Here is a 72,089-nt window from a genome sequence, read left to right as displayed (position 1 = left end):
TTCATAGCCCCGTAACATTTTGTTATCGGCTCTAAATACATGCCCGAACAAGAGCCTCTAAGTTCATTTACCTAGAGCCACTTCCTAGCGAGTTGATAAAGCGAGGAAAAACTGTAGTAGTTCCTCTTAGAGCTGCGCGCAGGTCCTGTAACTTTTTTTGCGATATTGTCGGTATACGTCTGTAATTTTTTCGTCGTTAGGTAGCTGTCGACGATGGTTCAGCGAGTTTTCATTTTCGTCAGTAGCTTTTATTATCAGATTGCTGAGCCAGTACAAGTGTGATCGTCACTTTGAGACAAAGACTGTTTCTTTGCATGCATTTTAAAGCGGAAATCACCACTATAAAACATACTATATATACTATTCAGAGAACTACTTGTGAACATTCTGTTCTAATTGTAGTGGGAAAGTATCCGGTGAAATTTAATGCCATCGCATAGCCCTATAGGTAGTGGAATTCTTTTAGGTTGGCGGGAACAACGGAATGAAAGCTGCCATCCTATAAAGTAGTGGTCTGCCAGCTTTTCAGAGCGAACCTATGATAGTGAATTCCAATGGCAGATGAAAAGTGGCCGACCAACTCTGAGCTGGAGCACTACGCTACGGCGTAGGGCAACCGACTAAAGTGTGCGATTGAAGCACAGGGCGCTCCCGCAGGACCAAATGGCAGGGGGCGATTGTACATGCCCTTCCTCGCGTTTTTCGTCGTTTTCAGCTTAAGCATGGGCGCGCCTTGTGTCTACAAGTTTCGCGCTTTTGTTTTAGCCTCCTGTGCTCTAACGAAAGTCACATCACATGTGAGTCTCGTTCTCTTGCCTGCCGTTCTTGTGTGTCGGATACATCGGAGACACACCGAAGCCCGCAATCAGTTCGGTGGCAACACATCTAGATAGCCTGAAGCGCCTTCAGAACTTCATTTCATCAACAAAACTAAAGGCTGTTAAAATTCGTGTATATGAAAATGATCTGAAAAGCAGCCGTTGTTAACTCTTCATGCGAATACTTCCAAACAACGTCGTCAACGAAATACGCAACGTTTGTTCTCTTGGCCGTCGGCCGAAACCTAATGTTGGTCGGTCGGTTGGTCAGTCGGTCGGTCGGTCGGTTTTTATTTGCAGGAAAATCACTTCATCCTGTGGGTGGCAGAGACTAAAGGCATGATTGCCTGACGAGGTCTCTACCCAGTCGAGAGCTTGCGTGCGTACACTAGCTTTCGAAGCTTCTTCGTCGCTTGAGTCCCCGCTGTTCAATTCGGTATTCGAACGAGATGAAGCATCACTCTCCACAAGCAGTAAAATCGCAAGCCGATGGCGCGAAGCTCCACTCATTGCTTCACGGGCGCGCGCGCCATACGGGTACGTTGGCTGCGGGTTGCCTGACTAAGAACGACTTCCGCTCGACTCAGTCAAATTTGCGGAGTTGAGAGCGCGGCTCTGTGGAGTAGATCTATCGGCAGAGCCACTCCCAATACGCCTGCGAAAAATATGGTGGACAGTCTCAATTTCCCAATGGAATAGACTTGCTCCGCAAGGGGCAAATAAACTTGTACGCCACACTCTCTTAATCCGCCATTGTAAGTCACCACTAGGCGCCCGTTCCTTCGGCGAATGTCGGCGTAACCGAGCTACCAAGCACAGCGAAGAATGAAAGACCGAAGGCGGAGCGTAGCAGGGGATGAAACATGCGAGGAGGACAGCGGAGGAGGATGGTATGGTGACAGCGTGAGAGGAAAAGCGTAGGGGGGCGACGATAGCACACGGTGGCGCCAGAGTGCTGCGCACCGGCTGGGAGCTTTGTCTGCAGCGGCAGCTCTGAATAGCGCCCACACGTCACTCACGCGCTGCCTCTCGCAATCTCACGATTGGCGAGGTGGTCGCGCCAGAATTCGCCCCGTTTGCAACGTGTCGCTCGAGACAGGACGTCCGAGCCAGCTGACATATAGCCAAATGAAAACACTTCTGCGCCGCGCTCAAATTTCGCTATAGGGGGTATCGTGATCGTCCGAATCTTTTTTTTTTCTTCAGTCGCACAGCACTGATTTTCAAAAAATCTCTTCAAGGGCCCATCCCGTAGCCAATAGTGGAAGTCACAATACGGCACAAAAGAAGCTCCTCTCGCCTAGCCTCGGTAAGAACCAACTCCATGCCATATTCAGCTAAGATTTTTAAGTAATCTGTAGCCGTGACTTTCACCGAGCTGAAATTCTGTATATTGATGTGTACAATGAGACACGTTAGAATTAGGACGTAGACAACCTAGACTTTATTTTATTTCATTCGAAAATGTTTACGCACGTGCGGAGGGGGCACGATATATCGTAGGCAACAACAAAATCATGTTTGATTTTTCCTTGTGAAAGGCGAGGCTTTGCGCTTCCGTAAAGAAAAACGTCTTAATTGTAGTTGGCCATTGAGAATTGATTATTACATCCATTCCACCGCCTCTCCTTGTCGTTCTCGCAAAAAGGTGCTCTTGACGATTCAGTAGACAAAATTGCGGCAACATATAGTCTTGAACACTTATCTCCCACAGTATAAATGCATCGCCTAAGGCCCAAACGTCAGTAGCATCGACATGACACTGAATAAAGTCATTTTAACAATAGCAATAATAATGGTACACTACTACTGCTACTACTACTATTACTACTACTAATAATAATATTTAGTGTGTATTTTTGAGCACATTCAGTAAATTCTGCGCTACTTAAAAGCCGCTGCATGTGCCGTAACCTAAATGCCCAAACTTCAAATACCATAAATACAGCATCTCTGCGTTTGACTACGGTTTTCTTTGCAATGCATCAATTTAAAGAACACAACATAATATAAACAGTTTGAGCATGTCTCGCATGCATTTAGCATCACAACTTGCATAGCAACTAAACGTGCTTTCTATGGTACGACAGAATTGCGAAATTTTTGTACATGTATTTTTACTGGACAACTTGGTCAATTCACTAAACACCACTTTTTGACGAAAATATTCCAACGCTTGTACTAGAACACCGCATTCCTTCCTCAGCTCTAAATTTGTATAACATTAACATAATTTTTGCAGAATGACCACATAGGCAAGCACAATATTTTATCGGCGTTGCGCATGGGCACATTTTTTAATGCACCTCTTAGCTGTGGCAAAGCGCACATTGGGCAAACAGCACGCGGCCCTTTTTAGCGCCTAATGAACGCAGCAGGGTCGCATCTGCCATTCCACTGTGCCTCGTGGTTCTGCGAGCCGCAGCATCGTAACACGCGTGTGCCATAATTGTAGCCGTGTTGCTTCTGGTCGAGGACTGCTAGAAGCTTTTCATATAAATAAAAGAAAATGTTGTTTCCTGCATGAACAGTCCGTTGGTTTCACTTCAGAAAGTGAACATCAAATTTTAGATTGGGTTTGCTCATAGTTTCTCTGGCTCGCGATATATGACTTGTGATTTCTACTATTTTGTCAAGATTCCTGCAGATCCGGCGAGTGTTATGGTTGTGCGCATGCATGTTCTGTACATTGGGTGCTTCCTGGAATAAAATTAGTTCCCAGTTAGGCACTCGTTTTGTCTCCTATTTCTTCCGATAATTTTATCCTTCCAGTGCGCATGCTTTTTAAGCTGTGAAGTAATTACCACAAAATAGTACTTTGATATACAAGTACCGAAGCCTACCATTTTCCACAACTTTTGCACAATTGCTGCCTTATTTCTGCTTTAATGTCATTCGTGATTATGTACTAATGCTTTCACTTGATAGAGAACCAAGCAGTGGCAGAACATCATATCATCGCCACATTTTCCCCCATCTCGTGCATATTGGTGTTATAGTGTACCGCTCGGTATGTATTAAGTGAAGTGTGTTTTCTGTTGTCTTGTACGTAGTAGTATAATTTTGTCGTGCAGATGACAAAATTCCAAACCCGTTTCATTCGTAAGATGCCTATTGTTCTAAACTATTCTTTCTTACTCATATTTTTTATTATTATTCCATGGCCAATATTTTTTTCATTTTTAAAAACTACGCTGTTTGTCTCTTTTATTTGTGTTCTCGAAGAGAAACCAAATAACATTTAGCACATCTGACTATGGATTTTTCTAGTTACTGGTACACATCTGTTCATTTAACACCGGTGCTATTTCTGATGCAATACTGATGCGCGGCTACACTTCTTGTCTTCTTGCAAACATAACCAACACAGACTATCATTAAATTTGAGTCCTCAATACTTGGCTCTATTATAATATCCAGCAGGGTCAGAAGAACAATGAACCCACTTATCGTGATGTACCAACAGCGACTCATGAAGCTCACTTTCTTATGTTGACTGCGAAAACACATGTTTTGTTGTGGGCCTGGCTATCACGAAACCACCACAATATTTTGTATGCGTCCCTTCGAAGGTCATTCAGTTCTTTTTGATAACTAGAATTCGTCAGTACCAATGCAGGGTCACCTAAAAATTTATAGACTAGATTTTAAACATGCGCTACCGAAGTCAGTCATGCGTACAATAAACAGTAGTGGTCCCATGGATGACAGCATAATTAGTCAAACTTCACTATGCATAGTTTTCCTATAAATTTTCCCTGTGCGTTTACAGTTCGAAAATTAGCTTCGTGGCAAATCTGCGAATGGCCCTCTAAATCACAAGGTTTCAAGTTCACTTAGCAGTATGACTGTGTATAGGGTATCAAATGCTTCCGTCAGATAAAGAAACTGCGTGAGTGGTATTTACTTTTGGTCAATTGCGTGTATTGGGTTTCAAAAGACCTCTATTAAAGTGGCCAGGCTGTGGCCTTTTTGCAATCAACGCTGGGTTTTTGATAGCAATGCGTTCCTTTCGAAGAATCCTGCCATCACATTAGCGAAACATTTTTCCAAAATATGGGAAAGTACCAGCAGTATTGAGAAAGGACTATCATTGACAACTTCTCATTTCTTTCCTGTCTTATACGGGGGCCTTATTGCCGATAACTTCAATTTGTCAGCAATAACTTCAGTATTTATGTAGATTTTATTTGATTTATTTCTCACAAACAAGTACATTCGAGTAGATGGCGTGAAGAAGAAAGAAGGGTAAAAGCTGCGTCTCAAGGCAGCTTGATCAGCCCTGCCTTCCCTGCCTTCACTGCAGAGCCGACGGTGTGCAACTGAACAGACTTTCAACACATGGGAGATATATCAACGTCAATAGTACACAGAAAATACACAGGAACGTGTCATAGCACACGATCTAATCACCATATATCAAAAAGCAAATAATAGGACATAAACGACACCGCGCCGATATTAAAGGAAATATTTGCTGTGACATACCAAATGGTTACATAATTTTATTCAAAGATTACTCCACAGCGCCCTAAGGCGTTACAGCAGAGGGGTGACAGTGTAGAATAAAATGCATCTTCATTTGCGCAATGCACTTGCTTTTCTGTTAGTTGGTTTCGCTGGTGTACTGCTCAGACAAAAAAAAAAGGATTGGCATACATGTTCCCCTCGGTTTGGTACTCCCGGACTTTGCGATCATGATTATTGCGCCTTGATATATAGTGATGATGCTTTATGTAAGTTCCTTTGTTTATTCCGGTTATACCATAATATAATAAATATAGCAGTGTCAATGTCAGATTTCTACGACAGGTGCAAAACATTCTCAGCCAAGCTTATCACCTTTCATTGCCATGCCATACCACTCCAAGATGAACCTGGCCGCTCAATTTCGTATTCGCTTGAGCCCGGTAATGAGGGAAACTTCGTCGGCGTCCAAGAGGGCACAGCCACACTCCAAAGTAACGAATACAAGTAACATATCTCGTGCTTTCGACGTGTACAGTTGCAATAAAGCTACCACCTATGCAACCCATTGAACTTAGTGCGAATGACACTGAAAAGCTGCTAAAGGACATTGGGGAAACAAAAGTTATTGGTCGGGATGGCACTTCATCACGTGTGATGACACTTTGAGATGGACGAATTTCGCCACACCTTTATCTAAATTTCGAAAATGCTTAATCTCCAAGTATTTTACCAGATGAATAGAAAATTGCTCATGTCGTTCATTTACATAAAAGTGGCTCAAGAAAGGATGTTGGCAACTATAGTCCAACATAATTTACACCAGTATCATGCAAAATACTTGAACATTATTTATATAAAGGAAGAATGAGTCATTTAAGTGAACATAATGTACTGATGAAGGAATAGCATGGATTTCGAAAGGCACTGTCCTGTACAATACAACTCATTCAGTTCTGTCATGATGTGGTATCAAACGTGGATGCAGATGGACAAGTAGACAGTGTGTTCTTAAATTTTCGGGAAGCAATTCACATGGTATCACATACAGTTCTATTATTTACGCTTAATTTTGCTGCACGCGTGTGATATTCGATTGTTTGAACAAGACGTGTGGGCGCCATCACTCGAGTAAAGAGGAGGAAGGAGGAACTGGACTCGCGCTGTGAATCTAACGGGTCAGCGCTGCAAGCACTGCTGTAAGTATAACCTGTAAGTAGTTGCTCATCTTACGGACTCATCCTTCGCGTAACATTGTGGTGGAGAGTGCCGTTCCCCATCCTCGCCATGGAGCTCCGCAGTGGCGGCACCGTCTTGCTTTCCGCCATGGCTCCCGGTGACATGTCTCCTTCAACTGCTGCGACCCGGACAATAACATACGTTACGGTTACCAATTCCCGCGATTCCTGGCATATTCCTCGGCCAAAGTATTGTCGACGTTGAGGACTCGCTAAAACCGGTATGAGCGTGCTAGCCAAAACAACCGCTGGGACCCTACCATTATGCTAGCCAATGTCGTATTCTACATGGGCGGAACACCTCGTGTCTGGTTCCGGACACACGTGGACGAGATATCTAGCTGGGATGCTTTCAAGGAGAAGCTCGTGGACCTCTTCGGAAATCCCACCGGTCAGCAGCTAGCTGCTAGAAAAGAGGTTGCTACCCGAGTTCAGTCTTCCACTGAATCGAATGCCTCATACATACAAGACGTGCTCGCTCTTTGCCGGAAAGTCGACGAGAAAATGGCCGAGGTTGACAAAGTCGGCGACGTACTTAAAGTGATCGCGGACGACGCCACCAACTTGTTGGTCTTCATTATTGTGTCCAACATCGACGTCATTGTCAAGGAATGCCGCCGTTTTGAGCTCACCAAAAGCCGCCGCTTCATTCCACAGTTCTCCCGGCTCCCTAACACGGCTGCCACGTCGTCTTGCGTTGACCTTACCGCTTCACTGCGTTTTAATGAGCACGTCACACTTATTTTTCGCCTCGAACACGAGGCTGTAAGCCCTGTGCCGGTCCATTCATGCCCACTTGAACCCCCCATTGACCAACCAACTACAGCGATCTCCCTTACAGTTGTACGGCAAGAATTTGCAAACCAAGGTGTTCCCGATGCCTGCTCCGTCTCCCGTCCTGACGCACGACCGGTGCCGACTGCTACGCCTCACGGCAATCTTTATTCCCTACCCAGATAGCGTAACCCTACCGAGTGGAGAACTCCGGACGACAAGCCCATTTGCTTTCATTGCCTCCGCATTGTCCACGTCGCTCGCCACTACCGCACTTCCCCGTTTTCTCGCCCATATGCTGACCCACGCCGTTACTCGCCTCGCTGTGTGCCTCCTACCTCTGACGTATTCGTCGATGTCACTCGTCCTCCTCACTCGCGGTCGCCTCAGCACCGTAGGTCTCCGTCGCCCCAGCTACGCCGCTATTCGTCGCCGAAATGGACCATCCCAGACGAAAAACTAGGCCATGCAGCTCTTGGAGGTAGTGCTGCATCACGTTTCTCCTGTCCAAATCCTCCATTGACGCTCCTCAGCAACACGAACTTAACTGAAGTGGACGTAGATGATGTTCCGTTGACAGCAATAATTGATACTGGAGCTTAAGAATCCATAATGAGTGCTAACCTATGTCGTCGCTTCAAAAACGTTCTTACGCCTGCCATGACTCCAGCCGTACGCGTCGCCAATGGCGCCACTGTTGCCGACAGGGGTATGCTCACTGCTCGCATAGGAATTGCTGGTCGCCAAGTACCAGTCCTGTTCACTGTGTTGACCAGTTGCCCACATGACCTAATCTTCGGGCTCGACTTTCATACGACGCATTCTGCCCTCATCGACTGTTCCAGCGGTACGCTGTGCCTCGAGCTTCCTCTTCTTTCAGACGTTTGCCCCGAACAACCGAACACCTGCTGCACTATAGCGTTTATTCGCTTACCTCCAAAAGCCCTAACCTTCGTCGAACTGGTTTAAACGGCAACCGTGCCTGATGGCGACTATGTCGTCACACTCATCCGTGATGTCCTCTTGGCGCGTGACGTCTCTATGCCACACTCCGTCGTAACCCTTGCGCTAATCGCATGTGTCTCCCCGTTACCAATTTTGGCTTGACGAAGCAAGCGTTACGTCAAGGCATAGTAGTGGCGACGCTTCGGCCAGTGACAGACGACCACGTCACTCCTTTTGCAGCCGACGCGTCTCCAGAACCTCCTGATTACCCGCAGGATGCCTTGAACCTCGACGGCCTTGAACCTCGAACGTGGCGAAAGCATTGCATAAACTGAACGGCATACCTTGACCCGACGTGGTTGCTCAGTGGCTATGGTGTTGGGCTGCTCAGCACGAGGTTGCGGGATTGAATCCCGGCCTCGGCGGGCGCATTTCGTTGGGGGCGAAAACACCCGTGTACTTAGATTTAGGTACCCGTTAAAGAACCCCAGGTGGTCCAAATTTCCGGAGTTTCCCACTACAGCGTGCCTCATAATCAGACAGTGGTTTTGGCACGTAAAGCCCCATAATTTAATTTCATTGTTTTAATGACCTAACTTAGAATTGGTAGAGGCCATCTGGAGTGACGAAATCGGTCTTTTGTTGGTCTTGCTCATCGACGAAAATCTGCCAATAACCAGATGGAAGGTCGATGGATGAAAAGTATTTGGCACCGTGAAGACAATAAAGAGCATCATCGATTAGTGGAAAAAGGTAAACGTCCTTTTTAGTCATTCGATTGAGGTAGCAGTAATCAACGCAGAAACGCCACGAGCCATCTTTCTTTATGACGAGCACGACCGGCAACGCCCGAGCACTCGACGAGGGCTCAACACTACCTCTGGCGAGATACCTTCTTTACTTCCTGCTTAATAACTTGCCGCTCTGCCGTGGACACGCGATATGGTCGCCGGTGAATGGGACTGCATCACCAGTGTTTATCCGTTGCTTAAGAAGGAACGTCTGACCAAGTCGTTGATTGTCAGTGTGAAATATGTCACGGAAAGAAATCAAAACGTCGATATAGGGCTGCTGCTTGGTCAGTTGCGAGGTGCGGAGTACCCATGGGACATAATGGGCCTTCGAGGTTCAAGGCATCCTGCGGGTAATCAGGAGGTTCTGGAGACGCGTCGGCTGCAAAAGGAGTGACGTGGTCGTCTGTCGCTGGACGAAGCGTCGCCACTACTATGCCTTTACGTAACGCTTGCTTCGTCAAGCCAAAATTGGTAACGGGGAGACACATGCGATTAGCGGCAAGGGTTACGACGGAGTGTGGCATAGAGACGTCACGCGCTAAGAGGACATCACGGATGAGTGCGACGACATAGTCGCCATCAGGCACGGTTGCCGTTTAAACCAGTTCGACGAAGGTTAGGGCTTTTGGAGGTAAGCGAATAAACACTGTAGTGCAGCAGGTGTTCGGTTGTTCGGGGCAAACGTCTGAAAGAAGAGGAAGCTCGAGGCACAGCGTACCACTGGAACAGTCGATGAGGGCGGAATGCGTCGTAAGAAAGTCGAGCCCGAAGATTAGGTCATGAGGGCAACTGGTCAACACAGTGAACAGGACTGGAACTTGGCGACCAGCAATTCCTATGCGAGCAGTGAGCATACCCCTGTCGGCAACAGTGGCGCCATTGGCGACGCGTACGGCTGGAGTCATGGCAGGCGTAAGAACGTTTTTGAAGCGACGACATAGGTTAGCACTCATTATGGATACTTAAGCTCCAGTATCAATTATTGCTGTCAACGGAGCATCATCTACGTCCACTTCAGTTAAGTTCGCGTTGCTGAGGAGCGTCAATGGAGGATTTGGACAGGACAAACGTGATGCAGCACTACCTCCAAGAGCTGCATGGCCTAGTTTTTCGTCTGGGATGGTCCATTATTGTTCGGCGACGAATAGCGGCGTAGCTGGGGCAACGGAGACCTACGGTGCTGAGGCGACCGCGAGTGAGGAGGACGAGTGACATCGACGAATACGTCAGAGGTAGGAGGCACACAGCGAGGCGAGTAACGGCGTGGGTCAGCATATGGGCGAGAAAACGGGGAGGTGCGGTAGTGACGAGCGACGTGGACAATGCGGAGGCAATGAAAGCAAATGGTCTTGTCGTCCGGAGTTCTGCACTCGGTAGGGTTACGCTATCTGGGTAGGGAATAAAGATTGCCGTGAGGCGTAGCAGTCGGCACCGGTCGTGCGTCAGGACGGGAGACGGAGCAGGCATCGGGAACACCTTGGTTTGCAAATTCTTGCCGTACAACTGTAAGGGAGATCGCTGTAGTTGGTTGGTCAATGGTGGGTTCAAGTGGGCATGAATGGAACGGCACAGGGCTTACAGCCTCGTGTTCGAGGCGAAAAATAAGTGTGACGTGCTCACTAAAAGGCAGTGAAGCGGTAAGGTCAACGCAAGACGACGTGGCAGCCGTGTTAGGGAGCCGGGAGAACTGTGGAATGAAGCGGCGGCTTTTGGTGAGCCCAAAACGGCGGCATTCCTTGACAATGACGTCGATGTTGGACACAATAATGAAGAACAACAAGTTGGTGGCGTCGTCCGCGATCACTTTAAGTACGTCGCCGACTTTGTCAACCTCGGCCATTTTCTCGTCGACTTTCCGGCAAAGAGCGAGCACGTCTTGTATGTATGAGGCATTCGATTCAGTGGAAGACTGAACTCGGGTAGCAAGCTCTTTTCTAACAGCTAGCTGCTGACCGGTGGCATTTCCGAAGAGGTCCACGAGCTTCTCCTTGAAAGCATCCCAGCTAGAGATCTCGTCCACGTGTGTCCGGAGCCAGACACGAGGTGTTCCGCCCATGTAGAATACGACATTGGCTAGCATAATGGTAGGGTCCCAGCGGTTGTTTTGGCTAGCACGCTCATACCGGTTTTAGCGAGTCCTCAACGTCGACAATACTTTGGCCGAGGAATATGCCAGGAATCGCGGGGATTGGTAACCGTAACGTATGTTATTGTCCGGGTCGCAGAAGTTGCAGGAGACATGTCACCAGGAGCCATGGCGGAAAGCAAGACGGTGCCGCCACTGCGGAGCTCCATGGCGAGGATGGGGAACGGCACCCTCCACCACAATGTTACGCGAAGGACGAGTCCGTAAGACGAGCAACTATTTACAGGTTATACTTACAGCAGTGGTTGCAGCGCTGACCCGTTAGATTCACAGCGCGAGTCCAGTTCCTCCTTCCTCCTCTTTACTCGAGTGATGGCGCCCACACGTCTCGTTCAAACAATCGAATATCACACGCGTGCAGCAAAATTAAGCGTAAATAATAGAACTGTATGTGATACCATGTGAATTGCTTCCCGAAAATCTAAGAACACACTGTCTACTTGTCCATCTGCATCTACGTTTGATACCACATCATGACAGAACTGAATGAGTTGTATTGTACAGGACAGTGCCTTTCGAAATCCATGCTATTCCTTCATCAGTACATTATGTTCACTTAAATGACTCATTCTTCCTTTATATAAATAATGTTCAAGTATTTTGCATGATACTGGTGTAAATTATGTTGGACTATAGTTGCCAACATCCTTTCTTGAGCCACTTTTATGTAATGAACGACATGAGCAATTTTCTAGTCATCTGGTAAAATACTTGGAGATTAAGCATTTTCGAAATTTAGATAAAGGTGTGGCGAAATTCGTCCATCTCAAAGTGTCATCACACGTGATGAAGTGCCATCCCGACCAATACCTTTTGTTTCACCAATGTCCTTTAGCAGCTTTTCAGTGTCATTCACACTAAGTTCAATGGGTTGCATAGGTGGTAGCTTTCTTGCAACTGTACACGTCGAAAGCACGAGATATGTTACTTGTATTCGTTACTTTGGAGTGTGGCTGTGCCCTCTTGGACGCCGACGAAGTTGCCCTCATTACCGGGCTCAAGTGAATACAAAATTGAGCGGCCAGGTTCATCTTGGAGTAGTATGGCATGGCAATGAAAGGTGATAAGCTTGGCTGAGAATGTTTTGCACCTGTCGTAGAAACCTGACATTGACACTGCTATATTTATTATATTATGGTATAATCGGAATAAACAAAGAAACTTACATAAAGCATCATCACTATATATCAAGGCGCAATAATCATGATCGCAAAGTCCGGGAGCACCAAACCGAGGGGAACATGTATGCCAATCCTTTTTTTTTTGTCTGAGCAGTACACCAGCGAAACCAACTAACAGAAAAGCAAGTGCATTGCGCAAATGAAGATGCATTTTATTCTACACTGTCACCCCTCTGCTGTAACGCCTTAGGGCGCTGTGGAGTAATCATTGAATAAAATTATGTAACCATTTGGTATGTCACAGCAAATATTTCCTTTAATATCGGCGCGGTGTCGTTTATGTCCTATTATTTGCTTTTTGATATATGGTGATTAGATCGTGTGCTATGACACGTTCCTGTGTATTTTCTGTGTACTATTGACGTTGATATATCTCCCATGTGTTGAAAGTCTGTTCAGTTGCACACCGTCGGCTCTGCAGTGAAGGCAGGGAAGGCAGGGCTGATCAAGCTGCCTTGAGACGCAGCTTTTACCCTTCTTTCTTCTTCACGCCATGTACTCGAATGTGCTTGTTTGTGAGAAATAAATCAACTGAAATCTACATAAATACTGAAGTTATTGCTGACAAATTGAAGTTATCGGCAATAAGGCCCCCGTGTAAGACAGGAAAGAAATGAGAAGTTGTCAATGATAGTCCTTTCTCAATACTGCTGGTACTTTCCGACATTTTGGAAAAATGTTTGGCTAATGTGATGGCAGGATTCTTCGAAAGGAACGCATTGCTATCAAAAACCCAGTGCTGATTGCAAAAAGGCCACAGCCTGGCCACTTTAATAGAGGTCTTTTGAAACCAACTACACGCAGTTGACCAAAAGTAAATACCACTCACGCAGTTTCTTTATCTGACGGAAGCATTTGATACCCTATACACAGTCATACTGCTAAGTGATCTTGAAACCTTGGGATTTAGAGGGCCATTCGCAGATTTGCCACGAAGATAATTTTCGAACTGTAAACGCACAGTGAAAATTTAAGAAAACTATGCATACTCAATTTTGACTAATTATGCTGTCATCCATGGGACCACTACTGTTTATTGTACACATGACAGACTTCGGTAGCGCATGTTTAAAATCTAGTCTCAAAAACAGGCTACACTCAAAGAATGGCGACAGAGGCGAACCCAGTCAGCGATCGTCGGTAATCTGATCAGCGGGTCAAGCGCGTCGGCTTTCATAGATCAGTCGCCGAATGTTGCAGATTAACGGCTGGGACCCGCGTGTCTTCCATAAAGTTCTACACTATTCGCGTCGCGCATACATGCAATCAGATTACACAAGTTGCGGTGAAAGACAGTGGACGGAACCATCGATAGCATTCCAAAAACTTCTTTTACATGCAGGCGCGTCCTGCGCTCTGCGATAACATTAGTTAGGCGGCGAAACATGGTGGCCCGATAAAGATAAGTACACGTGTCAATATGGCGTACCCTACCGCCACAACGTTAACCCCGACGGCCCTGCATTACTCCTTGTGATCCCAAAACATCTTCGCTCAGCTGTTCTCCAGAAACTTCACGACCTCGCCGCAGCCGGTCACCTGGGTGTGTCACGTACCTACGACCGGATCCGCCGATGCTTCTTTTGACCAGGGCTTGCTCGCTCCGTTAGAAGATACATAGGTGCGTGTGAGAAATGCCAGTGACGCAAGACACCATCGACGTTCCCTGCTGGGCGCCTTCAACCATTCGACATTCTTCCGGAACCATTTCTGCGGGTTGGTTTGCCTTTACTTGACCCTTTTCCTCTTTCTACATCTGGGAACAGGGGGATCACTGTGGCCACGGATGCCGCCACGCGCTATGCCATCATCCGAGCGCTTCCTACAAGCTGCGCCACAGATGTCGCCGCTTCTTTTCTACGCGATGTTATTTTATTACATGGAGCTCCGCGACAACCTCTCACAGGCCATGGCCGTACATTCCTATCTAAAGTTATCGCGCACATCATGCACTCCTGTGCCACAAGGCACAAGCTATCCCCGTCATACCATCCGCAAACAAATGCCCTCACGGGGCGTCTCAGCCGCACTCTTACAGACATGCTTGCGAAATATGTCTCTTCAGACCACACCGACTGGGACCTAGCTCTACCGTTTGTCACATTTGCTTATAATTCGTCACGCCACGACACAGCCGGTTATTCCCCAGTTTTCCTTCTATTCGTCCGAGAACCAGCAGTGCAGCTCTGCACAACCCTCACCGTTCACGCGGCACCGACCAGTGAATATGCAGTTGAAGTCAGCACCCACCGTGCCCACGCAAGGGACATTACCCGTGACCGCCTTCTGAAATCCCAAGAGAGTCAAAGGCATTTGTACGACTTGCGACACCGAGACATGCACTTCCCACCTGGTTCTTATGTGCTTCTATGGTCTCCCTTACGTCAGGTCGGCCTGTCAGGAAAACTGCGGTCTCGTTACACAGACCCATACCGAGTGCTTCGTGCCGTGACTCCCGTCACATGCGAGATCACCCCTGACGCCCCATCTGCTTCTTTGTCCAATGATATCGTACACGTTACTCGACTCAAGCAGTATCACCCTCCCAGTGATGACATTTAGACGCTCCGAGACGTCCCTTCTGCCGCCGGGGGATTGTGCTACACGTGTGTGGTATTTGATTGTTTTAACGAGGCGCGTGGGCGCCATCACTCGGGAAAAGAGGGGCAAGAACGAACTGGGCTCGCACTGGGAATCTAACCGGTCAGCGTTGCAACCGCTGTTGTATATATTACCTGTGAATAGTTGCTCGTCTTACTGGCTCAGCCTTCTAATAACAATATACTCAACCTTGATGCTACTGTGTTTAGGTGGATAGAATGTTACGTTTCCCAAAGAAGTCAATGTGTTGTTCTCAATGGAAAATGTTCTGATTATGAAGACGTCGTATCAGGAGTACCACAGGGCGCCATTTTGGGTCCATTTTTTTTTAATTATACTTTAACGATATTTCTGCGGGAGTTTCATCTTCCCTGACCTTATTTTCCCATGACTTTGTCGTGTATAGAAGTAGGACTCATGATAATGTCAATAACCTTCACAATGATTAACTTGTTTACCTGTTGATTAACTGAGGCGATACATGGAATATGAATGAAATATGCATAATTGTGTGCACCTTTCCTTTGCAAAAAAATAAGACAATCCCATCACATTCCTACTTAAATGCTGCTGTATTGAAGGAGGACATTACCTGCTAGTATCTAGACACAATATTGTCATCCGAATTCTTTCTGAAACGTCACGTAAGGCGTGCCATAGCTAACGCAGGTAAATCATTGAATTTCATTCAATAAAATTTGCTTTCTTCGCATCAGAATTTCCCTTTAAACACTATTATATACTTTATGTCACATATTACGCAAATTTCTTTTATATAATGTTTTGAAGTCGTTCTTAGTGAAGCCGAAGTTGATTAGTGTGGCCGGTATCCAATGCCTGTAAGCCGAAGTTCCTCTTAGGAAGAGGCGCAAAACAATACAAGCGACCGCTAGTTATTCAGCACGAAGTGTTTTCATGTGTGTCTTTGATTTCCAGCTAATTTCATGTTTTCTTCACGACTTCTGACTTCATATCGTCAAGTAGCCTGTACCTAAATAATTAGAATTTTTTACGAAGTTAGAAACCGTAATTTATGAGCCATGTGGGCGTCAACTCATAGATTAGCAATATCTCGTAAAGCATTTTTTTAAAGCAACCAATCTATGAGAAGTTCACTTTGAGCCATTTTACCTCATGCTAAGTAAGAGTAGCGCAACTGATAGTGAAACTGCATTGTGCAGCATTACCTTTTGTTTCGCTGGCGCAGGTGTTTGCATCCCCTCAGCACACCCACAGACTTGCATAGTTTATATTTTATACTTTCTGTGTGGAAGTTCCAGAGCATATTTTTCCCCGCAGGCGCGTCTGCGTCAGCAGGCGTTTGGTGTGTTGTGACACCACGTACCCGAGCACACGAGGGTTGTACCCTCCCGCGTGCAGCCGTGCGCGGCTTAGCCTTGTCTGGGGAAAGGGGGGTCCTGGAGGTTGAGCTGATGCTGGGTGTTTGGACCTTTAAGGCCCCCCGGCGGGGGCTACACACCCCTTTGGCCTCTGCTTCACATAGACGGCACCCTCGGACTGACCCACCCGGGGCAAATCGGTAGTTGCCTTTTCCTGTCTCTCTCTCCCTCCAGCCGTCGTCTTTCTCTCACTTTCCACCTTTCCTGTCTTCTCCTAGCTTCCGCTCACTTCTAATTTTCCAGGCAGCAAGGGTTAACCTTGTGTGAATAACCAACCTAGATTATCACATATTTGGTTGTAGTGATAACATACAGCTGGCGTTTACAGGACCTATTTTTTACAGTAACTGTAGCGTCCACGGTGGGTGGCTGGCGTTATTGCCGAAAATTCAATCCCTTTATGGCAATCTCCCTCCCTCCGCTTCCTGATCGCCCTCATAAAAGAGGGCGCATCGATGAAGTTTTCCACTTCCTTGGACGTCACAGACCGAACTTCCCACGGTACCAAGTGATCCACTCAGAAAAATCCGATAAACAAGTAAGAAACATTTCCCCTTTTCTAGTCTCCAAGTCTCTAACTGATGTCCTTGGTCCAGGCTACAAGGTATCAAGGCTGGCAAGTGGTGATCTCCTGTTAGAGCTGCATGATCAGAAACAATACGAAAAGTTGCCAGGTCTTGTATCATTTGGAGATGTTCCCGTTACAGTAACTCCACACCGTACTCTGAACACCACCCGCGGCGTTGTCTCGGATGATGATTTGCTCCAGCTGACAGAGGCTGAGCTCCTGGAGGGCTTCAGTGAGCAGAATGTTGTCAACGTCAAGAGAATTTAGCTGAGGCGGGATGGTAAAGAAATTGCGAACAAGCACCTAATACATTCGGTTCAAGTGCTCTGCCGAGTCTGTAGAGGCCGGGTACATGAAGCTCCGTGTCAGACCATATGTGCCAAATCCCCTAAGATGCTTCAAATGCCAGCGTTTCAGCCACAGTTCGCACAGCTCCCGGGGCCGCCAAACATGCGCGAAATGCAGTGCCTTTGAACACGCCACTGAAGCTTGTAAGAACTCTCTCCACTGTGTAAACTGTGACGGGGATCACGCCGTGTAGTCGCGGTCGTGCCCCTGCCGGAAGAAGGAAAAAGAAATAGTAGAGATAAAGGTAAAAGAGAATATATCGTTCAAAGAGGTACGAAGGCGGGTGGCATACCTGCCAAAGAAAAGCTTTGCCGAAGTGGCGCGTCAGGGGGCAGCGTCACAACGGCCTCCGGCGGCTGTCCGACCCACAAGCAGTGAATCGGCAGTTGCGCCATTTACCCCCACGGTGGTCGCAGCTAGCGCTGCTCCACCAACCGAGCAGAAGGGACTACCAACCCCGAAGGTGGGCGCAGCCGAGACTGCCCCAACCTCCCCGGCCTCTTCCAGCGCTGGCAACAGCCGGCGCAGCCAAATCCCTCAGGGAGCCCCATCGACCTGCGGGCTGGTGGGCGCAGGGGTCTTGCCCTGCAAGGCGAGACTTTCTCAGGAAACTTCTCGCTCGCGAGAGCACGTGTCCGGCGCCTCACAAGAGACTATGAACACTACACCTATCCTCAAGGCGCACCAGACACCTAAGGAGCGGCAAGGTTCCCTCGAACGCTTCAAGAGCAAAACCCCGGTTACAGGGCCTCGAAAGAGCTCTGGAACCTAAGCTCTGAAATCTCTGTAATTAATACTTTTGCTTCCGTATACACAGCACCTGTTTACTTCCCATATGGATACACCAATAATTCTACGGAACGTCAGAGGTCTTCTTAGGAACCTTGATGACGTGCAAGAGCTTATCCAAAAACTCAATCTAAAAGTGCTGTGTCTACAGGAAACACACTTAAAACAACTATACACAAACTTTCTCCGACCGTATGTCACGTTTCGCAAAGATCGCGCTGATGCTGTCGTATCATCAGGTGGTGTTGCCATTTTTATTCATAAAAGCATAGCGTGTCAAACTTTACAGCTACGAATGTCCCTTGAAGCAGTGGCGGTTCGAGCGGTTCTCCTAAACCGACTCATCACCATTAGCTCTATTTACATACCGCCACATTACACATTAACGAAACATGAATTCCAATCCTTTATAGATCAATTGCCAAAACTTAAGTTGTTGTTGGCGATTTCAATGCACACAGCAGCCTGTGGGGCGACTCTCGTATCGATGCGCGAGGTCGTCTTGTTGAACAGTTTTTTTTCTTCTTGTGCATGCCTTCTGAATAAGAAGAAACCCACATATTACTGTCTTGCAAACAATACCTTTTCTTCAATTGATCTGCGCATAGTTTCCCCGTCCATGCTGCCTGAACTCGAATGGGAAGTTACCAACAATCCTTAAGGAAGCGAACACTTCCCCATACTATTAAGAACACTTATTAAACAAAACGAATATCCACCACAGGCTCCTAGGTGGAAGATTGACACAGCAGACTGGGAGAAATTCCGAAACTTAACTAGTATATCATGGGATGACATGTCCTCGTTAGAAATTGATGCTGCTGTGCAGTACTTTACAGCCTTCATAATAGATGCCGCATCTAAATGCATACGTGAAGTAAGTGGCTCGGCATGCAAACGGCATGTCCCGTGGTGGAACGATGAATGCAGAATCGCACGTAGGAATCAGAACAAAGCGTGGGGGTTGCTACGCGCTTCGCCCACTGCAGAAATCTTGTCAACTTTAAAAAAGTAAAGTCCCAAGGTAGGAGAACCCGGCGACAGGCCAGAAGAGAAAGCTGGCACAAGTTTTATCGAGGATTAACTCATTTACAGATGAGGCCAAAGCCTGGAACAGGCTTAATAGGATTAGAGGGCGGCAAACATATTCACTCCCTCTAGTAAATACACAGGGCGATACCTGCACGATCAGGCCGACTCACTTGAGGAGCACTTTGAGAGTGTATCAAGTCAAATGATTATTCGCAAATGATTATCCCCGCTGTCCCAGCGATGACAGGAGAGAAAGGAACCACGGGTTGTTTGAAAGAATGTTACTTGGTAAGTGGCCCAGACTCAACTGAACCGGTTCTGACGAGGGCATTGTCTTGTTTACCATGCCCTTGGTTGTGGCGTTCTGCGTGAGTGACTGTCTCCGCGGGGCCAACACACGATCAGAGCACACCCGCCGTCTCCACAAGATGCAGCTTAAGAAGCTCGACTCGGAAAGCTGTACTAACTATGGCAAGCCACCTATCGAGTATAGCGTTGTGCAGTTAAGTTTTGCGAATTGAGCATCCATTTTCCGCTGCAAAATGAAAAATTCAAACGCCATTAATAATTGTTCCTTCTTTTTAGTGAGCTCATACTATATTCGTCAGCAGCTACTTTTATTGAAATTGACCTGAGTAAATTTGCAATTGCTTTTATTATTGTCTAGCTGTTTATTGCTTAGTCGATAGAATTCATCCTAAAGAGCTTTTAGCTCATGCATAAAATAATGAATGCACTGTTATTCACAGTCTCAAAGCATATCTTCTGTCCTATTGAATGTGTGTTAACTTGCGCATGTTGTGACACCAGATAAGCATGTGCTACGTACTTTTAATAAATGTGAATGTATTTTCGTTTATTTTTTAGCTTTTCTCTCTAGCTGCATCTTCTTTAGGGGCCCGCAACGTCATAATGTGTTCTGTCCTTACTCTATTTTATTCAATTTTTCCAAGAAGAATATTGTATTCTTCCTGAAAATAAATATGGTTGACTTTAAGTTTGATATGTTGGTAGCATTGGGTAAACAGGACTCGTCTCCTATTAGTGAATACCTTCTTCCGGAAGCGCAATATCAGTAAGTGGACCTTGAAATGCCCTTGCGGGGAAACAATGAAGGAAATAGATTTAACACTCAGCCGAGCGTGCCGACTCCAGCATTGTGCAGCATGTGCAAATTTTAGTTAGGGTAAAGGACAGCAATCACAGGCTAGAGAGGTCGGGGATTGCTCTGAATTTCAACAGAGAAAGAGCACAATTATAGTGAAAAAGAAGCAGGCCAGCCTCAAGACGTTGGGGAAAATGCAGGTGAATACAGGCGAAAATCAAGAAAGGGGCTGACAGATGAAATAGCACACTGTGGTATAAAGTTTGTAAACAGGGATAAGGTGCCTCAGAAAGGCTGGCCGGCCAGCCTTTCAGGAAGGTTGGCCAGCCTTTCTGAGGCACCTTATCCCTGTTTACAAGCTTTTTACCACATGTGAATTCAGTGTAATTCTCAGTAACAATTATGGCGGCTCTAGACCATGAAGATGAATATAATATAAAAATAATAAATGAGACCATAACTACACTAATTTCAGAGTGCCGCGTTGAAGTTGAATGTAAGGGCCCAAGACAACAAATAGGTAAGCGCTCCAAGCAAAGGACCTTATTACAAAATCTAAACATGAAAGTGTCTAACTTAAGAGCATAAATAGCATTGGCTGAACTGGAAAGCGTAATTTAAGAAATCAAATAATCTTCATTCAAAATTTTAACATGAAAAAGAGAGAGGAAACAGAAAGAATGAGGGCAGCATGAAAGCAGTCAGAAGGAAACGTGGCCTACAAAAAGCAAGATGTGCGCAATTAAAAACAAGCACTGCGATGCCTTCAACAATTATGACGGTATAGTAAATAGCGGCAGAGGAATTTTATGTTAACCTTGTTACAGCACCCAGCGCTGCCACACAAACTTGGTTTGAAGTAGAAACGAACAGGCTGCAGATGTTCGAAGCGAGGGCTGTGATGAGGCTGTGCGAGATATGTCCCTAGGAAAAGGTGAAGTAGAAGATCGAATAACAGTTGATCAAAAATGCAGCAGTTATTATATACTGTGAAAGCTTGCGAACCTTAACTCACAACGCTTTACGACTTGAAGGGCAGCTGAGAGTTGGAAGAATACCTATATCGTACTAATCTACAAGAACAAAAAGCTCATTAACGAAGTCATGAAAGGTGCACCGATTATAGAGCTTTTGTTACTTTATAATTTATTTACCAAAGACATGTCCAATACAACGAGAAACTTGTGTCCACCCGCTTAACAGGCAGGCTTCAGGAACGGGTGCTCAACAAGGGATCGCCTCCATGTCATCGATCACGCAATCCATAAACCTGCAAAATACGGCCAACTTCCCTATATATTTATCGCATATTACGAAAAGGCAATTGATTTAGTAGAGATGTTAGTAGTTAGGGAGGGATTGCGTACTCAAGCACTACAGGAACCATATGAGAGTATCTTACAAAATATATATAAAAGGTATAATGTTTCTTTAAGTGTCCACAAACAAATGAGGAAAACTTACGAACTGCAACAAAGGAGTTATGACCTTAGCCGACAAAGTGTAAAATATATTATGCAAAAGACAGCGGTATTGTTCAGTAGCCTGGAAAGACAATGTCAATTAAGGATTGGCAGTCAGTTTCTAGAATATTTTAAGAGTGTGTTTATCTAAGCCATTTACTCACTGGGGACCCTGACCATGAAGAGGACATTCATAGGAAAATAAGAATGGGTTGTAGCGCATAAGGCTCAGCCTAACATGTCATAACTGAAGCTTACCGCCATCCGGGAAAGCAAAAGTGCATATTTATTGCCATTTTAGCGGCATTAACATGTGGTGCCAACATTTACATAGATAGATAGATAGATAGATAGATAGATAGATAGATAGATAGATAGATAGATAGATAGATAGATAGATAGATAGATAGATAGATAGATAGATAGATAGATAGATAGATAGATAGATAGATAGATAGATAGATAGATAGATAGATAGATAGATAGATAGTACTTTTATTCATGTCAATTCTCGTACACCAAAATCAGGCCTACCAAAGTCTCACCAAGGGCTTGAGTGGCAGCGCCTGGCAGACAGCGAACATTAGCAATACAAAGGAAAATAGAGATGTTGCAACGAACTCGACAAACAAACAAAGCAAAAAAAAGAAACATTTAACTACTCAGAGAGACAGATATAGAAACTATAGATAGATAGAAACTATAGATATATTTGAGTGTTGACAAAAAAGAGTTAGAATATGTTGTGGACTGCCAAACGTGCGATGAAATGCAAAATATTAGGCGTAAACTTAAGACATAGGAAGACCAAGGTGTAGCTAAGTGGACTAATTGGGTGGCATTAAGCATAAGGGAGCAAATATTCTTGGTGGTATTAGTAGCAAACAGATGGTGCTGGCAAAGTCATGTTATGCATGGCGTGGGTAACTGTAGCACTTACTTCATCTGGGACGAGGCCCTTGAGGATACAGAAGGCGTAGCGTCTTGGCCGGCATGTAGCGTTCACGATGTGGGTCAGTAAAAGGTCAGTGATGCGAGAAGAGGGAAGAACACAGAAGGAAGGCCCCACTGAACAAGAAAATAACTTCTTCCTGGGCGAGTTGGTGCATACTTGACATAAAAATTGTTACAGCGCAAACACATGCAACCACAAGTATCAAGGACGGGACACAAGCGCTGACTCTCAACTAAATTTTATCTACGGAAGACGGATACCTTATATAAGGGGAAAGGCAGAAGTGAAGGGGAAACTTCACCTACCTCTCTACAGTACGTGAAGATTTAAACGCATTTGACAGGCATGCACTTGGGCTAAATTTTACCCACGAACTACCTGATGCAGATGTCTTACAGTTTTTAGACCTGAGACTAACCTTTCATGAAAAGCACGTTTGCTGGGGCTACTTCCCTCGCGCAAAAAAGGATTTGGTACCATATGATTCAGCGCATACCAAGACTGAAAAAGAGCTATAGCGTCGCACTGTTTGTAATCGTCTCTTCAGAAGTCATGCCCACACCTAATGCAGAAAAGTTTTCAGAATCAGGCCAGCCGACTTTTGGCGGCGGAGTTCCCCCATTCGGTCTTGATTGCGGTGTCTGAGACCCTCCTTCAGAAGCTAAAACTGGGAACACGAGGAAAAGATGACCATCGGAGGACCGACAAGCCTTTGGTTGTGCCGTACCTGCACAAGACTTCGCACAGTCTCAAGAAGGTAGCCAACAGGCATGGGGTGTGCGTTATTTTTTCGGCACCCAACAAGCTGGCACAGTCATGCCCATGCATCTGCAACTCCAAAAAAAGAGGTTGTCAGCCAAAACATGAGAAGCCGTTCATCAAGTGCTCCACAGGAGTGGTCTACACCATTTCCTTGAAGTGTGGAAAGGCTTATGTCGGCCGAACTGGCCGCTGCATTAATGAACGCTTGGGGAAACATGCCCGAAATTTAAGTAACTTAAAGGACAAGTACGCACATTTGGTCGCGCACGTAATTGAATGCACAGGATGCGAGGCTCAATGGGGAGAGACGAAGGTTCTCGGCAAGAGTGCCGACGCGACGGCGCGCGTCAGTTTGGAAGCGTTCCACATACTCAAATATGGCAGCAACTGGGTAAGTGCCCCTTCTATATCGCTTTTTGCTGCAGAGCTTCAATTTTTGGAAACGACTGCTTACTGATTTGACTGTATGTTAGTATCCCTCGCCTTTTTGTAGTGTTTTTCTCGTTTTTTTTCTCGTTTTCTTGTTTTTTCTGCGCCTAATTTCCGTTGACTGCTGGCACGTTCTTTCATCGATGCGCAACGTCATTTTCCCCGATTGTATCACTCCCTTCCCCCTTCACGTCTGCCTTTCCCCTTATATAAGGTATCCGTCTTCCGTAAATAAAATTTACTTGACAGTCAGCGCGTGTGTCCCGTCCTTGATACTTGCGGTTGCATGTGTTTGCGCTGTAACAATTCCTTATCATTCACCATTCGCCATCGGCAGGTCCTAATGGCGAAGTATGACGTCTGGGCCCATAAAATAGCGCAAAAAGACTGGGACGTCGAGCAGATTGCGCACAGATTGTCGCATCATCTCCATGACCGCTTTGGAGTCAATGCTCCATCAGTTTGCCATTGCACCAATTTTTCCATTTCCCTTTCTTTTCAGTTTTTTTGTTGATAATTTTCTCATATTTCAATCCTTCGGTCGCTTTAACTCGTGCTAAGATAGTCGTGTTCTTTAAAAGTACAGTGTTTGTACGTGAGCGATGTTAAACAGAGACACAATGTGCGTCGTGTCCATGTATAATGCGGGCTGTGTGTAATCCCATAAATCAGTAATTTTTATGTAGGTTTCGTTAGGACGCCATTTATAGCTACATATTCTATTTATATGAATATGCCCTCTACATGAAGTTGTTATAGACAATAAGCATTTTTATATTTTGGCTTCTACCGCACTTTTTTGAGCACTTCCATTTTATTGGCTATGTGGCTACGAGTCATCACACATTAATGAAATTGAATTCTGGCGTTTTACGTGCCAGAACCGCAATATGATTAGGAAGCAGGCCGCAGAGGTTGACTCCGGAAATTTCGACCACCTAGGCATTTTTAACGTGCCCCCAATGCACAGGACATTGGCGTTTCTCCGTTTTCGACGTCATCGAAATGCGGCCACCACGGCCGGGATTTCATCCCGCCACCTCATGCTTAGCAGCGCACCAACTTTACCGCTAGGTTGCCACGGCGAGTGAGTCCCCACACAGTGAATGCTATTGGCCAGAATCCATTATGCCGAGTGTGGTGTCCTAAAACAACTTTATAGAGTGTTATTGCTACCGCATGCTGGATATTGTTACCCAGCAACTCTACCAATGTGTTACGGGGAAAATAGAGGTTTAAGCATATTTACAGGGTATTTACAAAGCATTCACTGGATACATTCATGGAAGCCAGTCCGAGCAATATCAGCGACTGTCATCGTCTTCGCGACTGTCCTCACCTTCACGGTTTGAAGTGGTCCATCTGCCTGCGCTGACTCGATGACGTTATTGTAGTTTCACCAGCTTTTCCCACGCACCTCGATTGCCTTTCGGCCTTTTTTCTGTTTTATGCAAGGCTGGGCTTCAGCTCAATTAATAAAAATATCACAACGGCTGCCGGCAACTTACTGTGCTCGGACAGCTCGTCAATACTGCCGGCTTCCCCTCGATCCCGAGAAAATTCGCGCCGTCAAGAATTTCCCCGTGCCGGCCTGTGCCAACGACGTTCGAAGCTTTGTGGATTCCGCCGGCTTGTACGCAATTTTGCCAACGTTGCACATCCCCTCACAGAACGTCTAAAAAAGTATGCGGTTTTTGTCTCGGGCATGGAACAAGCCACTGCGTTGGCTGAGCTTGCCGTGCGGCTCCCTTCACCAACAGTCCTGACCTATTTTGATATAAGTGCACCAACGTATTGTCGCACCGAAGCCAATGGTCGTGAAATCGGCGCTGTTTTGGCTCAGCGCCCCCAGGGTTACGACCGTCTTACTGCGCACACTATCCGTTTCTTACCCGAGGCGACGCGCAATTACACTATTACTGAACGCTAGTGCCTTGCCCTCATTTGGGCAATGGGTAAATTTTGCCCCCACTTGTACGGCCAGCCATTCACAGTTATCATCGATCATACGTTCTGCTGGATTTTATCCCTGAAGGATCCTATTGGACGTTTTACTCGGTGGTCTCTGGGACTCAACGAAAGTCATGCATAGCTGTGCATAAGAGTGGCCGATTGCATGAAGACTGAATGCTTGGCGCGCCATCCAGTAAACCCACCGTCCCGACAGTTGTGAGTCTACGTGCATGCTTTCGCTTACTGCGCTTCAGAGCATCGGAAATGAGCAACACCATGTCCCCTACTTGCGAGACGTCTTTCTCCGGCTGACTTCTGGGACATCTTCCCCTTCCATGTGCATGTTGTGCTGCAGAATGGCATCCCTTACAACACGCACCCTGACGGTCCTGAACTGCTGTTGATTTCTCCCACACATGTGCGTCTAAGTGTCCTCGCACAGCCACACGTTGTTTCTACCGCTGGTCACCTCTAGCACGTGTTCGGCATCGCTTCCTTTGACCCGGTATTTACCGCTACGTCGCTTCCTGTGAACAACTTCAGCGCCACAATAAACCAGCAGTGCTCCCTACTGGCCACCTTGAACCCCTTGACGTACCATTGGAGCCATGATTTAGCGTTGGTCTTTACCTTCTTCGCCCTTTCCCGCTATCTGCCTGCGAAAATGAGTAGATAGCTGTCGGTATACTAACTACATAACCCGGTACGCAATCACTCGGGCTCTCCCAACCAGCTGTTCCACCGACATTGCAACTTCCTCCACTAATCACCACGCCGCTACTTTTGACACCTCCTCAAAGACCGGGGCCGCGATTTCTTATGAAAGCTCGTCCAGGGCTTTTTGTCACTCCTGCGCTACAAAGCAAAAGTTGCAACGACGTTCAACTATCAGACCAACGGCTTCCCAGAGCGTCCTAATAGTACTATAAAATAAATGCTTGCTGTATATGTTTCTGCGGACCATCGTTACTGGGGCGTCGCCTGTGCCCTTCGTAACATTTACCAATAGTTTCTCCCCACATTACTCTGCCCCGTTTTCTCCATTTTATCTCTCGCCCAGAAGAAACCCCACAACGCCATTTGACAGGCTCCTTTCCACTGTTCTTGACACGTTGACAGAATAAGCACGTGACGTCACCTCCAGAGCTTGTTCACCTTGATTGTCCGCCTGTGCCTTACCGCTCTCTAATTCTCACAACCGCAATGCCCAGTTGAATCCTAATGATATGTTTCTTCGTTGGGCACCGTCACGGTGACGTGGCCTTCGCGAAAAGTCGATTTCGCCTTATTCTGGCCCGTGCCGTGTCTTGCGCTAAGTGACCGAGGTCAAATATGAAATCACGCCTCTCGAATCCACCATGTCTCGACGTTCCACCAATACTGTGCAAGTCGCCCGACTCAAGCGACACCACTCGGACATTCTAGTGAGCACCGGGACGGCGTCTACGCCGCCGGGTGTCGTATTACAAAGCACCACCAGAGACGAAGCCGAGGACAGCAGAGAAGATGACGCTCCCTGATGTCACACCCACTGGCGGTCATTTTATATGCCACTGAATGCTCCGTAAATACAATGAAAATATATTCCAGCCTTTCTTCTTCTAGTAATATTTCATTTCTATCATAATTGCCTTTTTAGTGTAAACGTTACTAACGAAAGCTCACGCCTCTGGGTAAATGGCACGTCAACGAGGACCGAGCCTATCCCAGTTCACGATTTAGGCGGCATAAAAAAGCACTTGCGTCGTCGTACAAAGCTTTACTCAAGTAGGTAAATCCCTTGCATCGGGAATGATTTAGGCGCCGATAAAAAAAAAAGGCATGCTGTTGTACTCCAACCGAGGCACACTTATCTCGGGAACGAAGAGGCACTCTAGGCAACGAGGCGGGGCTATGTTTGCCGTGCGAGAAAGAAGAAGACAATAGGCTTCGCACCTTTAACAAAAACTACAACTAAATATAAGGCACGGCTTAGAATAAATACTTTGCCTTGTCTGAGTAGTGAAAGGTTTTTGTGGGCCAGATAACGCCCACACAGTTTTTTATGCCACCTTTCAGCTACCGTTATAAAAAACCGTGTAGGTGACTACAAAAAATGACGCTTATTGCATTGACGTAGGAAGCTTCGTACAAGTGGGCGAAAGATTTGTCGCCAAGGTTTGAGAGGAATGAGCAGAAAGGTCGCGCCACTATCAGCAAAGGACTGAGGGGCAAACATATGGGTGGGATTTCTGGCGGAAAACTTAAAAAAGAAAAATGCACATTTTACCTCCCATATGGCCAGTATTCTTATACGTGAAGCTGAAGAAACCAGGATATAATTCGAAACATCTCTTTGCTTTGTTCTTACAAACAATCCTTGTTTAACAGTTTTTTTTTAAACCGGCACAGTTCTTCCTTGTTCCTGTAAAACAGAGCGTATCTGACCAGAATCCACTCTATTTATTTTATAAGTGCTATGTGCTGATAAATTATTCATAATGATAAAAGTGCTGCACTTTATGTCTTTTTCATAGTTTCTGCAATATCATCTAATGCTCAAACTATGAGAAGACACATGCGGCAATTTTTCAACGAATAATTGTAGGCGAACTTAACCATAAAAAGCTAAGGAGTGATATATTTATTTCACTTTTTCGATAGCAACTATATGGACTCTCCAGGTGGCGGCGAGATACCGTTTCAAGTACAAGTACGATAGAATCGCGCCCTATTCAATGTTTAAGGTGGTTGTGAGGAAAAGTGTGCGAGGGTGAGCCGGGAAAGATAGAGTCTCGGTACGCATCGTCCACCCGTTTGCACAATATTAGAATTCACGTCATCAAACGAGTGCTCGGGCAGGGGCAACTTAGGCACGCAGTGACGTGGACAAGAGCCAGCTAGCTGGGGTCAGGTTAGCGCGCATCTACGCCGGCCATGGACGCGAGTGACTCTGCCCGCGGCTGAGTGCTGGCCTCGTGCAACACCCACTAGACCAGAAGGCCAAGGCGCCCGGCGAGTGACGTCATGGAGAAGAGGACGGCGGCGCGCTGGGGGATACGGGTTGAATGAAGGAATCGCGGCTTGGTTCACCTAGCAGCAGTATGCTTCCATTGACTACTCCACACTTTGTCTTCCATCGAAACTGCGCGGAATGAGCAGCAGAATCCTTACAAAGCACTTATTTAGAGGCACATATACAAAACGGCTTTGTAAAGCTTGTGCAGGTATTGATGCCAGCACTTGTTTATAGCGTCGCGCTTTGTCGTCTTTGTAATGTACGTATTCTGTGAATTATTATTATTATACCCGATACTTCATACAAATAACTTCAAATAAATTGAATCCATAAAAACTTTTCCTCCTGTATTTTTGTACTTATGGTTTTTATGGCGCGGATATGATGAATGTAACGCACTCGATTAGTTTCACAATTGCGTACGAACAATTTTATTGGGGACACATGTACTTATTCCAATCTAGATTATGCTTAAATGAATAATTTCGCTTTCGACGCGCATTCATTACAGCAGTCCACTAACTTACAACAACTCAAATAAGTTTAGAAATCTGATATAATACATTCGTGCAGCTATCTACATGGAAACAGCTGCCTTATTGCGCAGAGTTCCAGCTTTTCTCTTCCTTGCCTTAGCATTGGCATCCAATATCGTGTCATTCATGTTGAAGCAGTACTTATTCAATAAAATATTCGTGCTACACCACAAAAGGTGCTTTAACACAAATTCACCTTTGTGTCCATCCTCGCAGGCGTCGAACTATGAGGAATTATCCATTTCTGTAAAGGCGCACTTTCTGTAATTTAGCAAATAACCTTTCCGTATTTTTCAAAAGTAACTATTTGAAGAAGTTCTGAAGATCTTCCCTGGAGTGAGGTAATACAATGAAGTCTGCACGTGTAAGCGCCCTAATACAGGCACTCTGGGCTTCTTCATTTTGCGGAAACTTGAAGACATGATTTTTCTGCCTCGATTTGTACATGTAATTGCTCCGGCAATTGGGCACGCAACACTTATTAGGCATAGCTTGGCATGACACTCCACATTCCGGGGCAATGAAGACTCGCGGTACACACAATCGCAAGCACAGCACAAGTGTTGAGACTACATGCACTGGTCACGTCTAGGTAAAATGTGCATTCGGAAGCATGCAACAGCATGGCCGAGCATGCCGGGACTTGTTTAACCTCGAAGCAATTCAAGGAGCCCTGCGGCTTCTTGAACTAATCGAATTGTTGTCGCCGCCGTCATCCCCTCGGTCTTCTCCGAATAGCCGGTGTTAACCATTGCATATCTTCCACGCTTCATTTTCAACACAGGTGCGCAGCTCGTAGCTTCGCAGCACGCTGCACGGAACTTCTACGTAGGCCTATTTTGTGTGACGTAGCTCAAGGGGAGAGGGTCAGGCAGAAGGCCTTAAGTTCTCTAGAGGGTGTTGCCTCCTGTCGTATCTCGCATCAGTAAAACGATTGAGGGCAAGCCGACATGGCTGGTCGGCTGACATGTGCTGTCGTTCAACGCGCCTAGTGCTGAAAGTCGCGTAATTTCGAGTTTCGCACACGTGTTGCAGGGAACATTCGCTCCCCGTAGCCGCGAATCTTCATAACACCAGTGATGGCTGTCACATCACTGTGTCAGCCATGGTCGTGGCCATTGAATGGAATATGTTCATAATTGCCTGTGTGTGCGTAACACCGTGATTGTTTAATTAATCAGTAAGCCAATGTTTACTGCAAGTTATAGGGCTTATAAAAACTGCGAATCTTGCTTCGTGTAGTTGTCTGATATTTTGCTCGCCAATGGTAGAAATTGGGTAATTTTATTGTAGTAGTAGTAGTAGCAGAAAACGTTATTTGTTATTTTCTATTGAAGTCCCAGAGTGTGGAGCCCTCCATGCCGAGCCCCATTTGCTGCTGCTATGTGGCTGGCCCAATCAATCAAGTATCGCTGGTCATCCAAGGCTCTTTAGAAAAGAGTAATATCCCGCTGCGATGGGGAGGTGTTGCGTATTCTAGGAAGGCCGCAAGGCTTGAGGGTCTCCAGATCAGCTGAAGATAGCACGTGTATGTCCAGTTTACAAAAGTGGGGGAAAGAATGACATATCGAATTATAGACCCATTTCTGTTCTACCCGTCTTATCAAAAGTTTTTGAAGACATTAATACTCGTCTCGAGAATTCTTTCCATAAGTTCAGTGTTATTACTTCCTCGCAGTAAGGATTTCTGAAAACAGATCAACAGAGCAGGCGCTTCTTACAGTAAAAGAAAAAATTATTAAGAATATCGAAATGAAACAGTACACTCTTGGTCTTTTCTTAGATTTCCGAAAGGCATTCGATTGCGTTCATCACAACACCCTGCTACGCAAGCTTAACAGTTATGGCATACGTGGTATTGCATCTGACTTGCTAAAGAAATATTTAAATAACAGATTACAGTATGTTCAAGTTAATGGCATACCCTCAAAGAAATTGGCAATTCAGCATGGTGTTCCTCATGGATCTATATTAGGACCGTTATTGTTTTTAGTATGCATAAATGATATCGCTGGCATATCCGAATCGCCTAATCTGGTCATGTACGCTCACGACACGAATATATTTTTTTCATCCCACTCCTTGTCCCAAATGGAGGCTACGCCAAATGCATATTTAAGAAAGTTACATAACTGGTTATTGACGAATCGGCTAAGCCTCAATTTATCAAAGACTAACTGCATAATTTTTCAGCCTATTAATACAGTAGAAAGTATCACTCTGAAAATTTTCTACGAACATTCTGAATTAAAACGTGTTTCAACCCAGAAATTTCTTGGTGTTTGGTTCAATGAGAATCTTTCTTGGAATTTTCATATCACCAAATTAATGTCTGATTTAAGTAAAACAGTCGGCTGTTTGTATAAGATATCTTATTTGTTGCCCCCCTGGTTAAAGATATCCATGTATTACGCACTTCTGTACTCAAGGTTATGTTACTGTATCTCTGTATGGGGAACTACGACGTCCAGCAATTACCTCAAACTAATTTCAATTGAGAAACGCGCTATGCGTGCCATTTAAGGGTTTCATGGCAGAGCTTCAGATTTACATACGTTACCGCTATTTCAGAAATATGGCATCCTTAAAGTAAAAGAAGTAAACAACTTCTCTCTACTTAAGTACATCCATCATCATAGGTTGTTCTTTTCATGCCCAGATAATTCCAACAGCTGTTATGCATTTCGGACGAAACGTAAGCTTGTTCCTATCACAAGCGCCAATTATGGCAAGCAAACACTAAGCTACCAGATTCCCACGGTAATAAATAACTTTCCCTTTGAAACTGTGTATTACCTTCCACAAAAATGCTTTAAATCTACAATAAAAAAATACCTATTGGAACAAACGGAATGATACATTTAGTTAGTCGACATACTTTGTATTTATTTCTATTTATTTTACTACCTTTCAAATGTTTTTTTTTTCTCTAACACACATGTTGTAAGCTGTGATATTGTTTCTTTGTTTTAGGACTGATATTTTTATGTTTGTATAAAAAAGATATTGTGTCTTTACACCACTAATGCCATAAGTTGTGTTCTCAATTTATTCTTTTCTTGTACAAATTTTGTGCGTGTTAACTTACTGCTTCATGCTTTTACAATGCTTGAGAAATTCATTGTGTATTTTGTTGGGAAGTGCTTGTGCACAAAGCCAGCTGTTTTACGGGTGACCGGGATCTTGTCAGGCTCTTGCCTTTTGTCCTGGCGCCCTCTTTTCGTTGAAAAGCAAATAAACTTTCACTTTCACTTTCTCTTGGAGCATTCCCACGTAGTATGGAAGAGGAATGGGTGTCCTCCACAGAAGGGACTTTTGTCGGGATACTGGATAGGGTAAAAAGTGTGGCGGAGAGCACTGCTGTGGAACGTAGTATTTTCGAGCTGGCCCCAAGCCTGTGCATCTGCATGGTTTAGTTTCCCGTATGGTGGAGCGAACCATCTACGGGATAGTCTGTAGTGTTGTATTATATGCGTGCATGTGAGGGGCCTCTTCTCCGCCTAGTCGGCGTTGGCCTGTCATTCCACCAGCGCCCGGAGGGTGAGGACTAAGGCTGTCGCTTGAACGCGCTCATTTCCTAGGAGAGACGCGTGCCCACGTGTTCAAACCAGGTGAACTAGTGGCATATGTTGGTTCTTGTGTAGCAATTTATGACCCATCGGGAAAGTCAGGCCTTGTGTGTAGTTTCGAAATGCTTTCTGGGAATCTGTAACAATATACGTTATCTTATCACGGGGTTGAGCGCTGATGGCGAGATCTATGGCATATTCTTTCGCTTCTGTGCAGTTGTCTTGTGGCTGATAATACTGTACCGCCCTTCCAGTCGGCCACCACTTTAGCTGTAATGTCCAAGTAGCATCCGTATAGGAGGCGTCGAGGTCGTTACCATGTGCTCGGTGCAGTGGTACTGCACGTGCATCGCGTCTGCCTTTACGGTGTTCGGGGGCATATACCTAGGTATGGGGGCTACTGTCTTCTCTGATGAATGGTGAAATTGATAGTTGCTCGCGTGGGTGAAACTCCGATGTTCCGTATCGTATTAGTCTGAGTACGTGCCTTCCAGTTCATGTAAGTTAGAGTCGTTCGATCGGATTGATTTTATTACCTTTGAACAATTCAGCCATGGTGTTGTGCAAACCAAACTATACGAAAGTGCATGCATAGGAAGGCCTGTCGGCGTTTTCACCGCGGTTCATATGTAGTTGTCTTGCTGATTTGTTTGTTTTTGGTGAGTCGATGGTAAAGTACGTGATAGGTAATGCGGCTTACGATTAAGGCGTGTATGATGCACATGACGTCGGATTGTTTTACGCTCTCGCGGCGGTTGGTGACTCCACGGATCACGTGGACTACACCTCATAGCGTCAAGGTATATGTCACATTCGCGTTTTCTTGGAGGTCGAGTCCCAGTAACCGTAATTTTTTTACCTTATTTGCAGCTTCACCCTTGATACTCACCGTGATGTAGGGCGGTAGGCGATATTTCCTTTGTAGCTTTTTTTTTACTATAACCAGTTATGATTTTTGAGCTGCGCACGTAAGTCCTACCGCTCGTGCGTATTGCTTAGTGACATCCACTGCTGCTTGCAGTGCGTCCTGTATTTCACCGTCTGAGCTACTAGTGATGTGATCAGCATAAAGTGCATCCCTAATGGCCGGTACCGCATCCAGTATTGGAGGTAGCCTGCCGTTAGCGGTGTTAAATATCCTGGGGGAAAGCAATGACCCTTGTGGCGTACATTTTCCCGCAAGTAGGATGGAATCGAACGTATATGTCCTGCGCCTACTGTTGCAGTGGGACCGTTTAGATATGGCCGGACGTAATTGCATAATCGTCGGTCATCATTGGTTTCCGCTAGATTGGTCAGTATGAGGTTGTGAGCTTCGTTATCAAACGCGCATTTGAGGTGTAATGCAAGCATGGCTTTCGTTTGTTGGGCGCTGATATAGTAAATTATCTCTTCCTCAATTTCGAGCAGTACGTCTTGAGTGGATATTCCCGGTCGGAAACCGAACATTTTGTGCGGCAATAACACTTGCTCTTCGCGGTACGGCTGAAGCCTAGCAAGGACGACGTTTACGAATAACTTTCCTATGCATGATGTTAGCGAAATGATTCTCAGTTGGGTTAGAAACGGCTGCTTGCCTGGTTTTGGCATCATCGTAATATCGGGGTGCCTCCATTCTTGCGTCAGCGTGCCCTGTAGCCAGTAGTATTGAAAGTAATCCATTAGATCTTTTATCGATCTGTGGTAGAGGTCTTTTAAAAGCCCGTACTGTATTCCGTCTGCTCCCGGGTGGTGTTGCGTACTATTCGATGCAGTGCCGCTCTAACTTCATGTCGTGTGATGTCTTTGTCTAATTCTGAATGATCCGCAAGCGGATAATCTGCCCTAGCTGGTGTGGGGCCTGTACCGAGGTAAGTGTATTTAGCTGTTTTATTATGGCCGCATCATACCCGGGTGTCTGTTTCAAGAGTTTTTAAAGCTTTGTTTGCTTTCGTTTTATTGGGATGGATGAAATTTCTAAGCAGCACCTACATTTTGGTGGTGGCCGAGGTACCCTGCACTTGATTCCATAGGTTCGTGCAATTGTTTCGCGTTGGTTCGGTTTCGGAACTTTCCCCTCGGCTGGTAAGGCGGCTATTCATTCCCTGAGCTTGCGATTGTGTTTCTGCTTTTCCCACCTTTTTTTTCCAGGAAATGGTGAGGCTCCCAAATGTGTAATAGGTATCTCTCTACATCGGTATACTCTGGCGACGTGTTGATGACTTTCGTTGTCGCAGGGTCTGTCTGAATTTCTCGTATCCATTCCTGCAGAGTTTCTGGTTTCGAGTCGCCTTCGTAGGTTTCATTTGTGCTTTGTTATTTGTGCCGCTTTCAGAACCTGTCCCCATCAGCCATCCGACTTTTGTATTATTTGATTTTTGCTCGCGGTGTTATTACATGCGTTGCTATTATATTGTGGTCACTACCGAGGGTCTCATCGAGGTTGTGCCATCCCTTGTACTTGGTGCTCTTGATCAGCGTGAGGTCCGGGCAGGTGTCTCCACTAACACTGTTGCCTATTCTCATTTCGTGGGCTGCGTCTGCCAGAGTTGTTAGAGCTTAGTTGCACTATCGTTAGTGCTAGCCGTCCACCCTTCGGATTTGTTTTCTCGTAACCCGCCGTTGGGTCTGCTGCAATAAAGTGCCCTACGATAAGTGACCGTTGCTTTGCTGCCTTTACTGCGTGTTTGAAGAGTCCATCGAAACAGTCTGCCCGCTATTTAGCGGTGTTGAGGGTGAATGTTGCAGACAAATGTTGAGGACAAAGAAGCTAGGCTTGTTCCTGTCTGCGGAAATGATTTAGGTGAGTACGTGCGCTATGTAGCAATCAGGTTTTGTTGGTTAGGGAAAATGACGCATGGTGGTGACACCGTGCCTGTGGCTTTGTGCCACTGATCCCAAGGTCAAGAGTTCAATGCCTGGGCGAGGCAGCCGCGACGGGTGCACAACGCAAAAACATTGATGTACGTTGTCTTAGGCGCCCGTTCATCTACCCCATGAAGCTCGAATGTATAAAACGGGCAGCGCGGTTTGTATATGTTTCAGAGATAGAAAGGGTTTATTCACTTCTACCGCCATTAGTGGAGTCGGCAAACTCGACGAGAACGAATTAGAGGTCCTCTAAACCGGCCACAAAAGTGGACGCAGAAAGGACTCGACAGGTTTTGGACGCGTGAGCGGCAGGGATGTTACCTTCAAAGAGGACACAGTTTCGCAGGGAATCTTACTACTGTTATCAGCATACTCTAAGCTTGGAGCCAAAGGAGCATTGCAATCTACCTGTTCACTGCTGGGAGCACACAAAAAGGGTGTAATTTCAAGTTATTGAAAAACGTCGCAGGATGTGTCCGTTGGAGAGGCCTAGGTAAGCGGGAAACTTTATTTTCCTAAAGAATAGCCACCATATCATCCTAGCATTCTATGACAGCGAAACGCTCGGTTCACCCAACGCACGCTGGACGCAATGAACGTCTCCTTAGAGTTTAAACTTTTGGAAGATTTCAGGCACATCTTCCAAAGCTTAGGCGGCTTGAAGATACAGTACAGCACGCTCCTGGGAGGAGATGCTGTTCCATTTGTTGAGGCAGCTCGTCAAATAATGTTGGCACTACAGCAACCCCTGGAGAAGGAACCCCTGCGAATGACGGGCCCGGGAATTGTCAAAGAAAATGACTTCACACTCTGTGTAAACCCTGTGGTTTTCGTAAAGAAAGAAGACGGCGCTGTCAGGGTTTGCATGGACCCCTGAAAAATTAACAAGTGCGTGAAAATGCAGCACGTGCTCTTATACGCAGGCGGCACTTTAGGTCGGCCCAATGTTGGAAACGTATTGGCAGTTCCTGGCCCAATGACGGCCTAAGATTAACAGCGTGGTTAAAATATTGGCAGTGCCATTCTCATTCCTGGCCCAATGATGGCCTAAGGTTAACAGCGTGGCGCGAATATTCGCTGTACCATTCTGATAGAGATCCAACGTTGGCCCACATTACACAGTCAGTAAACAATATTGGCACTGCCATTCAACATGGCGGGAAATATTGGACCAACTTTAGTGCGTATTTGTCAATATGGGTTACTAGTTGGCTTTCTTTGCAGGAGATTGGCCCGTAATAAGCCAATTTTTGCCTTGTCTGTTTTAGTGCTCTACGACTTCCTGAGATTGAACAACATATTTTGAAAATTAACCCACTGATCACAGACACCACTGCGCAGGAACCAGAAATATGTTTGCAAGCTGCGACCAACTGTGGAACCAACTCTGGTTCTCACATGTCAACTCCATGCATGGTGCACGCCGACTTTTGCACTTCGCCTTCACCGAAATGCGCCCCCCAAAGAGAAAAGCCCGTGCACAACGTAGCAAGAAGGGGAAGTCAGTCGCATAACGGGCAAACTAGCCGCTGCTTTATTGATCTTGCATAGGAACATGAGCTTTCCATAAGAAGCAACGGTATTTCGCATTTGCCTGCGCATTGTATATTTTGCATGTACGCTCCCCGGCTTTCGAAGATCAGGATTCTGATGAGAATCGAAAATTATGGAGCCACAGAGCTGATGGAACCATTTTATATTGAATCGAGATGGAGCGCATTTATATTAGTAAAACTTTTGCTTGTTTGTTTAGCATGCATGACATGTTGCTGTGACATAATCATCATGCTCCTAATCCAATATATTTGTTTGTTCGTGCATGTGTAGTAAGCTCCTTGTATGAATGCCCCATATAGGAAGAAAAACTTATTGCACGTTTGAGCTTTTCCGTGTCAACAACCTCTCGTCTTTGCCTGTATTTGGCACGGCGAATTCCGGATTTTTTTTCGGCGAACTTCTCGTCCTTCAGCCCCCACTTGCCTCTCCCCCACGCGCGCACGTGAACCTGGTCAACGCTACCAGTTAATCGCTCAGACAGCTACAAGCTGCTTCGTCGAATGGGCTGCTCTCGCAGGCAGGGGGCCAACCAAAGAACGCAGGCGGGCTAGGTCCTGTGGGGGAAAGTGTGGCGTTTATGGCGTTTTTTTTAATTCACCCTTTCTTTTACCCTTTCCTTCTATGCATCGCTAGCACACCGACAGGGTGCAACACGGCCTGAGTGCTTGTAGTCTTCTCCATTCTTGTCAGCACACTCCTATTGTGAAAAATGCTCGCTTGCGGTCGTCATTTCTACTGAAAAACCTACATGTTGAAATACGCAGCAATGTGGCTACGAATTTTTGTGAGTGTCAGAATTATTATAGGCGAAAAAACAACTAGAAAAAAGTTGGCGCTGGTGGCCACCGTCTTCGATGTGGGAACTCGGATACACAGAAGCATGGATCCTACACTGGTGGGTGCATTTCTTTTCTGCATGTTATAAGTTTTATAAGGAGCCGTATGTATATATGTATATATTACTTAAGCAGCCCTGGCTAATGTAGAGTGCCTGTAATTACATAGCTCTTTTATTCGCAGCGTTTGAATAATGCCTGGAGTAGAACACGTGTCAATCTCTGAATTTCACCCAAATTATAGGACTCCGATTTTATCAAGCCATGCGCGCTTCCTGATCCTGCTAGTCATACCGAGTAACCGCGCATCTTCTCACTGTTCTAGGTCACGCATCATTTCCAGCCGGCAGTTATTGTTTCTTTTCGTATAATAAATGCCTATTTTGCTAGTGTTTCCTGACGGAACTTCTCGGAATACACATTAAAAATTTCGCGCGAAGTCCGCATTGTGTCTAGACAGTCTGAAACTGTGCTTCCTGTGCAGAAGCAGGTTTTCCTGCAACTTTTTTCATTATAAAGCGCTATGCCGACTATGTGTGGGGTGTAAACAAGGCGGACGGATCCTGCGCATTTTGTGTTTGTTCTAAATATTCTCTGTTACACCTCCTACGAAATATGCCATATATGTCGAAATATTAAAAAGTGTTAGCTTACAAATCTCTTGCAAGAAAGTTTCTTGATTCACCCCTTCGAACTCTCTGCTACAGCTTATATTATGCTTGGGGTATGGCCATTTCTCAAATGGAAACACTGCCACGTACATTTGTCCTACCAACATATCTGATAGTATTTCTTTGTATTTTACAGTGCAAGCATCTCCTCAAAGCAATAGTGAAGTCGCTATGGGAAGTGGTAGCGAATTAAACGAAACCACCGCGTTATCGTGGTCCTCGGGGGCGTGACCATCCCGCCCTCATCCAAGCACTGACCAACCTGCCTACAAACGTCAGCTCCCTGCCCTGAAACTCCTGGCCAGCCCACCGTCCTTGGCACCTTGCCCAATTCCTATCCTGAGGCCTGTAAATAAACTGTTTGAAAATAACCGAGCGTCACCCATCTATGTCCACGGACAATGCCTGTTTGCGAAAATTCATTCGCAAATAAACTGCCACAAAAGGTAATTTCTGTATTCTTTTCTTATTATTTGCAAGTATAGAGGACTTCTGCTTCTTGACATAGTATCTTTTTGTCGAGCTTTCCTGGCTACTAATGAGTAAGACGGTATGGGGACAATTTCTATAAAGAACACCGCTAGCAAAAGGTTTGCAGTAAGAATGGATGCGTGCTCTAGAGCCTGCCTATCTAAAATATTCGTCATGCAAAGGCCATTAGCTCAAAGCTGGCATTATTATTGGCAACGATATGGCTCAATACTGGTCCTACGTTGGCAGCACAATGGCTTCTGCATTGGCTCGAAGCTGGCAATAATAATGGAAACAATATGGGGTCAACGCTGGTCCTACGCCTGCAGCACAATAGCTGCAGCATTGGCATAACATCGGGCCAGTCTCGGCTTTAACGCTGGGCCAGCATTGGATTGGGTTGCACTTTGTCAATATGCCAACATTGGCCTAATATTGGGAGCAATTTCTGCCAGTATTGGGCCATGGTTTGACCATTGCTGTTGTGCTGCCTGGGTACGAGCTGTATACAGTTGGAAGCACAGCTAACAGGCGCTACCTATTTTAGCTGCCTGGTTGCGAACAAAAGGTTTATCAGGTGCCCCAGGATAGGCGACCGTTCGGCAGATGCCGCTAGATACCGCTACCTTTTGGAGTCTCGTCAGTACCTGGGGTGTTTGAACTAGCATTTTGCCAGATATCTGACTTACCAGGCGTGGTTATCAATGTAGATTACATCGTGGTTTGGGTCTTAACGAAAGAAGAGCACGATTAGGTCCTGGTAGCTGTCCTGAAAACAGCCCAAAAAGCTGGTTTAGCATTTAACCTCGAGAAGTTCAGGTTCGGCATGAGAGAGCTACGTTTTCTCGGTGACATCATAGGCGCGAAATGCATATCCTAACTTCCACGGCTAGTCAAAGGTTTCGTTAAAATGCCGCGGCCAACAATCAAGGACGATGGACACGGTGCTATTATATGAATAAAAACGCAAATACGTGCCCTGTCCTCTGTTGCAGCTGCTTAGAGTGATAGCAAGGGGCAGCAAGACGAAGTACGCGCGTTTCTTACTACATCTATCGTCGGCCAGAATAACCAGGCATTGCCGATAGGCAAGTGCCTGCTGGAATAGACTTCTCCGTTTCCAAACAGCGTGACGTCACTGCCCCTTCCATCTGCTGCACTTTCGAAGTGGGCGCTCGTTGGCAAAAAACTTTCATGCGCGCCTGTTCTCTCTACGTAAGAGCTGTGCTTCTGTACCAACTGCCACAATCCTTATTCCGGCAACTTGCTATTTTCGAAGTGACAGCCTCTACGAAGTATGCTTACAAAGTATAATTGGCGCTGCTTTACCAGGACAACAACGTAGCGTTGTTGCCGCTTGCATGGTTCCTTTATGTCAGCATATAGCAATTTCGTAAGAATGTGCCTCTTCCGTAGATGAAACAACCACACAAATGTATTTATTACTCTTCAAAAGCAACCATTTTATCACAAAAGATGAAAGTTTTGACGGTGCTGAAATGATACTTCGCTTAAATCACTCGTCTCCAAACAAACATTTGTGTTGCATTGTTGTGAAGGTACTAATTTGCACCCCATTTAGCCTACAACTTCGTCTACAACTGTCAACCATTCCCCTCACATCGGCTCAGTGCAGCCGCACACAGTGGCGGCGATCGCGTTGAGATGACGGAGGAATGCAAAAATACTTCTTACCGTCCTTTAGGAGCATGTTAAGAAACGCCAGCTGCCAAAATTGATTCGGATCCTTTCCTTAAAATATTTCCCATAACCTGCTTTGCAGCTAAGGGGCGTTAAGCTCCGTAAATTCTTTTAATTATTAGTCATGGTAACGCGAATGTGGAAAAGTACATAAATTTTAATCCATTGCGCGGTAACTTCTCTATGCCTCCTTTTGAATCTGCGAACATTATCAGACCCAACATTTACATATTTATGTGTATCGTCCCAGCATGAATTTCGAGCTTTGAAAGTAGATATAACAATCACCAAAAAAAGGGAAGTCCACTTTCACTTATGACCCCAGAGATCTGCGTTAAAACGGGATAACATAATTGGTTGGCCTATGGTACATTCCCCGTGGTGAAATGTATACGCAGAGGTTTGGCAGTGGTCAAAACATGCTAACAGCTCATTTAGAGCCATACCTTTCAGTCGATAGGTTATGGTCAAACGAAGGCCTCATTCTTTCTTTTTTCTGCCCACACGCCGGTAGGAGATGGCATCACTAACCATCGCGTCTCATTCCTTCTCACCTGAAGTTCAATCGGCGCCTTATCAGTACGGCTTGCCTTATTGCAAGCATCCAAAGCCTCGCAAGCGAGATTTATTTCTATTCGCGTGGTAAATACACAAAAAGCAAACATACACACAAACAACACACACACACACTTATATAATGTGTTCGCTTTCCCTACGCAAAGATGAGCCAACAACGTCGCTGCTTTTCCCTGCACACCTTACCACATCACAACAAACGTGGCACACTTCCATGGAAATGCCGATATTCCTCATTGCACAATTCATCACAGACGACCACGTGGTTCACGTTCCCAAGCACCAAAGGCCATGGCCACTTTATTTTGATCACGCAGTGTACCACACACCAATGTTCTCCGACACACAACACTGCTACTCTGGCTGATTAAACACTACGCATCATTGCACTGCGCAGCTACCTCAGCGGGCTCCGCGGGAAACAACACGTACGGTGTCGGGGCGCCGCGGGGTGCAGAGAGGACACCTAGGCCGGCAATGACTCTGGCGTGACTTACAACCACAAGTCGTGGAAATATGATGAAGGGCTTTCGTGCAGCTACGCCGACAAGACTCGTCAGTGTGCGAGGTGCCTCTGAGCGAATACATCTCCCCGTAACACGATTTCCCACAGCACCTACGCTTGTATTCGTATTATTCCCGTTTAGTAATACTCATTATCAATCCACACATGCTTCGGAAGTTGAAAAGCAAGAACATGAGCCCTCACCAGCAGGCCACAGCAAGTTCGAGCTGGAGTGCATTCCGCCAGGCGGAGGTTAGCCGTATGGTAGCAGCTTAGTTCATGCACTTGCAACTGTTAGACCTGCAGTGAACGTACGCCAATAGGATTATAAAAATTGCTTTTATAGCCGAGTTTTGATCATAGTGGCCATCGTTCTTTAACGGGGCGATACTGCGCGCAGGGTATTTCTGCAACACAAGAACCACAAATTTGTTTATTTCGGCACGCGTACGGACACCGCTCGCTGTTCGCTTCAAGTACAGTAACCCTGCACCACTGACCCGAAATAATGACGCAATGCTCAAAGTATATATGAAAACGTGCCATGCGAATGTCACTAGCGTTGTACCGCACTCGGACGAAAAGGCATGAGCTTCCCGGGCTCTTGGAAAGCGGCGACTACGTGGTCGTACACGACCACGTAGTCACCGTGTTCGGAAAAGCTGTTACTGCGGGTTCTGACAGGTGGCCTTCATTTTCGTGTAATTCCTCAGCCATATAATTGGCGTGTTTGATAGCTTATTGCTAGGCTAAACTCTGCGCACATGTGCGCTCATTCAGACAGCTCGTACAGCTACCAATTGAAAATGCCCGTGCCCGCCGTACTCGGCTTACATCGAGCGGTGTTGTTTACGCTAGGGTATCGAGAGGGCCATCACTTGTTCACTGTGTAGCATAAGAGGCAAACTTTGCTTCTCAGTAACTAATAAATTTCTCAGCATAACAAGGCACACAGATCTACCACTCTACGTAGTTGAAATTGGTTCGTGGAAGCGCCGGCTAGCGCGACCGACAGCCTTCGATCAAGGACGGTGATGTACTACGGTGTTGGCACGCCGTCGTGTCGCCGCTTCCCACTTTTTGTGCGGGCATCGTACTATGCTAAGAATGGTTTACTTCAAGTCCGTAATGGCCTAGACTGAACTGTAAAAGCAGTCTCCTTCATCATACTTGGTGATCCTACGTTTTAGCTCCGCCGGTAGTGGACGAACTCGTAGCTTTGTTAGGCCTAATGAAGTTGCGCTCAACGAGGTCGACACCATGCACCTCAAACTCGACATGGACGGCTGGAAAGGGCTGGAAGTCGTGCATTTCATCTTAGGAAGTACATTCAGACTCAATTTGAGCGTCAATAAATACATATACAGACGCAGTTGTACGCGACATTCGCGTTGCCGGTGCCATGTTCTCATTCGGCGCCCCTTGACGTTCGCATCCTCGTCGACTATGCTGCAGGCTGCCCGCGCTATTGCATACGCGCGCGTCGTCTGCTTCACGAACCCCCGACGCCGTACAGCAAGTTGCCAGCACGCGCTGCTAGGGTACAGCGCATGCTCACTCGGATCATGTGAAAGACGAATGGTTAGAACGACAGACAGCTGAGCTAGTTGGTAAGGATTCATTATGCAAGAAAGAAGTGAGGCGTGCAGACAGGATACAAGAGTAGAGAAGTGGACAAAACGAACGCGGCGTTCGTGTTCTCCACTTCTCTACTGTTGTGTCCTGTCTGCACGCCTCACTTCGTTTATGAATAACGAATGGTTCACGTAAACGAAAAAGGGGAAAAAAGAGAACGCGCCCACTTGATGCCCACCTACACCATGCGAAAAACCGGCAGTGGCTGTGTTTTGCCAACCAGGGGTGCTATGCAGGATGCGCCTAGTTTGGCGAAACTCGGGATCTTCACGAGCTCTGGCGACACCCCAAGGTGAAAGCACGAATGGTACCAAGACACAGTTTATCTTTTGACAAGCCTCCAGTTTCATTGGTTTATCTAGATTCACTCTGGCTGGCTATAATTCCTTGGGCGTTGCCTTCTGGGCGGTAGACAAACTGGGGCTCACGTGATCATACCGTCGGTGCATGGTCGTGCCTTCTTTCACTTGTTTATCGTTCCACCGAGTGCACTACATGCAGAAGCAAGTTGTAAAACAAATGCATTTAGTACAATATTATTAATTACTTTAACGTGGTTTAGAAGCATTTTGAAGCTTACGGGATGTGCACTGAATGCGTCTTAGACTAATATGTAATTTAGTACGCTTCGCATTATTCCACGAGGGAAGGCTGTAGTGGCGTCATCACATCCATTCACCGGGCAAGCATGGCGGCTAAGCATCAGTGAGGCCCAGTGTAAACAAACCCGTACAACGAGCTTGCAGTGCGCGACGTAGTGATCAGGCTCGACGATGGTCACTATTTCTTGGATAGTTCTGTTCCTCCGTGGGAAATCTTCCCGTGCACCCGGTAAGACTGCCAATAGCTTCGGTGATTTTACAGATCGCAACGCGCACCTACTGTTCACGGCGCAATACTGAAGAAACAACTTGTCCGGTGCTGCTGCTGCGAGTGCGCGGAGCTCATCCACTCTACGTGACTGCGAGTGTCACGAACATTACATAGTGTGTGCAGAAGGAAGACAGCCTATATAGCTACGATGTGACAAGGAGGTGGTACCGATGATGGATCTCGCTACCAACACAGTAAAGAAGACATCGAGAAACTTCAGATAAGTATATTTTGACTGTTTCATATTTAGCATAATAAGAGTGCACGGATTAAGTCACTTTTGTAGTAACGAAATGAATGTTCAGCAGTTTAAAGAAGGCAGTGAGAACCAATGAGGGTTCGTGCTTTTACATGCAAGTGGGCCCTCTAAAATATGGAAAAGATGAAGGTCATCATCATCATCAGCCTGGTTACGCCCACTGCAGGGCAAAGGCCTCTCCCATACTTCTCTAACAACCCCGGTCATGTACTAATTGTGGCCATGCCATCCCTGCAAACTTCTTAATCTCATCCGCCCACCTAACTTTCTGCCGCCCCCTGCTATGCTTCCCTTCCCTTGGGATCCACTCCGTAACGCTTAATGACCATCGGTTATCTTCCCTCCTCATTACATGTCCTGCCCATGCCCATTTCTTTTTCTTGATTTCAACTAAGATGTCATTACCTCGCGTTTGTTCCCTCACTCAATCTGCTCTTTTCTTATCCCTTAACGTTACACCTATCATTCTTCTATCCATAGCTCGTTGCGTCGTCCTGAATTTGTGTAGAACTCTGTTCGTAAGCCTCCAGGTGTCTGCCCCGTAGGTGAGTACTGGTAAGACACAGCTATTATATACTTTTCTCTTGAGGGATAATGGCAACCTGCTGTTCATAATCTGAGAATGCCTGCCAAACGCACCCCAGCCCATTCTTATTCTTCTGATTATTTCCGGCTCATGATCCGGATCCGCCGTCACTACCTGCCCTAAGTAGGTGTATTCCCTTACGACTTCCAGTGCCTCGCTGGCTATTGTAAATTGCTGTTCTCTTCCGAGACTGTTAAACATTACTTTAGTTTTCTGCAGATTAATTTTGAGACCCACTCTTCTGCTTTGCCTCTCCAGGTCAGTGAGCATGCATTGCAATTGGCCCCCTGAGTTACTAAGCAGGGGAATATCATCAGCGAATCGCAGGTTACTAAGGTATTCTCCATTAACTTTTATCCCCAATTCTTCCCAATCCAGGTGTCTGAATACCTCCTGTAAACACGCTGTGAATAGCATTGGAGAGATCGTATCTTCCTGCCTGACGCCTTTCTTTATTGGGATTTTGTTGCTTGCTTTATGGAGGACTACGGTGGCTGTGGAGCCGCTATAGATATCTTTCAGTATTTTTACATACGGCTCGTCTACACCCTGATTCCGTAATGCCTCCATGACTGCTGAGGTTTCGACAGAATCAAACGCTTTCTCGCAATCAATGAAAGCTATATATAAGGGTTGGTTATATTCCGCACATTTCTCCATCACCTGATTGATAGTGTGAATATGATCTATTGCTAAGTAGCCTTTACGGAATCCTGCTTGGTCCTTTGCTTGACAGAAGTCTAAGGTGTTCCTGATTGTATTTGCAATTACCTTAGTAAATAGTTTGTAGGCAACGGACAGTTAGCTGATCGGTCTATAATTTTTCAAGTCTTTGGCCTTTCCTTTCTTATGAATTAGGATTATGTTAGCGTTCTTCCAAGATTCCGGTACGCTCGAGGTCATGAGGTATTGCGTATACAGGGCGGCCACTTTCTCTAGAACATTCTGTCCACCATCCTTCAAAAAATCTGCTGTTACCTGATCCTCCCCAGCTGCCTCCCCCCTTTGGATATCTCCCAAGGCTTTCTTTACTTCTTCCGGCGTTACCTTTGGGATTTCGAATTCCTCTATACTATTTTCTCTTCCATTATCGTCGTGGGTGCCACTGGTACTGTATAAATCTCTATAGAACTCCTCAGCCACTTGAACTATCTCATCCATATTAGTAATGATATTGCCGGCTTTGTGTCTTAACGCATACATCTGATTCTTGCCAATTCCTAGTTTCTTCTTCACTGTTTTTAGGCTTCCTCCGTTCCTGAGAGCATGTTCAATTCTATCCATATTATACTTCCTTATGTCAGCTGTTTTACGCTTGTTGATTAGCTTCAAAAGTTCTGCCAGTTCTGTTCTAGCTGTAGGGTTAGAGGCTTTCATACATTGGCGTATCTTGATCAGATCTTTTGTCTCCTGCGATAGTTTGCTGGTATCCTGCCTAGTGGAGTTACCATCGACTTCTATTGCACACTTCTTAATGATGCCCACAAGATAATCGTTCATTCCTTCAACACTAAGATCATCTTCCTGAGTTCAAGCCGAATACCTGTTCTGTAGCTTGATCTGGAATTCCTTTATTTTCCCTCTTACCGCGAACTCATTATTCGGCTCCTTATGTACCAGTTTCTTCCGTTCCCTTCTCAGGTCTAGGATAATTAGAGTTGTTACCATCCTGTGGTCACTGCAGCGCACCTTGCCGAGCACGTCCACGGTTAGCGCAGAGTATGAAGTCTATTTCATTTCTAGCTCTAGGTATTCATTACCCTCATACTATTCTATTCCGCAAACTCTACTAATAACTCTCCCCTGCTATTCCTAGTGCCTATGCCATATTCCCCCACTGCCTAGTCTCAAGCCTGCTTCTTGCCTACCTTGGCATTAAAGTCGCCCATTAGTATAGTGTATTTAGTTTTCACTCTACCCATCGCCGATTCCACGTCTTCATAGAAGCTTTCGACTTCCTGGTCATCATAACTGGATGTAGGGGCGTAAGCCTGTACGACCTTCATTTCGTACCTCTTATTAAGTTTCACAACAAGACCAGCCACCCTCTCGTTAATGCTATAGAATTCCTGTATGTTACCAGCTATATTCTTATTAATCAGGAATCCGACACCTAGTTCTCTTCTCTCCGCTGAGCCCCGGTAGCGCAGGACGTGCCCGCTTTTTAGCGCTGTATATGCTTCTTTTGTCCTCCTAACTTCACTGAGCCCTATTATATCCCATTTGCTGCCCTCTAATTCCTCCAATAGCACTGCTAGACTCGCCTCACCAGATAACGTTCTAGCGTTAAACGTTGCCAGGTTCATATTCCGATGGCGGCCTGTCCGGAGCCAGTGATTCTTAGAACCCTCTCCTGCGTCGCAGGTCTGACCGCCGCCGTGGTCAGTTGCTTCGCAGCTGCTGGGGACTGAGGACCGGGGTTTGATTGTTGTGTTCATGTAGGAGGTATAAAAGATGAAGGTAACCTTCACTAACTTGGTGAGATAACAGAAATTCATAAGTGACATTAGGCCAGCAAAATTTATGGAAGGGTATCTTTATCCAAGTGAAATATCAATAGCAAGTACTGATATAAAGCAGGAAACTTACACAAACATTTCATGGGTTGAACAGCACATTGAAGGCATTACCGAATTGTGATCGCCACGTTACCGATATCCTTGAAAAAATTCTAGAATCATTGCATTTCACCAGTTATGCAATATGGGACCTAAACCTGGAGGTTAACAAAGAAACTTGAGATGTCAAGGACTGTGCAGAAAGCGAAGTAAAAAAAAATTTTGGAGATAGCATTAAGGCAGGAAGACAGTGGCGTAGTAAATCATGGCAACTGATATGCTAGTTGAGATTAAGAAAAAAGAAAGGAATCGGCAGGCAGGCCATGCACGTATACGATCACTTGTTGCCAATTCATATCAGGTGATTACATAAGCATGACAGAATGGATGTCAAGGAGAGAGAACTACAGCCGAGGATGGTAGAAAATTGCGTAGTGGGACAAAAATATGATGTTTGTAGGCATAGGATGCAATCAGCTCGTATAAAATGGGATTGTAGGGTGAGGCATTTGTTTGCAGCGAACAAAAATAGGTTTGTGGTGCTGACAGTAGAGACTCGTGAAGGTGCGGGGCCACCTCAGCTGCTGGCACACTAATCAACATGACAATTGGCTCTGAAAAAGAAAACCGCAGTTATTAAAAATAAAGCAACGTTGTCCCAAAGCATTGTTTTATAATGCATACTACACTAGAGGCTTCCACAGTTAAGGGCACTTAGTACTAATAGTGCAACGAGTATTTTTCTTTGTAAATAATAGCTTTTATGCGGCTTATACATTCCAATACACTTTTTTTTTTGCAGCAAGACATTCTGCTGCTGGAGGCACTCAACTGCCTGGTGGCAGTAGGTGAGCGCCAGGCACCTGCTCTTGAGAGTGTGGCAGAGGTCCAGAGGGCTACTCTGCAACAGTAGTATCGGTGCCCTCACTGCTCTCCTGTCGAGCCCACAGAAGGCACCTTGTTAAGGAGCTTTCTGTTTAATATTTTGTTTATTATTCAAGAACATGAATGAAATTATTGCAGTAGACATTGTGCTGTGAATATTAGGAGACTTGAAAATAGGCAAAAACGTAAGACAACTGTGCCACTCTTGGACCATGTAAATAAAAATTCACTAATGCAGCATACACGTCATCGTACTGTTTGTTCTTTCTATGTGCAATAATACAGTGCGTGTTGATTAGCCACAAGATGAATCATGCGTGTAATTCACAATGAAGACAGGAAACAGCAGGAGCCTTATAATAATGCCATCACCTATAGACTGTGCATATGACTGCAACACTCCCCAATTCAAATGTGCCATTACATGCATATTCGATACCACATATTCTTTAACATTGTCTTATAACTGCATGTACCATATTTCACACACCTTAAGCCCTTGCATAGCACACTTCTGGTGTATCCATTTCATAGGCCAAATAATTGTACACTTTGTCCTTTTGTGTTGTATGAAAAGCAGCATCCTTTACAGTCGGATAAAACTTCCGAAGACAGGAGAGGCCCCACCCAGATGACCAAAGCGCAGCAGCCGATTGCCTACACGTCTAAAGAAATAGTCCCGCTCCAACGAGCAGGTATTAGTCTGTCCGGTGGCACGATGTCAGTCTAGAGTGCATGCCCATTGGTGCAGGCTTGTGTTCCCCTGCCTTAAAGTGCACATTCCGCAGCCTCCTAAAGTTGTATCCGACTATAGAAACACGTAATGCCTTGCACCAGTTGCATAGACTTCCGCAACTTGATAGCACACAATGATCAGGAGCAGAATCTATAACGGCATCCAAGCAAAGCTGGCTGGCCACACTTCCATTATGAAGGGCTGAAAAAGGTCTCGCCAAATATTCCCATGACGTCCTTGAAAAAGAGATGGTGTTTAGCACTTCTTTAGAATCAAAAACAGATTACACTGAATGTTGTGTAGCACGTCAAAACAAACTCAGCTCGGCCATTTGCACAGCATGTAATGGGAGGTTGTGCTTCACATAGGGAAAAAACTGCTCTGTCCAGTACAATTTGGAGGCCGGTATGGCACCTATTATGTCAACAGTGCCTATATACAAATTAAGCTTATCACAGGCATTGATTTCACCATTATTTTTGTATGATGGTTATTTCAATCAGTCCTTGTATTACATGAGCAGATGGATTTGAAAGCAAAGCTTTGTTTGCAAACCATCCGACTTCCATAGTTGTGTGGCAAGGCACTGGCATGTTGTCGAATAGCTCACACTTCCTCGGTCCTGCACCAAAGAAGCCCAATGCTCTATTTGAAGTTGGATCGCACAACAATTCAACGGCACACAAAGAAGTGTAACACACACAACAAAGCATTCAGCTGTGTATATTTCTCTTTGTGTCCCGTCGAATTGTTGTGCAATTAAACTTCAAGCTTCTATACCAATACACCTTCTTCAACCTCACCAATGCTCTAGTTATTAGGCCACAATGGTGCACATCTTTGAAATTTCCCAACACAAATTAGCTCTCCAAAAAGTCACAAATGTTAAATTTTGCAGCACAGCTGTATGTATGCACGTGCCATATTCTTTACCACTAAACTCATTGGAATCAAAGAGGCAAACATTAACCAGCCTTGCTGCTGCCGTTACCCTTATCATCATGACACCAATGGAAAGACAGTGCCACGTATCAGTAAATGGAGAGCTGAGAGAAAGGAGTGACAGCGAGGGCTTACAATAAAAATAACGGTTACGAGACATGTTCAATGCCAATATATTCTGCACGTCGCTCAGCCTACTTTGGCATTGCGGCAAGCGTTTACTCGTTTGGGCATATCATGTTTTGTGTAATCATTGCTGTAAAGCTGTACAAATGGTCTATTTGCTCTGCAATTTTTATTTTTATCATGGTGGGTTAAAGACCCCCTTTTCATTGGCATCTGCACTACATTTCTCCCGATATGTAATTTTGCCTTGGTGGTTCATGACATCTTCACGTACAGAGAGTTCTGCAGAGTATCGGATGTGCATACGTGTACTGCTTAAGAATTAGAACCCCATTATGAGATGAAAATATACGATTTATCCATCCAGAATAACGCCGCCCCCCCCCCCCCCAAAAAAAAGATGCACTGAACCTCTGGCACATGCATCGACAGTGAACAGAGCAAACGATCTCAAGTATTTTCTTCATGCAAGCCAACACACTAAGATCCTCAATGCATTTTCATTTCGCCACAAATGCATAGGCACAACCGGCTTAGCGCAACATCCACATCTCGCGCTGCAACAAATTGTGCAATGCCTCGCTGTGTCATAGTGCGGCTGATAGATTACGCATGACCAAAATTCAGCATTGTGCATACTTACTAACTTCACCAATGAAGAACCCCAAGTTCTTTATGAGATTAGGATTCATAGGTTACTTCACACAATTTGTGATATCCATTTATCTACTTATACTTAATTAACCTCTTGCCCAAGAAAGTGAGCCATTTGGAAGGCACCCTGACAGACAAGTAGAACAATCGGCAAAAAGTGATCTACCAGCGAAAAAGTCGGTTAATCACAGTAACGCTGACATCTAAGGCGCCTTAATTCCTACGTACGTTCTTTCGACACACCCGACTACGTTCGTAATCTTCCCATGAAGTAGGAAGCATTCTTTTATATATGCCTGCTCAGCCGCAGTATTCTGGAAAGCTAGCCACCACTTACGCACTGCCGCATCGATAAGCGCGTCCGACACATCTCTGACACAGTGGCTAACAGTAGTTTGATGGCGTCCGATGTAACGCTCGGCGCCGACACTTCTCTTAAAACTCCCAGTCTCGTAGAAACGGAGCGCACAGATGACTTGCTCTACGACGGTGAGCGAATGAAGCCCGCCACGCTGTCTCCGCAGATCAGAGTCTTCGCCTAGCTCGTCACACAGCCAGCGCACTGATGTCTTCGACAGGCGAAAATGACGCTGAAACTCTCCGTCGGGCATGTAGGTGAACGGGTCCGGACGGTCATACTGACGCTTGCTGCCGCTGGATGGAATGAAACAGGCTGCTGCTGCCGCCGCCATGTTCCCGAGTTGAACTCGGAGGGGGTTTCGCGATGTACGAGTTTAGCACGAGTTCGCCTGTCAATCAAAACCAGAGGTCACGCCCCGCGCGAGGCATGTAACTCTTTTGCGCGCACCCACTACAGTTGGGCCACGCCCAACTTATCTTCCGGCAACAGCGACGCGGTTTTGAGCTGAGAGGCATCTACAATCTTCACCGCCGACATAAAACGCGCACAACGCACTGTCATCGGTGATGTACTGAGCACCACTATCAAAACCAAAGCCTTGACTGTCGCTGGCTTATGCATACATCTTCTCGGGCGGAGATGGCCGCACAACACGGTTTCATGGCCTGCATTGTGGCGCGTAGCGCAGAGTAAATAATTATCGGCACGTCACTGTAGCTGCTTACAAGGCGTCGATGTGGCGAGGGGGACGACGATGCTAAGGAGTGCGTACTGCAGCAGTCGTTTGAGATGGCTGCTCTGTCATCGGTGATGAAACGGAGCCACAGCGTCGTAAACACGATCAGCGTCTGAGAATCGCTCGCTCTTCTAGACCCAGTGCAATGGCACTTCTTCATCACAAGCACTGTACACTCAACAGTTCCAACACCTCTCTCCGTTCGAAACCTGATTTCATACCTGCACACAAGAGCCCTCACCTGCCAAAATGTGAGTGCTGCGTTGTCATTACGATATCCATCTGCGATCGCTGCTGGCTCCAGCAGAGGTAATCTGCAAGCACCTTCGACTGCGCAACACACTCATATACTGCGTACATGCGCTCAGAGGCACCTTCACTGGGCAAGCGATTACAAGCGATGAATTGTGTCGCTGGGGAAGCACGCACTTTTCGCAGTGTATCGCAGAGGCTTCGCGCACAAAGATAAACTGGTACATTTTCACTGAACTGCGTCATTACGCACTGTAAAATAACATGCCGCCATTTCGTAGCGGCAGCCGTTGTGTCGTTTTTAGTTGGTAAAGCGAGGGCCTTAATGGCCTACGAAGCACCTGCGATGAACAGCCGTACCTTGGCGCTGCGTTTTTATTCCCCTAATGGAGAAAGAGTGGCCATGACCATCCATGGATCATGACCGACATAATTGAGAATAGCTCTGCAGCGCCCCTAGGCGACTTATCACCTTATGAACGCCCTCGTGCGTCTGTGCTGCTTCAATGCACCGCTTCTAAGATTTCGCCCCCCTGTCGCCAGTCGCGGCAAGAAGTGCAAAATTTAATAATTTGCTGGATCTCCGTTTGTCATCACAAATTTCTAGCCTTGAAAACGAAAAACAGATACCTTAAGAAATAAAAGTGTTCGTTATTTTATTTGTTGTATTTTAACGTATTTGTTTTAGTGAAAGTGTAGGTGCAAGAATGCGCCGCATGTACCCTGTTCGCATTCGATGGAGGATAGGCAGTGCCCGAAGGATGAGGCACGCCCTTGACGCGCCCGGGAAAGGCGTGGTAAGCGGCTCACGGCAAGTGTGCTGACAGACAGCGTGACAGTCACGGTATCGCTAAGTTGCGATTATCCGTTGATAACAATACGCGGCGCTGGCGCGTTTCGTTGTGCAGCCTTCTGCGCTTGAAACTTGGAAGCAGCGTGCCGTGCAGGGTGCGCTCACGTTGTCATACGCGGCTTTTTGTCTACATAATTTTTTGCCTGCACCTTCGGCGCGTTCCGCGCTATCTCCGTTCACTGACTGCCATGGAGCAAACTCGGGTAAAACTCGGGTGAACGAGAAACTCGGCGCATCCTGCATAGCACCCCAGGGCTGCTATGCAGGATGCGCCGAGTTTGGCAAAACTCGGAATCTTCACGTGCTCTGGCGACACCCCAAGATGAAAGCACGAATGGTACCGAGACACAGTTTATCTTTCGACAGGCCTCCAGTTTCATTGGTTCCTCTAGATTCACTGTGGCTGGCTATCATTTCTTGGGCGTTGCTTTCTGGCTGGGCAGTCGTCAAACTGGGGCTCACGTGATCATACCCTCCGTGCATGGTCGTGCCTGCTTTCACTTGTTTGCATTCCACTGAGTGCATTACATGCACAAGCAAGTTATAAAACAAATGCATTTAGAACAATATTATTAGTTACATTAACGTGGTTTAGAAGCATTTTAAAGCTTACGACATGTACCCTGAAAGTGCATTAGACTAATTTGTAATTTAGTACGCTCCGCCTTATACCACGAGGGAGCGCTGTGGTGGCGTCATCACATCCATTCACCGGGCGAACATGGCGGCTAAACATCAAAGAGGCCTAGTGTAAACAAACTCGTACAACGAGCTTGCAGTGCGCGACGTAATGATCAGGCTCGACGATGACCACTATTTCTTAGATAGTTCTGTTCCTCCGTCAGCAATCTTTCCGTGCACCCCGTAAGACTGCCAATAGCTTCGGTGATTTTACAGATCGCAACGTGCACCTACTGTTCACGGCGCAATACTGAAGAAACAACTTGTCCGTTGCTGCTGCTGCGAGTGCGCGGAGCTCATCCACTCCACGTAACTGCGAGTGTCACGAACATTACATAGTGTGTGCAGAAGGAAGACAGCCTATATAGCTACGATGTGACAAGGAGGTGGTACCGATGATGGATCTCACTACCAACACAGTAAAGAAGACATCGAGAAACCTCAGATAAGTATATTTCGATTGTTTCATAGTTAGCATAATAAGAGTGCACGGATTAAGTCACTTTCGTAGTAACGAAATGAATGTTCAGCAGTTTAAAGAAGGCAGTGAGAACCAATGGGTGTTCTTGCTTTTACATGTACGTGGGCCCGCGAAAGTATGGAAAAGATGAAGGTAACCTTCACTAACTTTGTGAGATAACAGAAATTCATGAGTGACACTAAGCCCGGAAAATTTATAGAAGAGTATCTTTATCCAGGTGAAATATCAATAGCATGTACTGATATAAAGTAGGAAACTTATACAAATATTTCATGGGCTGAACAGCACATGGAAGGCATTATTGAATCCTGATTGCCACGTGACCGATATCCTTGAAAAAAGTTTAGAATCATTGCATTCTACCGGTTATGCAATATGGGACATAACCCTGGAGGTTAACAAAGATACTTGATATGTCAAGGACTGTGCAGAAAGCGAAGTAAGAAAAATTGTTGCAGATAGCATTAAGGCAAGAAGACAGTGGCGTAGCAAACCGTGGCAACTGATATGCTAGTTGAGATTAAGAAAAAAAAATGGAATCGGCAGGCAGGCCATGCATGTATTCGATCACTTGTTGCCAATTCATTACAGGTGATAAAATAAGCTTGACAGAATGGATGTCAAGGAGAGAGAGCTACTGCCGAGGGTGGTAGAAAATTGCGTAATGGGACAAAAATATGTTTGTAGGCATAGGATGCAATCAGTTCGTAGAAGACGGTATTGTAGGGTGAGGCATTTCTTTTGCAGCGAACAAAAATAGGTTTGTGGTGCTGACAGTAGAGACTCGTGAAGGTGCGGGGCCACTTCATCTGCTGGCACACTAATCAACATAACAATTGGCTCTGAAAAAGAAAACTCCAGTTATGAAGGATAAAGCAACGCCGTCCCGACACATTGTTTTATTATGCATACTACACTGAAGGCTTCCACAGTCAAGGGCACTTAGTACTAATAGTGCAAAGAGCATTTTTCTTTGTAAATTATGGTTTTTATGCGGCTTATTCATTCCAATACACTTTTTTTTTGCAGCAAAACATTCTGCTGCTGGAGGCACTCAACTGCCAACTGCTCTCCTGTCGAGCCCGCAGAAGGCACCTTGTAAAGGAGCTTTCAGTTTAATATTTTGTTTATTATTCAAGAACATGAATAATATTATTGCAGTAGACATTGTGCTGTGAATATTAGGAGACTTCAAAATAGACAAAAACGTAAGACAACTGTGCCACTCTTGGACCATGTAAATAAAAATTCACTAATACAGCATACACGGCATTGTGCTGCTGTTCTTTCTATGTGCAAGAATACAGTGCGTGTTGATTAGCCACAAGGTGAACGGTGTGTATAATTGACAATGAAGACAGGAAACAGCAAGAGCCTAATAATGCTATCACCTATAGAGTGTGCATATGACTGCAGCACTGCCCGATTTAAATGTGACATTACATGCATGTTCGATAAGACATCATCTTTACCATTGTCTTAAAATTGCATGTACTAATTTTCACACATCTTAAACCCTTGCATAGCACACTTCTGATGTATCCATTTCATAGGCCAAATAATTGTACACTTTGTCCTTTTTTGTTGTATGAAAAGCAGCATCCTTTACAATCGGATAAAACATTAGATGCCAGGAGAGGCCTCGCCCAGATGACCAAAGCGGAGCAGCTGATTGCCTCCACATCTACAGAAATAGTCCCTCTCCAACGAGCAGGTATTAGTCTGTCCGGTGGCATGATGTCAGTCTAGAGTGCATGCCCATTGGTGCAGGCTTGTGTTCACCTGCCTTAAAGTGCAGATTCCGCAGCCTCCTAAAGTTGTATCTGACTATAGAAACACGTAATGCCTTGCACCAGTTGCATAGACTTCTGCAACTTGATAGCACACAATGATCGGGAGCAGAAATCTGTAAAAGCATCCATGCAAAGCTGGCTGGCCACACTTCCATTATGAGGGGCTGTAAAAAGGTCTCGCCAAATATTCCCATGACGTCCTTGAAAAACAGGTGGTGTTTGGCACTTCTTTAGAATCAAAAACAGATTACAGTGAATGTCGTGTACCACGTCAAAACAAACTGAGCCTGGTTATCTGCACAGCATGTAATGTGAGGTTATGCTTCACATTGGAAACAAACTGCTCTGGCCAGTACAATTTTGAGGCCGGTATGGCACATATTATGTTAACAGCGTCAATATACAAATTACACTTTTCACAGGCCATTGATTTCACCATTATTTTTGTATGATGGTTGTTTCAATCAGTGCTTGTATTACATGAGCAGGTGAATTTGAAAGCAAGGCTTTATTTGCAAGCTTTCCGACTTCCATAATTCTGTGGCAAGGCACTGGCATGTTGTCGAACAGCTGAAGATGAATAAAATTTTTGATTTGATTTGATTTTGAGCTCACACGTCCTCGGTCCTGCACCAAAGAAGCCAAATGCTATATTTGAACTTGGATCGCACAACAATTCAACGGCACACAAAGAAGAGTAACACACGCAGCAGATCATTCTGCTGTGTGTATTTCTCTTCTTTGTGTCCCGTCGGATTGTTGTGCAATTAAACTTCAAGCTTCTATATCAATACACCCAGTCGTCGACCTCACCAATGCTCTAGTTATTAGGTCACAATGATGCACATCCTTTAAATGTCCCAATACAAATTAGCTCTCAGAAAAATCACCATTGTTAAATTTTGCAGCACAGGTGTATGTATGCACGTGCCATATTCTTTACCACTAAACTCACAGGAATCAAAGGGGCAAGCATTAACCAGCCTTGCTGCTGCCGTTACCATTATCATCATGACACCAATGGAAAGACAGTGCCACGTTTCAGTAAACGGAGTGCCGGAGGGAAAGGTCTGACAGCGATGGCTTACAATAAAAATAACGGTGACGAGACATGTTCCATGCGAATATATGCTGCATGTCGCTCATCCTACTTTGGCATTGCGGAAGGCGTTTACTCATTTGAGCATATCATGTTTTGTATAATCATTGCTCTAAAGCTGTACAGACGGTCATTTGCTCTGCAATTTTTATTGTTATCTAGGTGGGTTAAAGACCCACTTTTCGCTGGCATCTGCACCACATTTCTCTCGATATGTAATTTTGCCTTGGTGGTTCATGACATCTTCAGGTACAGAGAGTTCTGCAGAGCATTGGATGTGCATTGTTCTACGGCTTAAAAATTGGCCGCCGTTCCTGCGACCCGGTCGCAGGAGTGGAAAGGGGGGGGGGTAAGCCTTATAGTGTCCTGGTCGTTCGAACGCTTAGGGCCCGAAAGCGTTAGGTTCACCCAAATAGACGCTAAGTAATGGTTTAGCTTGGCTCCGTATATTATTTTTAAATCGGTCGCCCTAAAGCGATGAACGCGACGATCGAGCCCTGAATCAGTGCTTCCGTTCTGCCCGTGCGGTCTTCGCCTGTGTCAGTGGCGTTGGAGAAGTGATTGTAGATGAATAATGTAGTTAAATGTGAGAGCTTGTGGCGAAGTGATTGAGTATGGCCGTAGTACTTCTGCCCATGTAGTGTCTTGCGGACTTCACCTGTGCCTGTGACTGATCGTGTTGACCAATAGCTTTGTGGAAAGCGACGTGGTTTGTGTGGATGTCATCGCAGCGTTTGCCAGCTCCTGGGTGGCCCGTGTGCCAGTTATTGATGGCGTTGCCCAGTAGCTTTGCGGAAGTTGATGTACCTTGTGTGGATTTCGTTGCCGCTTATGACTGCCTTAATTATAGGTGGTCACGTAGCCTTTTGAAGCGCGTCTGAGCCCCAGAAACTTCACCGATGTTTTTGTAAACAACATGGACGTCTCGAAATGTTAGCTAGAAATCAACCAACAGCAATCCAAGTCTTTATTTTGTGGTTTTTCGAGCTTATGCTCATGCGAGCAGCAGAAGAACAAAAGGTCCGTTACATAATGTCAGTTCCATAAAATCAGCTTTGCCGCAATACAGTCATGTTATGCGGTGAAGCATACGTAATGTATTGCGGTAAAGTATATGAAAAGTAGGCAGGGACCACTGCGTAACTGGGGCGATTTTCTTGTATTGTGGTCATGGCCATGCGCTAACAAGGAAAAATCATGGTCGAAGCGCATGGCACAAACCTTTCCAATGCTGCAATTGGAAAAAGAAAGGAAACGAATTGGAGTGGGTGATGCCAAAAACAAAGCCTTGACTTTTGTATTATCAAAGCAGTTCCGAGAATAGCCAATCATATTCCAAGCTCCTGCATTATTTATGATTGTTTAAAGTATATGCATATATTGTGCACAAGCCTTAGCACCAATTCTAATGTACTTTAATGATGTAAGTTTAATAACAAGTGCAAATATATAATTGGTGCTGTATTGTGTTTTGCTGTTGATAAGCTGCTGCTTTCATGTGGTAATGAGTACATTGGCTGGAAGAGTTGATGCATCCTCCTTATATAACTCCTTGAAAGGTAAACCACCTGTCAAGCCATCATTGATCTTGCAGTTGTACACCAGATTTCACAAACATGGGGACAGTTATGATATACAAAGAGTAGCTGAGGCTTAACATATCCACATGCATGCACAGGAGTGCGGGAGTCGACCATCTATCTCTCTAACTCAGGTTGAATGTGCATACTTGAGTAACATGTAACACTTGTTGGGTGTCAAGTTTCTTTTATTGTTAGCCTAGTTTGTGTTTTTTCTCCCATGTGTAGGTTTTGGTGTGTGTTGCTGTGTGTGTATATAATTGCTTCCAGAGTGGCTTTCTTGTTGCTAATAAATTTAGAGAAGGCAGCGTTCTTCATTTTGTGCATCAGACAGCAAGGGAGCATGTTTCAAAGGATGTTGGATTTTGTTGCCATAAGCAACAAAAAGGCATAAGCATATAGACTGCTTGCTGGAGGTACTCTTTATAGCATTAAGGATATTATCATGCTGATAACTCTGTGCACAATAATTAGAAAGATCACATCAGTTCCGACATGTCTTCTTGCCACCATGAAATCTTGTCAGATGCATAACACGGGACATACACCACAGATCATGGCCAGCCATTCTCATTTGTGGTCTCGACCTCCTACCACTGAGCAGACTGGTCCAAGAAGCAAAACATGCAACTTTTATCTGAATAAATGTAGTGCATCTTGCACAAAATTAGATGTCAGGTGTTATTGTTGACAGAGATACATATCTGTGAGCCTCATAACCATAATGTCAAAAGAAAGAGAGTAATACCCATGAAATGCACTCTTGGTAGGATGGCAGGACCATTCTGTTGCAAAGTTAAATAACAACCATGCAGCAGTATCATGATATCAAGCTGAACAATAATTCACTCCAAGAATAGGTTTCTTCATGCAACATTGCACTGATAGTCTTGAAATACAATACCCATTGCTAACTGGAGGCCTTCCAAATTATGCATGACAGGAGGGCATATTTTAGGAAGCAAGAATGAAAACGGAGCCGGTTAACTAAGAATGTTGTGAATGCAACTCTGCAGAAGTTAGAAAAATGAACCAAACGGAATAGTTGAAAAGTAAGTAGTTTAGGGACAAAATGCTGTTTTATTCCATGCCAGAAAAGCAATCAGAGGTTGAAATGCTTTCCACATACATACTTTCAAGGTGCATGTACAGGGTCTGTCCTGAGAGTAATGTCAGTAAGGCGATTAAAAATCATTTATTGAATTTGTTGTTACACAAAGTTTAAAAATCTTCAAAATACTCTCCTTTTGCGTCAATACATTGGCTCCAGCGAGACTTCCAGCTCTCGAATGCGTTGCGGTAGTCCTACTCCGGAATGGCCTTTAATGCTGTGGTGCTAGCTGCTTTAATCATGTCCGCTGTCCCAAAATGATTGCCTTTCAGGGGTGTTTTCAGGCACGGAAACAGAAAAAAGTCAGGGGGGAGCCAAGCCCGGGCTGTACGGGGGCTGGGGGATCGTTGGCCCCACTGCATTAACCAGGTAGTCGGTGACGATGAAGGCACTGTGGGCCAGCACATTATCGTGGTGCAACTTCCAGTTATGTGCAATGTCCGGCCGGATATGCTGAACCCTGCGTTTCAGTCTTTCAGGGACATCCACACAAAATTTGGAATTCACAGTGGTTCCAGGTTCTTCAAACTCATGATGAACCAGTCCGTGGATGTAAAAAAAAACAATGAGCATGATCTTGATCTTTGATTTGCTTATCCTGGCTTTCTTCTGGGGAGGGGACGAGTGTGTGTACCACTCAGATAATTGTCTTTTGGTCTCCAGGTCATATTAAAATACCCAAGTCTTGTCTTCTGTAATGACGTTGTCCAAAAATTTTCGCTCACGTTTGCACATGTTGAGATTTTCTTGGCCTGTTTCAACGCGGCGTGACTTTTCGTTGTCAGTGAGCACTTTTTGAACCATTTTTGTGCACGCCTTCCACATGCCGATATTGTTTGTAACAATTTCATGAACTTGAGTTTTCGAAACGTTTCACATGTCGGCAATTAAACGAACACTTAATCGTTGGTCTGAGTTCAACCGTCCTCTCGCTCGTGTCACATTGTCAGTCGTAGTGGTCGTGGATGGCCATCCAGCGCAGTCCCTGTCGTCGCCCTCTTTCAGGCCTTCCAAAAGGCCTTTTGCCACCGAAACACTTGCCGATCTGACCAGGCATGTTCTTTATAAGCAGTCGTGAGCATAGTAACAGTGTCCGCTGCGGTATTGCCAAGTTTCACACAAAACTTGATCGTAAATCTTTGTTCTAATGAGCGCTGCATTTTCACTTGCACAAGAATAAAAAACAGCTCACGGACGGGCCCGTCCGACACTCTCCGATGTTCGGAGCACACTGACTGACGGACCGCTGCTTAGCTGGATTCTGTCACTACTAGTTTCAACCAGTTAGACCGCTCTGACATACAGTCACATCACAATAAATTTACTGACATTACTTTCAGGACAGACCCTGTATGTGGTGATAGACAAGCTTTTTAGATATAACGGTTGGGAACCTGGATGGAGGTGAGGGACATGTACAGTAAAAACAAGATGTATAAGGTCAAAAATTGATTCTTTTAGCCAGAAATTGGTAAGTGATGTCTGGCTTCGCTTGTTCCCTGGCCCTGGATGGTGAATACAAAGTTATATATATATATATATATATATATATATATATATATATATATATATATATATATATATATATATATATGTAATTTTGTACAATCAAGCATACAATCATTGCCTTCTACCTGAGCTAACGTATGGGGCAGAAACTTGGAGGTTTCTTGGAGACAAAAAAGGGCATTGTGTTGGCATGTTGGAACGCACTTTTCCGGAGGAGGGTGCGTCAGCCACGGACATCAATTTTAATGAAATTTATATCAATATAGCTGACATGAAATGTTGAGCTGTCACGAAATTGAATCAGTTTGGTTTGACAACGGTCTCAAATGATGTTAAGGTGGAAAAAAGTTTTCTTTTATGCGCCTTCTTCAGTGCAAAGCACACAAGCTTGGGGAATCCATTTCAGAACCATTGTGTCGGAATATAAATCATGGCTTCATGTTTCAGAATTTCTGCAGACACACCTTGAGAGGCTGGGAATCCACGACCAATCCCTTGTTGCCAGCTCTCAGACTGTTGTACACTTCCTGCAGGAGCATAATCTGGGAAAATGGGCAGGCTTTAGTATAGATGCAGAAGATTTATACAATTCTTTGCCACAGGTGCGTCTCTTGCAGTTTGTTAAGGACTGCACACACAAGCAAACAGGTTAGCTGGAATTTGCTGAAAGGTGTAAAATTCTTGTTGCAAACGCTCTGGAGCTTCTTGATTTCTATTTAAGGTCAATTTTGTTCTGGTGGGAAAGTAAAATATGTGTCCAGAATGCTGGCATCTGCATAGGTTCCGGTGTTGCACCAGTGCTCACTAATATTTTATGTTGACCAGAAGATAATCAAAACCTGAGTGGGCTTGCTCTTAAAATTTTCAGATAAGTGGATGATTATTTTTTTTTTCATGAGCAAATGATAACTTTCACAGAGCTGTCATCGAAGTACTGAAGCTATTTAGAGAACAGTAGCAAGGTTTCAACTTCACTTTAGAAGTTCCAGAAAAAGAAATGTGCTGCAACTTCTTATGTCAGGCTTACTTTTATGTGGGATCACGTATGCTGGGGATATCAGTTGAGAACTTCTAAGCTCCTTCTTGATTATAGGTCTAGCCATCCAAAACTTATTAAGTACAGTATTGCCACTCACACAATTAGAGATGCCCCAACCAAGAGCTATCCTCACCTTATCCTTGAAAGTGTAAGGAATCTAGTGACAAGGCCTAATGAGGCAGGTTATTCAGTTTCAGTGTTTTTTTTTTATCTGGAAGCACGTTAATTAAGGAACTTAAGGTGCGACCAGGGTGGAAGAAGCTTAAGGAGCAAGAGCGCAACAAAGTTGCCATTATCCCCTCTATTAATTGTCGCACAGGCAGAAAAAGGTGGCTTCTAAGTTCCTGGAGAGGATTGGGTTTTCATTTAAAGATAAGCTGAAGGGAATATGTGAAGCAATAAACAAGCACATTCTTCACAACGGGTGTCTGAGCAGCGAGGACTGCAAAGTGAAATATAGCATACAGTTTGTCTCTTGCACACGAAATGTTGTTTATTCGATTCCTTTTTCTTGAAGCCTACCAAATATATATGAGTCAGACTGGAAGGTGCTTAAACATTCGACTAAGGAAGTACATAGTTTTTTAAGGGTTTTTGCGCATCCACACCTTTCTGTGCATTGTTGCAGCATTGAGCGTCATCCTGTTTTTGAAAGTACTATTCTGTTGTTCACACACTGTGAAAAGCTCTCACTTGAATTAATGGCGGCTTATCACATTAGAAAGAAAGGCTCACTATGTGTTTGCCAGCCATCCATCTCGCTGTAAGATAGCAAGGTTGCCGTGTTAGATCTTAAGTAAAGCCACTGAGTTGCATTGTGCCTTAGTAATTGTTTTTTTTTACATTGACTAATCAGCCGTGACATGTGTGTTGCCGTCAAAACATGTGCATTCGGTAATGTGGAGGTTGTTTTGGTATGTATCTGCATATGCTAGGAGGCCAGGTGGTGGTCACGTGATGTGTGTTATATATTGGTTGTTTTCTTTAAATAAACTTCATTTGATAGTACTGTATCCTGTCCCATTCTATTTCTTTTGTCGGCATCTGTCATGCAGTAGCTGCCATGAAGCTTCAACAACTGCCCAATTTTCTATCCTATTGTCTATCGTATGGAGCATTAGAGTTACGGAATGGGTGCCATGGTATATATATATATATATATATATATATATATATATATATATATATATATATATATATATATATATATATATATATATGTGTGTGTGTGTGTGTGTGTGTGTGTAAAGGTAAAATTGTGGCAAGGTGGGGTGGTAAAAGTAAAATGAAGAGATTTTCACATCATGACTGGTCCTTTTCACACATTTACCTACAAAATTAAACACTCTGTTCTTATTCAGCACCTTGTACATAGGTAATCATATTACTAATAATCTTTCAATGCAAATGCATATGAACTTTCTGAGTAATGCTAATAACTGAACACATGGCTTTTTGTGCTGCAAGTTTTCTTGGGACTCCTGCTTCCCTTAAACTTATACTGTATAATGTGCTTGTAAGATCAAAATTGGAGTATGCTTCATCAATCCGGGATATACCTACAAAAAACACAACTCTCATATTTAGTTGAAGCCATACAAAACCAACCTGTACATTTTATTCTAGCTGCTTATTCCCATGCTGCAAGCATATGCACAATTAAAAGTTGCCTTGATTGGCTAGGCAACAAGAAAACTTGCCTGTTTATTTCACAAATTCTCAATTGAAACATGTTTTTATTACCTCCTTGTAGCTCATTTATATATATGTGTGTGCGTGTGTGTGTGTGTGTGTGTTCATGAGGCTGCCTTTTACAGGAATAGTAAAGATTGGTTTGGCAAGTTGGCACCTGTACCTTGAGGTTGTAGTTCATTCTCAATGAGATACAAGGAGGTAATAACATATGTTTCAATTGAGACCATATAAGATGCCACGGCCCATTCCACATGCCGGCGGCAATTTGACGCGGCCAATGAGGCAAAATATGCGCACAAGGTACCTAATGGTAACGCATCAAACAGCTCACAGCCCCAATCCTTTATTGCACGCATATAGCGTGGAAAGATGAATTACTCACGCTCTAAGTGGGCACGGAATACGAACCGCTTCGCAGCGCAGCCGGCTCCGAGCGGATGTGACATCATGGGTTATAGCGGACGTGACGTCATGGGTGAACGTAGACATTTCGGGCACCTTTCGCCTGCTGTGCACCGGGCACAGCAGGCACGGCCTTAAGAATTAGAGCCCCATTATGAAACGAAAATATACAATTTATCCACCCAGAATAACGCCGCCCCCCCCCCCCAAAGTAAGAACATACACTGAACCTCTGGCACATGCATCAACAGTGAACAGAGCAACAATCTGAAGTATTTTCTTCATGCAAGCCAACACACTAAGATTCTCAATGTATTTTCATTTCGCCACAAATGCATAGGCACAACTGGCTTGGCGCAACATCCACATCTCGCGCTGCAACAAATTGTGCAATGCCTCGCTGTTTCATAGTGCGGCCGATAGATTACGCAATGACCAAAATTCAGCATTGTGCATACTAAGTAACTTCACTTAACTTCACTTCAGTAACTTGCAGCCCAAAGCTTGTCTACCAGGCTATAACGCAGTCATCACTGCATATATTTCGATCCAAAATTGAAAGTACCGACTGGGAGCCTGTTTTAAGAGAAACGACTGTAGAAGCCGCGTACGACAAGTTCATAAAGCTCTTCAATGGCGACTACAGCAGCTGCTTTCCGATGAAATCATTTAAGACGGGAAAACGCACGCGAAAGCCTTGGATTAAACCGGAACTGAAGCGCATGATAACAGAAAAGCATAAACTCCATGATTCCTTTTTGAGAACGCGTGACGTCAATACTTTGGCGACCTTTAAAAAGCTACGGAACCGTTTAAATGCTTTACTAAAGAAAGCAAAAAAGGAATAGTATGAGAACCTTTTCCAGACAGGATCGACTTGCCCACCTGATCGTATGTGGAAAATAATTCCGTACTGGGCACAAGTTCAGTGACCAATGAAGTACAGGAAATTGTCATTAATAACAAATCATTGTCAGGGACGGCCCTGTCAAAACATTTTAGCGAATATTATGCATCAGCAACAATCAGCCATGCTCCTCCCACAGACATGTCGTACAGATTGGAACGAAATGTTCGGGAAACCGCATTTTTTCCACCCACAAATTCTTCCGAAGTATATAACACCTTCATTGCATTAAAAAACAGTAAAGCCACTGATATCGGTAATATCCAGATAACACCCGTAAAACATGTGTTCGACATTATCTGCCCGTTCTTGGTCCATATCTTCAACCTAGCGATTGGTTCAGGGACGTTTCCTGCTAAAATGAAACGAGCCAAAGTATCTGTTATATTCAAAGGGGGGGAAAGAAACAACATCGGAAACTACCGACCAATATCTATTTTACCTATATTTTCCAAGGGCCTTGAAAAGATAATTTTATGTCGACTACATAGTTTTTTTTTTTTTTTTTGAAGCACGAAATCATGTCTGAATGCCAGCACGGTTTCACAAAGGGTAAATCGACTGAGTCTGCACTCCTGGTACAAAAAGAAATAATTCTCAAAAACATTGAAGCGGGAAAGTTAACTCTTGAAATCTTCATTGATTACAGCAAAGCATTTGATACACTTTATCATGACACACTTTTAAGAAAACTAGAAGAATATGGCGTACGAGGTGTCGTCCAATCACTTTTGCAGTCATATCTCTCTGATCGACAGCAGTGCGTAGATATAGAGGGTTCTACGTCATCATTTCGCCAATTACTGAGTGGCGTACCCCAGGGAAGCATTTTGGGTCCTTTTTTATTTAATGTATATGTAAATGACTTACCTTCTATTGATAGGTGTACAGATTTTGTTCTATACGCAGACGACACTAGCCTCTTCGTTTCTGCTGATAATGAGTCAGACTTGTTTTTAGACGCTAATAATGTTCTGTCCAAAGTGTTCGAATGGTCATTATGTAACAGCCTACAAATCAATATAAAAAAATCAAAGGCCGTTGTTTTTGGTGGAAAGAACAGATCTGTGTCATGCATCGATTTAAACATAGGTTCCCATTCGCTTGAAGTAGTACAGTAACACAAAATTTTGGGTGTTGTGTTTTCTAGTCACATGATGTGGAACTCGCACATAAACCTTGTTGCAAAGAAATTGTCTGCTGCTTTATCTGTGTTATTTAGATGCCGTCATATGTTCCCACCTCGTGTAATGTTCCAGCTTTATCATTCCCTTTTTCGGTCGCATATAAACTATTGCACCTTAGTATGGGCTACGACTACACAACTTAACATTAACAGGCTGTTGCTGCTCGAAAAGAAAGCTATGCGTTGTATTCACAATGTTCACTATTTGCACCCTATAAAACCATTATTTCAAGAAAGCAGAATAATTAACGTCAAAAATCTTTACGCATACCGTCTTCTACACCAATTACAATTTGCAGATAACAAAACCATACAATTCCTAAAAAAATGTGTCAGCCCTCGTAGAACGACCCAGCACCCGTGTAACACGAGGATCGGAAAAATGGATGATAAGGCGTCCGGATTGACGGGTATCTGTGTGTAGGCCTTGACCAAGTCTAGCACGGAAAAAAACGTGGCAGCCGGAAATGCGATGTGCGAAGTCCTGTATGTGGTGAACGGGGTACCTGTCCGGAATTGTGCGGGCGTTGAGGGCACGGTAGTCCCCACAGGGCCGCCAGCCATCGGTCTTCTTAGGGACGAGGTGAAGTGGTGAGGCCCATGGGCCGTCGGAGGGGCGGGCGATTCCCTCCTGGAGCATGGCTTCGAACTCTGCTTTGGCTATGCGCATGCGGTCCGGGGCAAGGCGACGGGCGCGACAGAAAACCGGGGGCCCTGGGGTGGTCCGGATGTAGTGCAAGGTGGTATGCTGCACGTCGCGTGGCAACCCGCTGGGGCGCGTCAAACCGGGAAATTCGGCGAGGATGGCGTGGTACGGCGAATTATGTTCGACGCTGAGTACCTTGATGCTTGGCTGGTGGGCAGTCGTTCGCTGTCCTGGCGCAGAATGTCCCGTTGTCGCGTCGATGAGACGGTCGTGGCGGCAGTCCGGAAGGAGGTTGTAGTGCGCCAAAAAGTCTGAGCCGATGATTGGCTCTGTGACGTCGGCGATCACAAAATTCCAATGAAGGTCATGGCGTAGGTTTTTAAGCTGGACGTGCAGGCGGAGCGAGCCGCAAGTTTTGATAGTGGAACGGTTTGCGGCGCTCAGCTCGAAAGATGTAGAAGGACGGGGACCTTGAAGGTGAGCTCGCGGGTAGCAGCAAACGTCGGAACCGCTGTCGACCAGGAACCGCTGCTTTGTAATTTGGTCGGTGACGAAGATGCGACGGCCTCCAGGTTGGCAGCTCGCAGCCGTGGCTACGAGCTGCCGTCGGCGTTTCCCCGATTTCTAGCGGAGCAGGGTGGTCGACATTGCCGTGCTCTGTCCCCGAAGCGTCTATGGTAGTAACACCGGTCGTTGTCACCAGGCAGCTGCGACGGGGTAGTGTTCTGGCCACGGCTTTGCGAGTGGCGCGTCGGCAAGTGTTGGTCCAGGCGTCGTTGAATGGAGCTGAGCTGTTGGTTGATATCGTCGATACGCCGCGCAAGCTCTATGGTGTTCGGCGGTGCGGCGACAGCCTGGACGGTGGGCGATAACGGCGGCAAAAAGACCTCAATGACGCGGTCAGCGATCCCGGCGAGTTGGTCGAGAGGTAGCGTAAGCTGAGCCTGCAGAATTGCCTGGACGTGCGGTGGAAGTCGTTGAAGCCAAAGTGCTCGCAGTAAGGAATCCTGGACTTCCATGTTGCCCGCGAGAGCACGCATGTGGCGGAGGAACTGCGAAGGCTTGCGCTCGGCAAGTTCTGCGGACTGAAGTTGTCGCACCTTCTGGTCGTCCGAGAGTGACAGGCGGCGAATGAGTTCCGTATTGAGGTGTTCGTAAAGGTTGGCCGTTGGTGGATTGGCAAGGATATCCCGGACCTCGCTGGCGTAGCGGGCATCGAGGTGGGCGACGACATAGTCGTAGCGGGTCCGGTCTTGTGTGATGTGCGCAAGAGAGAACTGGGCCTCGACTTGGGCGAACCATACCTCGGGCGAGTCGGCCCAAAACGGCGGAAGCTTGACAGCGACACGCCAGACGCCGTGCAGGGCAGCGTGCGGGATGCCGTCTGCCGGGGTTGTGACGTCCTCGGCGGAGCCGGCAGGATGCTGCTGCACGGAACCATTGAGCTGGTCGTGCTGTTTCTGAAGCTGTTGCTCTTGCTTCTGCATCACCTCTTGCTGCGCGTGAAGCTGCCTGTTGAGAAGTTCCAGCTGTCGTTGAAGGGCGTCTTGTTCGTCCATGGCGATGCGTTGTTGTTCGTTGTCCGGGTCACCAGATGTGGGGATGTCGCGTCTAGCGAAGGACGAATCCCAACATGAAAACGTAACGCTTCTTTATTCGATGAACGATGGTAGCGGACGGGCATACCAACGCTACGTTCGTCACAGTAGCGGTTGGTAGAAGGCGGCTTTTCTCAGCCAGGCAGCCTGTTTTTAAAGCCACCGTCGGTGACGCATACCTAGGGTGACATGTCGGTGGCGCTATGCTTTATCGACCACGCAATCCAGCGTGCAGCTGTGGCATGCTTGGCCAGATGATAAGATGGAAGGTGCGCAGAAATATGCGCAGAGTGTGTCGCCACAACAAGTTTGCTTCAGCCACATGAAACAGGCGATGGCGTCAGCTTCTACCTGAATAATTCGGAACAGGTTTGCGAGAGGCAGTCACTTCACCAAGACACATGGCCGGAGTGGTTGATAGAGTTGCTGCCAGGAGAAGCCTCACAAGTCGTAGCCCAACTGAGCGCAGCGTAGATAGGCGTGTACAGTTGAGCGAAGGCGAGTTTTGTCACAAAATACAGGCTCTCAGCCGAAGAATTTTGGAGTATTCGAGAGGAACAAAAGAAGTCTAATGAAACCATTGTCAAGTTTGCGTGCCGCCTGAAGGACAATTTCGCGGAGTGGGTGAAAGGGGCGGATAATGTAAGTAAACTGGCTGATTTATACTGCTGAGAGCTGTTTGTCATGACCCTGACGGATAACGCGCGCCAATCGGTTAAGTACAGGCAATAAGGCCTGTCTGTAAAGAGTGAAACACAGCTGGCCGATAAGTATGTGACAAGTCGTGGATTCACGCCACATAGCAGTAGCGCACAATACGATTAAAAGCCTTCCCCACGGCCGCAATCTTGCCCTAGGGGCAGCAAACCATAAAAAAGGAGAATGAAGCAGCTAGCTCCGGAGACGTAGTTAAGCAGGAGGAGGAAATCTTTCCGATTTCACAGACAGAAATTCAAGAAGTTGGTCAGACTGACTGGCCGCCAATGGGAAGAAAGAAAAATCACTGGAAAAAGGAGCACTAGAAACAGGGTTAAAAGAAACAGATGCATCAAATTCAGAAATGCGGCAGAGAAGGCAACGCGGCCCAATAAATCGAAAGCCACCAAACACTATGGGATTCTTTGGAATGTTTCGAGTCGGAGCGCGTCCGAGTCGTCAGATGAGGTTGAAAAGAACGCGACGTTCGGCGGCGAGGAGAACGAACGCCAGGGCAAAATTATGTTCCCCCTCGTTAAGCTCATTTCGAGGTGTAGCTTGTATGACACGTGCGAGCACGGCGGTCAGGTGACGCGACGTGGTCATAATAGGTAGTGCATTCCGAGGGTAAGGGCTCGTACATGGTCAATCCGCCCGTCCGAACCACCCTTGTCCGCCCGCGTGCTTATGGCTCTCTAGTGGCGAGCGAGGAGCGCTCGCAACTTTCCCATCCTCATGCCTGCTCGTCTCTCATTGGTGGTAAAAGGCGGACGGTGTCGGCTTTCGTCAAAGCAAACATGGCGCGTGCTCGAAGCGAAGCCAAGCGGGGACGCAAGGCTTAAGCTACAGCCGCGTCAGAAACAATCTATTTTTTCTCCTTTTTGTGATTTTTACTAGAGATATCTGGCACCCACGGAGATGGTCATCGAAAGCAGCAAGCCGGTGTACCCTTCCAGACCTCGTCAGTGCGTGCGATCGCCAACACAAACAGACGGAGCGCCGGAAGTGTGTGTTGTGCTTACGAGAGCGTCGGAAGAAATATTTGAAGCCGTCGACATCGTGATTTCTTCTGCCAGGCTTCGCGTGTGCGTCGCAGACGACAACTCCATCACATACACGTGCATTCTGAGCAGCACACATGATCAAGGCGTGGCGAAATAAGTAGCATCCTATTAGCGCACCCAGCGAACACGATTGCTTTCTGTTATGCGTATGCGGATCGTTGCCGCGAAGTGGTGAACGCCAGCCCTCAGAAGTTTAAGAAGTAATGATATGATCTGTAGCGATAAGTTCTTATTGCCTCGTTATCGCAGCCATTCCGCGTAAACTATACTTCGTGTGAGCGTTTTGCCGGCTGCGACGCGCCGATGGGACCACGACGTTCGAGCTGTGTTCTTGCTGTTACGAAATGTGTTCGCAAGCTACAAACCGTGATATGTATGTGCGATGTGTCGCAGCGTTGCTGGGTATATAAGTGCTCGTTCTACGCGATGTGCGCGTGCTCAGAAGTAAACTGTGCACAAGTGTTGCCGATCGCGTTTTCATATTTACTACCCTTACAAATAAGCCCTGTCACACCGAGAATTTTCTGCTTCGTACATCTATCGTTCGTTTCAAAACTTGTTACTACACGGTTCAAGATGTTCCTACAGGTGGGGGGAAATTGGGGAACACCATAATAATTGCATACGTCCAGTAGACGCGCCTGAGAGCACTATTGTTATGAATGCAAATTTCTGGTAGCCTTGATTTTCATAATGTGGACCTTAGTGTGAAGAGCAACAGCTGTGATATGGGTTTCAAGATTACGTCAAACAAATAGTCTTAAATTTGGGGAATTCAAGCGTCTTGAATAGACTAGAACCTAAACTGTCTGGCTTTTGCTGGTGCGCGGAGCATACAAGATGTTGCTGCACACACCAGTGACATAGCACCAGGCCTTATTGTGGATGAAAACCGCCTGCTTCATTTGAGTCTAAGCAGTTTGCCTTTACTGATACAAGGTCAAACGCATGTAAAAAGAAACAACACTGACCAATGAAGCTTGGCCTTATGATTTTAATGTCGGTATGGGTGTTTGAAGAAATATTAAAGGTCCCCTGCAAAATGCACAATCACCCTTGCTAAAAACTCGTCGGCCCTTACACTCCGGGAAGATCGATGATAAGTGAA

Source organism: Dermacentor albipictus, unplaced genomic scaffold (genome assembly GCF_038994185.2).
Source record: "Dermacentor albipictus isolate Rhodes 1998 colony unplaced genomic scaffold, USDA_Dalb.pri_finalv2 scaffold_18, whole genome shotgun sequence".
Classification (NCBI taxonomy): Eukaryota; Metazoa; Arthropoda; class Arachnida; order Ixodida; family Ixodidae; genus Dermacentor; species Dermacentor albipictus.
Note: the sequence above shows the minus strand (reverse complement) of the source record.